Below are 72089 nucleotides of genomic sequence, written 5' to 3'. Positions count from 1 at the left end.
CACGACGTTGCAATCCTATAAAAAATAAAAATGACAATAATAAAAGCGGTTTAAACTTAATAAAAGCACATAAGTCACAACATGTATTTAAATCAGATATTTAGCCATTATAACAATTTAAGCGACCGTGCTAGAACCACGGGATTCGAGGGTGCCTAACACCTTCCCTCGGATCAACAGAATTCCTTACTTAGAATTTCTGGTTCGCAGACTTCATTTGGAAAAGTCGAAAAATTTCCTCGATTTTGGGATTCAAGATAAACCGGTGACTTGGGACACCAAAAAGCCAAACCTTTCCCAAGTGGCGACTCTGAATTAAATAAATAATCCCATTTCGAATATTGTCACTTAAATTGGAAAAACTCCCTCGCGCAGTTACCCTTCGGGGTGGGCGCGCAAAAAGGAGGTGTGACAATATACAACAGAAAGATAGACGGAAACAAACAATTAAAACTGGGGAGGGGAAACGTGCTTCGGGGAATAACAGATAAGGCAGAATCTCAATAAAATTATAAGGAAACCAAAATTTAACTTCTGACAAAGATAAGGAAAATAAAGGCAAATTTCACTTTCAGTTTACATCTTGTTACAGGAGTGCAACCCGATCCCATTTCTCATATCTTGTGGTAGGCGTATCACCTGCTCCCATTTTACTAAATCTCGTGGTAGGCGTACCACCCGCTTCCATTTCATCAAACCTCGTGGTAGCCATACCACCCGCTCCCATTTCATCTTATCTTGTGATAGACGTACCACCCGCTCCCATTTCATCATATCTTGTGGTAGGAGTACCACCCGCTCCCATTTCATCATATCTTGTGGTAGGCGTACCACCCGCTCCCATTTACAAGCCAACAATAATCACAAGGAATCCTGGCAAGGGAACAAGAGCAATATAAAAACTTCTCGGCAAGGGACAATGATATTTCAACAACATCCCGGCAAGGAAACAATAATAGCAAAAAAAACATCTCGGCAAAGGAACAATACTATCAAAACAAACATCCCGGTAAGGGAACAATACTATCAAAAAAAATTCCGGCAAGGGAACAATGGTGATAATAACATATGAAGCGCAATAAACCATAACAGAGTCATAACAATTATAATTCAAGACTCACAGGCATGCTTGACACCAACGTATAGATACTCGTCACCATGCCTATACATCGTACTCCACAATTAACATGTAGCAAATAAGACACAACTCCTAATCCCTCAAGCTAAGGTTAGACCAAACACTTACCTCGATACCTCGAATACAACTCAAGTTTCAATTATAGCTTTACCCTTGATTTCACCGCCAATTCGCTCGTATCTAGCCACAAGTTACTTATTTACATCAATAAATGCTAAATGAATCAATATGAATGCATGAAAATGAGTTTCCCAAAGTTTTACCCAAAAAGTCTGAATCGCCCTGGGCCCACGTGGTCAAAACCTGAGGTTCGAACCAAACCCGATTACCCATTCCCCCACGAACTCAAATATATAATTTGTTTTGAAATTGGACCTCAAATCGATGTCCAAATCCCAATTTTTGAAAAACCTAGGTTCTACCCAAAACACCCAACTTCCCCATGAAAATCATTGATTTGAAGTTGAAATTATGTTAAAAGATGTTAATGATTGAAGAAAACTAGTTAAAAATGACTTACAATTGATTTGGAGAAGAAAGGTTGTTTGAAAAATCGCCTCTTATGTTTTTGGGGTTTTGAATAATGAAAAATAACTGAAAATCTCGTCTATTTATACCCCTCTCAGACCCCCTATGCGGACCGCACAAAATGGACTGCGGCCGCACATGCCTTCCTAAGGGTACTGCGGTCCAGTGCCCTGTGCGGACCGCACGAAATGGACTGCGGCCGGACAGGCCTCTACCGCGCACCGCACAAAGCCGACCGCGGACCGCACTAGCCCCTTTTCGCGGTCGCACACATTTTTGTGCGGACCGCACTGGCGGGTTCAGAGACCTGCAACTTCTCTGAACCTGCCACAACTATGTTTTTAGGCCTAAGGCATCCTGGAACCTACTCGAAACTCACCCGAGCCCTCGGGGCTCCAAACCAAATATACACAAAATCCTCAAAAACATCCTACGGACTCGTGCAATCAAATCTTCAAAATAACATCATGAACATCAAATTAAATCTCGAGATCAATGAAATTTTCTCAAAACTTCTTTAAACATCAACTTTGTGATTTAAGACCGAATCACGTCATATGACATTCGTTTTTCACCAAATTCCACAGAAACGTCTTAAATCATATATAAGACCTGTACTGGGCACCGGAACCAAAATACGGGCCCGATACGATCATGTTCTAAGCAAATTTCATTTCAATTTTTCTTAAACTGTTTCAGAAAATAATTTCCTTTAAAAATTCATTTCTCGGGCTTGGGACCTCGGAATTCGATTCCGGGCATATGCTCAAGTCTCATATTTTCCTACGGACCCTCCGGGACCGTCAAATCACAGGTCCGGGTCCGTTTACCCAAAACGTTGACCGAAGTCAAATTTATTCATTTTACAGTCAAAGCTTATCATTTTTCACAGATTTTCACATTTAAGCTTTCCGACTACACGCCCGAACTACGTACGCAAATCGAGGTGACTCTAAAAGAGGTTTTTAAGGCCTCGGAAACACAGAATTTAATTTAAAGCAAGTGATGACCTTTTGGGTCATCACAGGAAGGGCTTCATATAGTTTTGGTGTGTAACGTTGTGGTTGATTCCTCTCCTTTCAATCAAGTAACTTCATAATATATGGTCCAAAAACTCAGATATACCCTTATTTAGAGCGTATAAGGGAAAAAGAGATATTGCATTATTAGTCACTTTTTAGTATTTTCTACCTGAGTTGTTGACCATCACTTGACCTCAAATGAGATATCATACGCGGAGTGATTCTCTCCCCCCCAAAAAAAAAAATTAAAACTCTACATGTTTATGTTTTGATTATTTCATCTAGCTATTTTTTGTGTGAACAAGAATTTGTATAATAAAACATTGGACTTTTGTTTTAATTAAGAAATATTAGACCCACCGTCTTATCTTTAAATCAACCATAATTAAGGTTTTGGTTGGTGTTGATGTGACAGTTCCTCCTCTTACATCATGATTAGGGACCTAGCTTTCTTCTCTACATATGAACACTTTATGAATCACTAAAATTTGCCATAGTCAATTTGCAACCAACCCCTTCTGGATAATCGGTAAGATTTAAAATTTTATATAGTGGTATGCAGGTTTAATTTGTTGAACTACAGAAAAAGACAAAATAAAAAACAAAAATAGATCTATAGAGTCAATGCAAACATAAGAAAAGTAAATTATTTCCTATTTAGGTTCTTGAGTAAATCAAACACTTACTGTTGTATTGTCTATATTTTATTCATTCAGTTAAACTTGAGGTTAATCATTCATAATTTGTTTTCATATCCATAGCCAATCTATAATTCTTGTTGTCTATGTTGATTATTACATATAATGGTTAGAATTGTGAATAATAGTAATCTTTTATCTAAAATCTTGAAGTACATCTACTCTATAATGTAGTTCAAGTTTTGATCTTTCAGGGCCTGTTTGGCGTTTTTTTTTCTTTTTTCGGAATTAGTGGTTGCCCATGAAATTTAAAATTTTACTTGAAGTTCGAATAAATATCAAAAATCTGTTTTTCAAAATTTTCATTTCGAATCACTCACAAAAATTTAAAAACAGCTCCAAATTGTATTTATACTCAGACACAACTCTAATTTTCAAATACTATTTTCACTTGACCTTTTTCTCCCGAAATTTTATAATTTTTATGTGCAAACGCCCACTTATTCGCTAAGGCAGGGGCGTACATAGGTCGGGTTGGTTCGGATTTTATAATTACCAAACCAAACCAATAGTGTCGGGTTATTAAATCTAAAGACCAAACCATACCAATAAAACTCGGGTTTTTCGCTCTCAATTTTTCTCGGGTTTTCTCGGATTTTTTCGCCTTTTTTTTTTCCGATAAAAACTACGTAGAACAAAATATATAGATTGTGCTCAAAATATTTCTTTAATCCTAGTAAGATAAAACTATATAAAGTATTTTTCAAGAAAATAATACAAAATATGAGATGTGTCATGGCATTATCCTAAAATATTCAACAATAAAGACAATAAAATTACGTAATGTAAATATTGCTAATTAAAAAGTCATAATAAAAATAAACATAATCTAAAAGTATTAAGTCATGCTAAAATAAGTAGACTAATAAGGGAGTATTAATTACATGATTAAGCGCTAAAGAAAAAATAAAATAGGTTATGCATTTTTATCTAAATTATTGCAACACAAAAAATAGATATTCAATACATTCACGTTCGTAGTATTGAATTGAATGTTTTTTGTTAGCATTGCTATTGATTTGATTTTAGTTTGGGCTTTTGTTAGAGTTATTTAATTTACTAATGTTAATCGCTATAAAACTTATTGGAATATTCAAAAATTCTAAGTCCAACCTTGAAATAATACCTTAAAAGATAAAATTATGAATGTTTTTAAGAAATATTTATAAATTACATCACAATAAGTATATTTATATATTAAATATATCTAAAAAATTTATATATGTAATGTCGGGTTGGTTTGGTTTCGGTTTGACTTTCTTTAGTTAAAACCAAACCAAACCAATTATGGTCGGGTTTTTTTTTTTTTTTTAAATCAAACCAAACCATAGTCGATTTTTTTTTTCTCGGTTTGACTCGGATTATCGGATTGGTGCGGTTTGTCGGTTTCCTTTGTACACCCCTACGCTAAGCTATGTCCTTTTTTGACAACAAACAGTCTCAAGGGACAAAATGGTAAGTTGGCCTTAAGACAATTGGGCCATCTCCTGATACCCTTTTGATCTTATAGTCTTGTCTATTAACAAACAATGGTTGGCCATATCTTGGTTATTGGTTTTTTGTATAGTACAAGGTTTGGCCTAAAAGGGGTAAAAGTCAGTTGGAGAATCTTTCATATATATGCTCCAACCAGAAATTATTTGTTTTTATTGCTCAAAGCTTGAAGGGACCATATCATATTCATTTCAATTCAAGAAATCACTAAAGGTGGTGTCCCTGTGAAAAAAGTCGGCAATCACCAAAAGAGTCAAAACTATAAATAAAGAAAACAAAAGAAAAAATGGCAGGATTTCAAAGAAAAATGCATACAACTAAAGCAGTATTACGCAATAAACACATTGTACACCAGCCTTCAGGTTTTCTGGACTTCATAGCCATATATACATACTTCTCTCTCTTTCCTTGTACGTTCAGAGAATCCGCCTCATTTATACTAGGGGTGGGCCTGATAACGACCGAACCGAAAACTTTCGGTTCATTCGGTTTCAATTTTTCAGCTTATTCAGTCGGTTTGCAGTTTATATTTTCTATAATGTTGGTGTTCGATTCGGTGCTCGGTTTTGCAATTTCGGTTTTCGGTTAAACTGAATAGTCGAAGTTTTTTAATATGGGTCCTAGCCTATGGGTTCCTCTTAAGCTGTCTAGCCCAATTTTTCCACATATTTACAATATAAAATTTGAAGCCCAAACCCAAAAAAAGTCCCACATTCGAAAAATTGACCTTGCCAATGCATCTTTCATCGCTTGCGCGTTGCCGATATTGCTGTCTACGAGATAGTTATATTGTAATAAGTAATATTTGTCAAATAAATTTATATTTCCTACATCAACTAAATGATTTGGCTAATCATATTATAAGTATCGCATTTTCGAGTTTTAATTGCACTAAACATGAGATTAGTCATATTTTTCAGTAGAAAAGGTCCGACTTAAAAGCTCAATATGACAAGATCAAACCGACCGAATTGAACCGAAAATCGACCGAACCGAATTAACAAAACCAAATAAACCGAACTAATTTTGGTTCAGTTATTGGTGCACCAAATAGAAAATCGAAAACCGAACAAATCAAAGCGAACTTCATGAAAACCGAACCGAACCGGCCGACGCCCATCCCTAATTTATACTATGTTGTCATTTTTTTTAAAATGACAGTTTAGTGCACGAATATTCTGCATTCAAGCTGTATGAGTCCAAACATGACTGACCACGGACCACAACGAGTACGACAAACGATCGGGTAACTCCGAACCGGCGTCCTGAGCGAGACGACCTTAAGGCGAAAGAAGAAACTGTACGATCCTTGTAGAAGTGTAAACCTGTTAGGGGACATTAAGAATATTCCTCCGAATATTCCTTGTATTTTATTTCTTACAATTCAAAAGGGTTTCTTTCTAGTATATAAGGGGGAAAAGGGACCTTGTACGGGGAAAAAGACTGGGAAACTTATCAATCTTGAACAAAAAGAAATTTTACAACTCTCTTCTCTTTACTTGTTATTATTCTAGAAATTATTATCTTCAACTATGATTTACCCCTTTATCTTTGATTGATTTGTTCAAAAAGGTTTTAACATATTTTGAGTCAAACAATTTGGCACCGTCTGTGGGGATTTCTATAGCTGAAACCATAGTTCTCATGTAGATTCCCGAAAGTGATAATTACTTTTCTTCAAACTTCGTATAAACCAACAATGATGGGAAAGGAAGCGAGGCTAAAGGCGGTAGCAGATGTCTCGAATAATCTCCTGAACTCCCTCGACGAAGCCGACAGAGAAGACAATGAGAATGCAACACCAAGCGCTACGCCGGAGGGAGAGATCTCACCTCTTCCACACGGGGATCTAACGATCTTACACGAAAGGGGAACCTCAACATCCACGGTGGGGGAAGCCCCACCAGCAGTCAAAAGGCTATTAGAAGAATGGTTAACGAGTGCTTTGAGCAACATGCTCGATAAAACCCACTTAAGGAGACATCGAAGACGTGCCACCTACAGAAATTGCAGTTGCCGTCGATGAGCCAAGAGCTACACGAACATGTAACACCCGCACTATTACTAATGCAGGTGACGATGCACTCATTGCCATTTTGAAGAAAATGGAAGAGATGGAAAATGAGAACAAAACACTCCGCGACAAAATGAAGGAACATCGGGAGAGGGTTGACAAAATACCGGGCGCTCTGAAGCTATTACCAAAACGCGATGTGGGTCGATTTGTCGAACAGCCATACAACGAAGGGGCTGCTCCTTATCCCATTCCAAAGACCTTCAAGATGGCGCCATACTTGAAAATATATGATGGGACCACGGACCCGGAAGATCACCTAATCCATTATGTTACTGCAGTAAAGGGCAATGGTCTGTCAAAAGAACATGTATTGTCTGTGCTATTAAAAAAGTTCGGCGAAACTTTGACAGGGGGAGCATTGACATGGTACTCCCAGCTACCGGCGCGATCGATATCGACGTTCGAAGAGATGGCGGATAAGTTCGCCACCGCCTATGCAGGAGCGAAGTAGGCCGAGGCTAGGGTCAATGACATCTTCGCCATCAGGCAAACGACGAGCGAGGGGGTTCAACAGAGTAAGGATGAGACTACCGAACGTGTCAGAAGGGATGACAATAGCAGCCTTTCAAAATGGGTTAAACAGGAACGGATCAAAGGCGACCAAAAAATTACTTAGTAGACTTATGAAGTACCCCCTACCACATGGGAAGAAATCCACAACGCCTATTGCGCCGAGGTAAGGGCAGATGAGGATGACCTGAACGAGTCGCTTTAGCGATTAACATCAGTCCAGACCGAGACAAGGAGAGATCAACGTAACGATGGGCGAAGAGATCAACCACCACGTTTCAATTGAGAAAGGCATCAACCCTATATCCGCACATCCAACCTGCCCCCTCGGCGATAAGCGAACGTCATGTCGCGACACACGACACCCTTTCGAAATGAAAGATGTATGCCTTCACTACTATCTGCTCATAATTTTTGTGTTTCCCCTTTAGAAATAGTGTACGCACTGAAGAAACTAGGCACAAAGGTGCAACAGTCGCAAAAGATGAAATCGGGTGGATCCAAGCACCAGGAGGTTGAACGTCCTCTGTGAATTCCACCAAGAAAGAGGACGCAAGACCGAAGATTGCATAGGTCTGCGGCAAGAAGTAGTTAGGATGTTGAACCAGGGGTACCTGAAAGAACTGTTAAGCGATAAAGGAAGGGCCAACTTCGCTCGAGGGAGCGACCCATCTCAAGGACCTCCAAAGCCAACATCACCAGCGCGTACCATACAAATGATCATTGGCGGCGACGATGATACCACCACGTGAAGTTTACCACCACGCACAAGCTCAAATGGACAGTCGCCCATGAACGGTATGATGACCTTGAAGATATTATCATCTTCGATAAGTTAGATACTGACGGTTTGTCTTTCCCTCACTATGATGCTTTGGTTATAACTTTACACATCGCTGACACCGATGTAAAAAGAATCATGGTGGATGACGGAAGCGGCGCGTGTATTGTTCACCCGCGAGTTCTCATGCAAATGAGGCTCGAGGATAAAATAATACCGCATTGCATAACACTAACGGGTTTTAATAATGCAGTAGAGTGAACATCCAGAGAAATAGTGCTACCTGTCCTAGCAGGAGGGGTCACCCTAGAAACAACATTCCACGTCATGAACTAGGAAACGACCTACAACGCCATCATAGGGTAACCATGGATACACGCCATATGAGTCGTCCCCTCAAGCTTCTATCAAGTGATCAAATTTCCCACCCCATGGGGGATATTCAGCATTCGAGGCGAGCCACGTACCGCCCAAGAATGCTACCGGATTGCCCAAGATTGCACACACACCAAGCAACTAAAAGGGGCAAGCGCGGAAGCATAACAGTCAGCCATGTCGGGCACCAAACCCGACATACAAGTAGAGGCCATAAAAGATCCTGACATTGTAAAAGCTTGCAAAGAAACCATAGAAGATCTTGATCCCGTCCAGTTAGATAATACCGACTGCACCAAAAAGGCTTATGTTGGACACAACCTCTCGAAGCCAGGTGAGTATTGTGCGTTTTTAGTTAACAACGCCGATTTGTTTGCTTTTTCCCACTCAGATATGCTAGGAATCTCAAGAGAGATCGCCATACACAAGCTGAATGTCGACCCACTTTATCCACCGGTACGACAAATGAAGAGGAAGTTCAATGCCGCAATCAATGAGGCAGTCAGCGAGGAAGTCGATAAATTACTCGCCAATGGTTCCATCAGAGAATCGAAATACCGCCAATGGGTCGCCAATGTGGTCATGGTCAAAAAGAAAAATGGGAAGTGGTGAATGTGTGTCGACTTCACCGATTTAAACAAAGCATGCCCGAAGGATTCTTTCCCGTTACCCCACATCGACCAACTTATCGATGCAACAATGGGACACAAACTTTTGAGCTTCTTGGACGCATACTCCGGTTATAACTAAATTCTAATGGCTAAAGAAGATCAAGAAAAGACCACTTTCATCACTCACCGAGGTACATACTGCTATAAGGTGATGCCATTCGGGCTGAAGAATGCATGGGCCACGTACCAAAGGTTAGTCACCAAAATGTTCAAAGAACAACTTGGTAAGACAATGGAGGTTTACATCGATGACATGCTAATGAAATCAACAAAGAAAGAAGATTACATTGGTCATCTGAATTAAGCCTTCAAAATACTAAGGCAGTGCGGAATGAAACTGAATCCCGAAAAGTGCGCCTTTGGTGTGACTTCTGGAAAGTTCCTCGGTTTCCTAGTGTCACAAAGGAGAATCGAAGTCAACCCGGACCAAATCAAGGCCATCGACGCAATATCGGAAATACTGACCAACAAAAAGCAGGTGCAGAATTTGACAGGACGAATAGCCGCCCTATCAAGGTTCATTTCACGATCCTCGAATAGATGCGATAAATTCTTCAATGTACTAAGGAAAGATCATGGGCTACAATGGAATGATGACTGTATCGACTCCCTAAGAAAGCTGAAAACGTATCTATCCTTGCCACCACTACTCGTCAAAGCGGACCCAGGTGAATGCCTACTTGTATATCTAGCAGTTTCCGAAGTTGCGATAAGTGCGATCTTAGTCCGTGAAAATAAAGGTACGCAATCTCTGATCTACTATATTAACAAAACTTTAATCGATGCCGAGACGAGGTACCCTCACCTTGAAAACCTAGCTCTAGCACTAGTCATAGCTTCACGGAAGCTTAGATCGTACTTCCAATGTCACCCCATAAGAGTGGTGACAACCTTCCCTCTAAGGGGTATCCTACACAAACACGAACTATCGGGTATACTATCCAAGTGGGCCATAGAACTAAGCGAGCACGACATAACGTACCAACCACGAACTGCCATCAAGTCGCAAGTGCTTGCAGACTTCGTCGCTGATTTCAGCACAGAAATATTGCCCGAGGTAGAGTAGGGAGCGCTCCGTGCTTCCACACATACCGACCTCTGGGTCCTCTACACCGATGGTGCCTCTAATGCCTCGGGATCGGGACCGGGACTCATCCTCAAGGTCCCTACAGGAAAAGTAATTCGCCAATCCATACGATGCCCCAAAATGACTAACAACGAGGCCGAGTATGAAACTGTGATTGCAGGTTTGAAGTTAGCTCTCAAATATGGCACTCGGCGACTCGTCCTCCACTGCGACTCTCAACTCATGGTGAATCAGGTCACTAGGACTTTCCAAATCAAATAGCAGAGGCTACAAAAATACCAGTCAGAAATCCACAAACTATTGCCAAAATTCAATGAATGCCACCTCGACCAAATACCGAGGGTGCAAAATATCGAAGCAGACAACCTCGCTAAACTAGCTGCGGCCACCAGGAATATCAACAAAGAAAACATGGTCACCCTCCTTCATTCTGCAATAGACCACGTCGAGGTACATTCTATAAACTTAACTTGGGACTGGCGTAACCGCTTCGTAGCCTATTTGCAGGATGGAACGCTCTCGCAAGACAAAAAAGAAGCCAAAAAACTTCTGGTGCAGGCAGCCCGGTATAGCCTAATAAACGGCGACCTCTACAAAAGAATGTTCGGTGCCCCCTTAGCCAAATGTCTTGGGCCACATCAAACAAGGCAAGTACTTGAAGAAGTACACGAAGGGCACTGCGGCGCCCATATGGGCAACCGCACCCTCGTCCGATGCCTCATTCGTGTCGGGTACTACTGGCCCACCATGAAAAAAGAAGTCGTCGACTATGTGAGGAGATATGAACAATGTCAAAAGTACTCCCCTATGATACATCAAGCAGGGGAACTCCTTCATTCCGTCACTTCACCATGGTTGTTCATAAAGTGGGGAATGGACATAGTCGGGCCCCTCCTAGCGGGACGAGGTAAGGTACGCTTCCTTTTGGTTTTAATTGACTACTTCTCTAAATGGGTGGAAGCAGGTGCATACACTCAGATATGTGAGCAAGAGGTCATCGCCTTCATATGGAAAAACATTATATGCTGTTTTGGCATCCCCAAAGAGATCAACTACGACAATGGACCTCAGTTCATCAGAAAAAGAACGACTGAGTTTTTCGAAAAGTGGCACATAAAATGAATACTCTCCACGCCATACCACCCTGCCGCCAATGGCCAACACGAATCCTCCAATAAAGTACTATTGAACATATTGAAAAAGAAGCTTGAGGAAGCTAAAGGGCTATGGCCTGAACTACTACCAGAAGTATTGTGGGCATACCGCACTACGCCAAAAACCAGCACCAGAGAAACGCCATACTCACTGGTCTACGGAACCGACGCAGTTATACCCGTCAAGGTCAGGGATCCCAACTTGATATACTTCAATGAGAGCGGAACAAGCAACGATGAAAGTAGGCTACAAGATCTGGATGAAGTTGAAGAACGAAGGGATATGGCCCACATAAAAATGGTAGCCAAAAGCAGCAAGCAGAAAGATACTACAACAAGAGAGCCAAGGTGCGACCACTCAAAGTTGGCAACAACATCCTCAAAGCCAAATAAAAAGCGTCAAAAGACTCTAATGAGAGAAAATTGGGAACTAACTAGGACATACCATACAAAATCATAGCAACAGCAAACAAAAGAGCGTTCCAGCTAGAAACAATGGAGGGAAAACTACTCCAAAATAACTGGAACGTCGCCCATCTCAAGTATTTCCACTTCTAAAAGAAGGCGTCACCTAAGTCGTACTCTTTTTCCCTCACCCGGGTTTTGTCCCAATCGGGTTTTTCCAAGGAGGTTTTTAACGAGGCGGCAAGGGGGACGCCTTAAGGAGCGACATGCTGTTCATTACCTCGACTCGTCGATATGACCTCCGGATCGAAGTAATGAAGGGACTACATATAGATAATCAAATTTCCATTGTGTGTACGGAATCGAATCTCCATTGTATGTACGGAATCGAATCTTCATTGTATGTATGGAATCAAATCTCCATTGTATTTACGGAATCAAATCTCCATTGTATGTACACAACCAGAGCTCCACTAGTCGACATGTGACGTCTTCCTACGGGAATATGATCAAATCGACGAAAGTATAAGTTCGACCTCGTTCAAACTATGACGTGATTCTACTTCGACGACAGTTAGAAGCAACATCACAATGGCCAAGGCTATCGATAAAAGTATAAATTCGATCTCATTCGGACTACGATGGGATTCTACTTCGACGATAGTTCGAAGAAACATCCCAATAGCCAAGGCCATCGACGAAAGTATAAGTTCGACCTCGTTCAAACTACGATAAGATTCTACTTCGATGACAGTTCGAAGCAACACCCCAATGGCCAAGGCCATCGATGAAAGTATAAGTTCGACCTCGTTCGAACTACGACGGGATTCTGCTTCGACGATAGTTTGAAGCAACATTCCAATGGCCAAGGCCATCGACAAAATTATAAGTTCGACCTCGTTCGAACTATGACGGGATTCTACTTTGATGACAGTTCGAAGCAACATCCCAATGGCCAAGGCCATCAACGAAAATGTAAGTTCGACCTCGTTCAAACTATGACGGGATTAAACTTCGATGACAGGTCAAAATAACATCCCAATAGCCAAGGGCGTCAATGATATCATGCGTGCGATAAATGCAAGAAATAAATAAGCCGAAAAAAGTAAATTTTTCGTTACAACAAAATATCATTTACACTTGCCCCTATAAACGGGCCCAAGTACGACCCGTGCAAAAATCCCTAAACAAAAGCAAATACAAACTAAGACTACACATCATCCCCAGCGGGGTAAGCTTCTTCATACCACGAATCTGAAGCAAAGTGAGTCGCATCATCAGAGTTGATACCACCCCCGTCAGGAGTAAGGGGGGCATACCCATATGATTCATGAGCGACATGAGCTTCGGCATGCACAACTTGAACCTCCGCCTCACAAGCCCTTCCTTCGGCGTGAAAAGCCTTATACATATCAAGCCGAGCCTCTACGTGGACCCATAACTCGTATAAACGACGGGGCACAACCGGATCGACTGAGGCACGAGACGTAGAAGGCTAAGAACGTCGACTCGCATCCTCCGCCCTCAGCAAGTCCATTTGTCCGTTTAGTCCGGTCAGCTCCGCCTCCAGCTCTTTGACACGCCCTTCGAGCCCTACAACCCGACAACCAGAGGCTTCCTTCTCCCCAACCAACTCTGACCTGGAAATGCGGAGGGCATCTTCCAAAGATATTGATTCAGAGATAGCTGCCGCCATCTTATCAGCGCTAACGTTCAGCTCGCCCTTAAGCCCCTCAATCTCCGCTGCCTTAGTACTCAACTCAACAGTCAAGGCGGCCACCTTCTCTTATAAATCGGCATTCTCAGTCGTCAACCCCGTGCTCAACTCGAGCTTGTCCTCCTTCGCCTTAAGGGAGACCTCCAACTCACTGTTACAGGCGACAACCTTCACGAGCTCCTCGTCCCTCTCCCTCAACTCCTCTATTTTGCGCTCCAACTGGTCCTCCTGCTGCTTGAGCCCCTCACGAAACACCTGAAACTTAGGGTCTTGATGATAAATGTCGGACATCGCCCGATGCTTAGCATGATACTACTGATACTTGGATGACATCTTCTCATAAAGGCCCATCCTTTTTCTCTCTCGACGCTTGCTCTCAATCTCCATGATGTGGGTCTGACAAAAAGGGAAGGGCAGAAGTTAGAAACAAAATACAGAACGACGATTACCGCATCAATCCAACGACAAAAAGAGAAGGAAAGGAACCTACCTGCAGGGCTATACCAACGACCTTCTAAGATAACTCCATATGCCTAATCGCCCCAAGCATCTCGCTTTCAGGAGCGACACATAGATGAGCTAGGGCCGACGCCACCTGCTCGCTGTTCAACAACAAGTTGTATTTCCTCGGAATGACCACATAACGGTGGGATCCATCCATCCTAACCTCCACATGGGTATGGCGACCCACAAATTCATTAACATCCTCTGGGTCGATATCCGAACCCGAGCCGCCACCCTCCACACGATGCCCTCCAACGTTAGACGATGCACCACCCTCAACAGAGCGTACTGAGGAAACCTTAGGGCCATAACGTTGAACGAAGGTGGGCCAAGTTCGAGTTTCTACTGCATGAGGCAACAGGTGGGCTACCCAATCCTTTATACCCGCAATAGGGCGAGGTGGACGGCCTATAGCTGCAAAACGGCAAGCGAATAAACTTTACAGTGAATATAGAAGAGAGGGGAACATAACGAATGACAACACTTACGAGTCCCGTTCCACCGCTCAGGGAATCTGGCGGAGTCAGAAACGACTGCTTGGTCTTGACAAAGAAGTACTTGTGCCAAAACTTATGGCTCGCCCGGTCATCCGTTCCAACCACCAGCCCTTTCGTACCACGAAGCCTCAAATGCACCATGGTACCCCTGAGGAAGCCAGGCGTGAACAGGTGCAAAAGGTGATGGACAGAAATGCTACACTTCGTCAACTCCGCATACTTAGTCAATAGCAGAAGCACCTTGAGCGTGTATGGTGAAAGTTGTGCTAGGCAAACTTGGTAAAATCTATAGAACTCTTCCGCTAAGGGGAAGAGAGCAAGGGTGTAGCCGATCATAAAAAGGTACTCATAGAACCTGTTTGTGGACGTCTACGTGATCTCTCCCCGCTGGAACCATTTCTATATGAGCAGGAATGTCATACTTCATATGAAGGGCATCAATATGGACCTGCTCCGTCTTAGAAAATACGGGGTTCGGGATAGGAGGTGGATCTTTGAGGAAGTCACTCCGGGATAAGGGGTGCCTCGGTAGTAGCTCCTCCACCATAGGAGGGTTGTCACTCTCCTCTGCCACCATATCTCCGCTGTCGGAAGGAGGCACCATTGATGATGGGGCAGCTTTAGGAACCTCTTCGCGAGAACGACGAGACCTCGGTTTAATATCGTTTGAAAGAGTATCAACACAAAAGGAGGAAAGAAGAAGAAGTTTCAGGTGGTGAACAAAAGAAGAACAGAAGGATAAGAGAGCGAGAAAGAATGAAAGGGGTCTTCAAGGGAGGAATGGCTAAAGGTTTTCAAAAAATCAAATCCTTCACTTATTTATAGGATTGAGAGGTGCCAGAATCGAGGCGATAGGCTTCAAAGCAGCGCAAGAATCAAAGCACCAAGCCATCAGTCCCTACCTCGAAAACCTGCATAATGATAACGCACGTAAAGTTGACATCACTTCCTGGAGAAGTGTACCACGCGATGTTTTACCGAGCATGATGACCATCTCCCATTAGCCACGTCATAGCGCTCCCATAGGTCAAATTTCTCCAAAAGAATGCATGGAGTCCGCTCATCGAAGACGTATCCGGTCGCGACCCCGACAAGCGGAGGGACTAACTGTATGGGTCCAAATTTGACCGACCACGACCCACAACGAGTACGACAAACGACCGGGTAACTTCGAACCGGTGTCCTGAGGGAGACGACCTTAAGGCGAAAGAAGAAACTGTACGACCCTTGTAGAAGTGTAAACTCGTTAGGGGACATTAAGAATATTCAGCCGAATATTCCTTGTATTTTATTTCTTACAATTCAGAAGGGCTTCTCTCTAGTATATAAGGGGGAAAAAGGACCTTGTATGGGAAAAAAGACTGGGAAACTTATCAATCTTGAACAAAAAGAAACTTTGCAACTCTCTTCTCTTTACTTGTTATTATTCTAGAAATTACTATCTTCAGCTACGATTTACCCCTTCATCTTTGATTGATTTGTTCAAAAAGGTTTTAACATCTTTTGAGTCAAATACACGCAAGATCAGAAAGGGACTCCACCCTAGAGGGTGTGATGCAAGCAGCCTATCCTATTGAAGAAAAAATGACGGTTATTTTCATGGACGATAACTCTTTTAAACTTGGAGGCAAGTCTATGAAATTATCTATAATTATAAATTATTTGAAGTAGAAAAAATGAGTATTGTGTCTTCTAGATGAAACTGTGAAGAGAGTTAAAAACAGAATATGGTGGACCGCAGACAATATGAAGACTTCCTTCCCGAAATGTCAATTATAAAAAGAACTGATAGGTCATAAGAAGAGCAAAATCTGTACTTTTTGCTCTCCCAAAAATAATAGCCGACACATTTTTTTTCCTGCATATATGTGTTTTATATACAAACAGATATATTTTATATATTTTTTGACTAGTGAATGCAATTAATTTCAGCTGATCGACCTATTTTGTATTTTGGCCCATAATTGATGGCTGATTCAGTTATTCGACCACAAGCAAAAAAAATACTCTTTTGCGTTCCTTTGATTTATGGTTGCAATTTAATATGTTAAATTAGATAATCTACCCTAGTTGCCTGGTTATTAATTGACACCTATTACAAACTGTTGTTTGTAAATATCTTTTAAATGATCTAATAGTGTACAAATTCATGCTATCAGTTTAAGTTCTTATGAAATATGAAATTTAAGAGCAAATGTCCATGTCTGCTGCAAGCTTTCCCAGCCTAGTTAATTTTATGGGATTGTTACATAAATAGCCGGTCAAATTCATTGTTTATTTTTAGCCGGTATATATAAATTATGAATTGATTATATACAACTATATATATTATACATGAATTATACATATAATATACATCTATCTGGTATTTTTAATTTAAGAAATTAGGTGGAAAAATGCCACTGTATAGCCACCGGAAAAATAATAGCTGAAAAAATATATACTTTTTGTATATATATACATTTTGTATATTATATACAAAAATTATAAAAAATTTATACACTTTTCGGCTACCAAATATAAATAGTTTCTGGCGCGGGCTAAAAGTGATAATACCCCAAATTAGGTGATGGCTATTTAGGTTAATTCTTTTCAATTTATCGAGGAAAGCCCATATTGTTCCCCGCAGTCAACTTTGATCCAGCTTATATGCAGAAGAATACCAGGTTCATTCTTTAGTGATTAACCCTTTAAGTCTTAGTACAAAAATTGCAAAACTTTTGAAATTTAAAAATTTCTTTTTATTGGATGTTCCCCAAAGGAAAAATAACAGGTAACTAATAGTAAAATTTACATTTAACTAAAATGTCTAACTGCTATTCTTCGTGTTAGAATTTCAGGAGTTCTGATTTCAATTTCCCATTTTCAGCTATACTCCTTCTAATTCGGCCTATTTCATTTGTTAAAATAGTACGGGCTAGCCAGTTTTTAGACTGGTCATTCAAAAATAGTCAATGTTTGCCTAAGTTATTGAAAAATAGCCACTAATTTATTGCAACATAGACCGGTCCAGCATAATATACTGGAGTTCGACGCACCTGTGTATGAACTTCCAGCATATTATGCTGGATCAATATAGTAAAAATTGTGTGGGTTAGTCATTTTTTAAAGTGGTATTTACTTTTTATCCAGTATTTTCAATGCTTAGCAATAATAGCCACTAGTCTATTAAAATTAATATGAAAAGGCTGTATTACTCTTTCTTCTATCTATTTCATGTTAGGGAGAAGAACTGTGCCCAGGGAATTCATGGGGCTACATCAATGACTGAAATTGCTCTATTTTTCGACTTCAATTTTGTGTTCATTGACGAACCTTATAATAGTAGTAGTCTGAGTGTGGTTGGTCAAGTTTCTGAATCGCAAGAATACAGATAATTGCAAATTATTGGTGGATCTGGAATTTTTAGGCTTGTTCAAGGTGTTGCTACTGCTAAGACTTATTTCTCAAGCAATACAACTGTTATTGTTGAATATAATGTCATTGTACGTCGTTACTGATTATTTTTGTTACTTATTTTTTTGTCTTAACATTTGGGGGAACAATAAGCTTAGTTCCGAAAAATTGAACGGAGTAATGTTTGATAAATATGTTTCTTTGAGTTTTAGATCTCACGGTTCTTACAAATAATGTTGGGAAAGCGATTGTGATGTTATTGTTTATATGTATGTGTGTGTATATATATATATATATGGCTACTTGTTTAATGAACTTAGAATTATAAGTTCAAAAGTTATGGACATTTGGTCCTGAACTTAGACTAACAAACTCAAAAGTTAAGGACAATAGGTCCTGAACTTACAGTTGCAAGCTCAAAAGTTAAGGACAATAGGTCCTGAACTTAGGCTAAGAAGCCCAAATATTAAGGACAATAGGTCCTGAACTTAGACTAACAAGCTCAAAAGTTAAGGACACTTGGTCCTGAACTTACAGTTACAAGTTCAAAAGTTAAGGACATGTAGTCCTGAAGTCCTGAAGTTAAGTTCAAAAGTTAAGGACATGTAGTCCTGAAGTTAATGACATGAGCAGAAGGGTATTTTCGTCCGGGCAGTTAAAGTTTATTAAAGCAATGGCTAAAGACTAAAAATATTTTAAACAGTGGCTTAAAAGTAAATACATATGTTATTAGTGGCTAACCGTGCCTTTCCCCGCAAATTAAGTCATTAGGTCTGAGCTCTAAGAATTTGAATACAAATCCCATACAAATGTCAAACAATGAAGCCCATTGAACACTGCCCATATCAAAATATGAAGCCCCTTTGTCTTAAGTTGGAAATAGGAAACAAAAGCCACTAAACAGAAAATAAGATTGAGACAAAAACAACCTCAAACTAAGACTATTTTTGAATGACCACTCGTAAACCTGACTATTTTTGAATTTCTTCCATTTCATTTGGAGCATCAAATATTCCTAGAAGTGGGGCTTAAGAGTGAAGACAGTTAAGGTTCTTAACCTGAGGTAAATAATAGTTTAAACAAATATTTCTTATGGTTAAGACGGTTAAATATCTTTCTCAAGGAGTTTGCAAAAACCTTAAAAGACGTATAATACGAACCAGGGGGGTATTCTTTCGTATATTACTAGGAAGCAAGAATTAGTGTGCCTAAGTCCTACCTGCACTTAATAAGAAGCACAACTTGGTAGCTTGCACTTTCCAATCAACATATATGTTGTAACTTTTGAGTAAATGTAGAATACACATAACCGAATAGCAAACTTATTCTTTTTTGGGAACATACATCACCAGCAGATAGCAATTGGTATTGGAGAAAATTAAACTCGTTGAAAGGCCAAAGGGTGATTACTCTGTGACCAAAAGATATGTAGCTATGCTTGGGGAACAAAATAGAGTGAAGGAAGCTGACTTAATCTGGAACTTAGTTATGATGGAAACTGTTGTCTTTGTGAGGAAGGTGTTCCTGAAACACAGTATCATCTATTTGCAGAATGTAATTGGATAACTCAAGTGAACAATGCACTGGTTAGTTGGGCTGGGATTTCCATCCAGAAGAAAGGGATCATGCAGAGTTTACAATGGTTCAAAAGAAGACATTGGCGGCAGTATAAGAAGGAAGTGATGACTGCTATATGGGGGGCTATGATCTATCACACATGGCAAGCCAAGAACTGGAAATTGCTTAGGAATGCCACTGAGTATACTATAAAGCAGATTCAGAATGAGCTTAGGGAAAGAATAGGCGAACTGCATAGATACAAGACTACTCTTAGGAACAACTGTTTCATTAATAGATTATGTAACTAGTTTGGGACTCCAATAGTGGACTTTGCCTTGTATTCATAGTTTTCGAGGTCTAGTTGTTAAGAACAACCTTCCTAGAAAGGGGTTATAACACTGGATGCTCTTTTAAGTGTACAAAGTTTTGTTGTTAATGGTAATTTCACAGGTTATTACCAAAAAACTTGTTCTTTTTTCCTCCTTAATATTAAGGAACTAGATATGTTGAATTAAGTGAACTTTTGCACCTTTGTGGCCTTTGATGCTCATCTCAAAGTCTTTTAATTTATATCTGCATTACAAATAGCTAGAACTCTGATAATTTTCCAAAAAAATTAAAAGAATAATGATTAAATATTAAAACTACAGCTCTTATGGCAAGGCACATACTATACTCAATTTCCCATCAATTGCTTTAGGTACAAATGAATTATGACTATCATTTACCAACCTCTTGATCTTGGAAAATTAACCAGTAAGCTATTTTGAATACTTCTGGCAATACAAGCAAGCTAGGTATCGCATGTCTCCTCGATTTCTTCAGCTCAATCAGCAAGCTGCTATACAAAAATTTCACCCACTTCATAACTGTTCAAACCATCAAAATCAATTCATAATGCATGTATAACTGCTCCACAGTGCCTACTTCTTCGAGAGCTGCAGAACTAGGATAACAAAAGAAACCAAAGGAGAAAAAACTAATAATGAGGAATACAGATGAAGCAGCTTAATGCATGGCCTCAAACTCTTTTACTAAAGCTGAAATTGTTGCATTTTGTAGGAACAACATGCCTGAAGCACAAGCTAACTGTCTCTCATAGCTTTAGCAATGTGGTACTTGATGTGTAATTTCTAACCTCAACTCCGCGGAGGAAAAGCACCAGTTCTCTGAATCATTAATGTCAGAAAGCCTGCTTATTTCAATATTCCTTTGGCAGAATGAAGCTAAGGATTGAGAAGGCTCTAGCACTTCCAAATAACTCCAACGTCATTTTTGAAGATAATGCAATTCTAAGTGGTCTACCTCAGTGTGATCTTTGTGCTGGTGCTATCCTATTGCGACTTTCAGGAGGGCGAGAATCTCTACATCATCCAGGGCTGATTCTTCGACAAGGTGGAAAGGAGTCTTACCTTCCTTATCAACAGCTTGTGGGTCAGCCCCTCTGTTCGAAAGAATATTATATTGGTCAAAGAACATTGCAGAAATTTATATAACTGATTGCAACTGTAAGTTATCGATTTCAGCAGCATTACAGAAAAGACTAAAACTGTCAGTTATCAATTTCAGCGGTATTAGCTAATTGTCAACATTACTTTAATGATTTATATATCAGAATTAACTCCATTATCATTTCAAAATCATCAGTTCTCCTTCAAATCTGAGGCCACTATCACCAATAGAGGATTTGAAAGTGTAATGGGGTACTAACTAAGCAGTAGAACGTTTATGTCATTTATCTATACAAAGAACATAATCCTCCAGCAAAGTCAAGGAATAGAACTAGACATTAAGCTGGCTCTACTACCCGATGAAGTAAAACAGTAATCAACTACCATTCTTCCATTTTCTAAACCTTAATCAGATGGAAGCAGTTTTGAAATTTGAGAGCAGAATTTGTTATGTTCTAGCTCAGAATGAAATTAGTGCATGGTAAAAACCATTATATACGCACCCTATAAATCCTGGAGAATTGGTTTAAGCTCCTCTACTTGTATACTGAACCCGAACCTCAGAAGTTGTCCTTTGTAAAACGAGATATTACAAAACATCAACATCAATAAATAATTCTTCTGTTTTACGCTATAAAAGGCAAGTTCTACAAAACAGTTATGTGACCATCAATGTTGTGCAGATGTTAATGTGGATGTGTGGCCATACGAGTTTATACAAGATTAGAAATGGTCAATTAACAGAAGGTACAAGTAGCTATAGATGAAAAAATGAAAAAAGCTAGCCTAAAATTGTCTGGTCATATTCTACGTGGACCTCCAAATGCAGCAGCATGCAGGATGATGCCAAAATGATTGAAGGTGTTAAAAGAGGACGAGGGGGAGTGTCTCTCCAACAACTTAAGATGAGATGGTTAGAGACTTCAGCATTTGTACCCACGTGGGGCTGGAATCATTGTGGTTCAGTGATTGACCGAAGGGAAACATTCAATAACTAATTCCTTTGTGATTTATGAATGTTAGCATCAAACTGCTTGATAGAAAGTCATAACCTCCCTCTGACTCTGAAAAGCATGAACTCAATTGCTTTCCCCTGAAATCCAGCTGGAGTTTAACGATCATGCATTAATACAGCGATTTGATATCTTCTAACTAGTTCCCCGTTCTACAAGCAATACAAAGTGCAGAAGCTACCCCAATCTAACTCCTTTATCGGACTCCTTTTAACATGCTTGTATTCCTTAAATGACAATTACAACTTGGCTTCAATTTCTATAGTTTTTTAATTATGATTTAGCAGCAATTTGCTAATGTGGCTTCTGTGTATGTGTTTCTCTCACAACTGTATGTCGGGAGTCTAATCCATGAACATATCCGTACTTGGAAAAGGGGAGGATGTCTTTCACTTAGTGATAGGAGACATCGTGCACGTGTTACTCAAGATCTGATTGCCTAAATGTGTGTCATAAAAGATTTTATATATTATTTTATTTTCATCATTTTTTGGGGTTGTTGGGGGGAAGGGGTTGTTATTTAGACCTATTTTAGTATCTAAAAGGTGATCTCACATGTAGAGACTCAAGCCAGGAGGAGGTGAGTTTGATATTTCCCAAGCTGTGGAAGTGCACAAAGATTCTGGTATTTGGTATGTGAAGGTCAAACCAACCTCTAAGAGGTTTAGCCTACTACTTTATCCATATTTATCCCCAAACTGAGCACAATGTACCCGAATGGTAAAAGAGGCGCATGTTCAGCATGAGAAAACTTTACATGATTGCATCAGCTGCAAGTTAAAATTGTGACTTTGTAACTAGTTCCCACTAAATAAACTTTTAGAGGGTTCCATAGTTCCTGAACCAAACTTGGGGTAATAATTACGACGACCAATAAGATAGCTGGATTTAACCAGTAAAAACACACCATCCTAGTGCTTGGAATCACATTCTCTGAGTACAAACATATAGCTGTGGACCTCCCCAATGTTTTTACCTATATGGATGTATAGGATGCAGTAACCTATAATGTGAACCTCTTAGTAACTTCTATGCAAATGCAGATGTCGGGACATCAGCCTCACAGCAAGAGTTTTATTATCAAACTGAATATAATTAAGAGAAAGAAAGGATTAGCACTGGTCTTAGAACCAAAGAAATACCTTGAAAGTAATATTTTGGCAATTTCAGTTCTTCCTCTTAAGAAACTATGATGTAATGGGATCTGACCACGTGAATCGCAGGCATTTATGTTAGCACCATGCTGCAGAAGCAGCTCTACCATGCCAATATCAGCAGTTTGGCAGGCTAGGTGAAGCAGGGAACAGCCATCAAGAAATTCATCAGAGGAATGGTCTTCACTTCCACTTTGTGGGTTCAAAGAGCTTGAACAATCACTGCCTAGGAAATTGAAGTTATAATCAGGGTTTGTATGTCAATGCAATATCAATATATCACAAGAGAAAGATGTACCAACTGATGCTTGCGTGTAGACTGAATTAACATCTGCTTGATAGACAACAATTAGTCGGTATACAGTTTTCTTGTCATTTTTACGGACACCTTCCCACAACTGTTGTGCCACAGAAAGCAAGTGCCCACTGTCTGCCACTTTGTGAACAAAACGTTTTTCTGCATACTGCAACCATAAGAAGACTTAGCAAGTGAAGATTAACGACCTTGCCAAATATGCCATACAGAAGCGTATGTTTTAAAAGAGGTTTTCCCAAAAACACATACATACAGAACCAGCATACCATTACCATATATTTGTTCATTCATGGCACTAGAAAGTATGCAAATTGCATTGCGTGAGACCATAAGATTATGCAAGGCCATTAATCGCCAAAAAAGGTTGTAGCACTTTACTAGAGGGACTAAGTTAGTAGGCCAGACATGCTCAACAGCATCATGAGCCAAGGGGAAATTCTTCAGTTAACGCACCTGGAGCAGCCAAACCAGACCTTGGACCAATGATGCTGCGAATTGCAGCAGCCGTACTGTAGGAGGCCTACATCTGCTATGCTCTGAACTTTAGGTAGGAGACTACTAAGTCCCAGATAAGACCTTAGCTAATACTAGGTCACTCCACATGCATAATGTGCAATGCCAGTCCGCTAATCAGGTGGGGCAGCCGTACAGCAGAAGGCTCATGAGTTATGGTCTGACGTATAAGTGGGAGATATTATCTATGATAATAAGCCTACATAATTAGTGAGTCAACAAGACGGGCATAGTGTGCAATATCCACCAATGGTGACATTAAGGGCTAACCAAATGATTGAACTAGAGGGATAAGGTAAAAATATAGACTTTAGAGGAAAACAAATATTATGTGAAGCTATCACTCGAGGACAGAGAAACGGCTAGGAGAACATGTTGACAATGTAGTGGTACCTTTGCATGGATGAATTTCTCCTTCACCGAAATATGATCATGGTCACTGGGTTTGCAAAAGAACTGTTTGTGTTTCTGGGACTCCAAAAACCTAGAGCAACCAGTTGACACTTTTCAATAAAGAAGAACAATAACAATAATTTAAATCATGCTGAATTTTCAAAGTTACCGCATTGGTATTTCATCTGCCTGAAAAGTTCTTCTTGGATGCAACAAACCCTCCCAAACAGAATTCACGAACACATTACCAAGTGCCTGGAATAGGGTTATGACTGAAGGCTCCCACACTTTAACATCAAGTGTCAAGGATCTTACCTAATTTCAAAGTTGCAGTTAAGCTGTTAGGAATACTTCAAATTTTGCATAATCATCTGAAAAGCTCTATAAAATGCAATGCTCTAAGCAAGTCCAGTGCATAATAAAGGAGTTCAACTATTTTCCATCCAAACTATAAAAGGGAAATGGACAAAGGACTTGAATTTAACTGAGAAAACATTTTTTTCATCCAACTCATTTTAGGGTATTATCCTTTGGATACTCCAAAATTAACAGAATATATAACTAAGCTTTCTTTTCTTCTACTTTCACTTGTCTCAATTTTTTCAATGACCATCATTTATATCACATTACAGGCCATGTAAATCTGAACTTGTGTTTATGCTAAAAACAAACTGGTCTAAACATGATTCCTTGGAGAAGTATAAGATTTTGGAGTATAGAGAGAAACAATATATAGAAAAGATCACGTATTTTAAACTAGGAAATAGTAGAACAATGACCTACCTGGGAATGATCAAGTGGACAACCCCTTCCATAAGTTTAAACATAATGAGATTGAATATAAACTGAAGTATCTTAACCATCATGACCCACTCTCACCTATCCTTTAACCTATCTAGGTACTTCAAAAATTTCAGGAACAATAAGAGTTCCTATGTGGCATCAAGAAGTTGAGCAATTGTAGATGAGCTATATCCTTTTACCTTGATCTCTCATATCTGCAGAAATTCTGTTTCACTTATCCTTATTTTTTATCTAATCTCCTTTAACTTAGCAGCTGAACCAGTACAGAGAGAATCATCGAAACTATGACTACCAATCACATAATTATTCAAGAAGCTCGTTTTTCGAAACTGTATTCATGTATGTTTTAGCACTACATCAGATAACCTCTAGTTTCAGAGAACCTTATATAACTACTTAAATAAATTATTTACCACTATTAGAATGAGATGGGCTCAGAATGGTGCAAAATAGATATAGAGGATTCATATAACCCCAACTTGTCTTGCATTGAGGCGTAGCGGATAGATTGATGTTGTGTCATGTTTTAGACAGACATGCAAGTGGTTCTAGTTAATCACCAGGTTTATGAATTACACTACATATTCCACAAAAGAATCCATTCTCTTCTCATGAATTGAGTTGTCTTGATAAATCTAGAATAAACATTGGATTTTCCAGCTTGGCTATATTCCCCACATATAATATAGAGAAACACCACATAGACACATAATCTGATATAATGACTATCAGAGCATGTGTGGTGTAACATGATGACAGGTCCTTTTACTGGGGAGAGATTTAGGAAGGTGTCTTGCCCCTAACTAAAGACAAAGTGGATAAAAACAAAAAGCCTGATTATTACAAAAGTAAAGAAGCTTGGGTGGAAAAGGCAGCAAATTTGACTTGCCTTTGATATATGTACACCAAGGTTACGGTGAATGCCAGAACATTCAATGCATATAAGAATACCAAGATTTAAAGAAGCCCACTCTGGTTCTGGAGAACCACAATCAGCACATTTATCGTTCCCAGGTATCCTTTTCAGTACTTCAACTGGTTTCACTGTTTTCATGCTGGGGAGGTGTGATGCACTTTTGGATTGGCGTATGGAACTCCTAGCAATGAAATCCCTCCCGGATGTGCACTCCTCCATCTTCCTTTGACCATGACTGGTGGGACTTCCTATAGACCTACTTTTCATAGTGGGACTCACGGAGAAATGCTACAACATGAACCAGTATCATTAGGAAGTGACAAAAACTGGAACTGGAGTAACAACATTAACGTTAACACTTAATATTTTACCCTTTCAGGTGTCTGGGAACTCAACAAAGAGGTAATAACTCCTGTTATTTTTTCTATCCAGTCCATTTGTTCTGCTGCGCTCTCTGCCTGGATGTCCAAAAGACAACTTTACTAAAAACTGTTAATGACATAATGTGTTGAAAACAAGTTCTCTCAATGCAGCTCTTGCTTAGTTCACCTGCAAAGTATAACTCTTTGTAGGTGAAATTATTCTGAAGCAAAATCTCAGATCCGATTGCTCTGCATCCGCTTTTATTGTTGATGTCAGTAGGTTCACTGTACGACGTGCAACAGGTTTTTCATCATGTACACCTCCATGATAATGAGAAGAAAGCCAACTACTCCGGTGCGCTGCTCCTGGTTCTGTGGAAAAACTTCTATGTGGAGAGAGTGGATTGGCAGATCCCTGAAACTGCACCATCCGCTTTTGAGTGAGCATAAATAGTAGCCAGAAGAACGTTCTAAAAGACCAGTTTATCTGATAACTTACAGAGGACCTGCTCTTTTGTGTTCGATAATAGTACAGAATTCCTCGGCTATCTAGAACAAAGAATCTTCTCTTCCAGTCACCTCTTAAATTAGAGGAACGCTTTGAGAGATACCCTTGTTTTATAGTTTGTACCTAAACTATTGAAATCTTAGCTATAGAAATGGTAATTGGAAGAGCTTTTGGAAGAAATAATTAGAATCTCAAAAACATCAGAGAAAATTATTTGCCTATGATTGCAGCCTCAAAGCGTGTACCTTTCCTTCTGAAGTAGACTGCATTACTGCCTCTATCAATTTTTGAGAACTTCTGGAAGAATGTTGTATGACATCAGCATTTGAAGAACTGTGAGGACCATTGAATGACCGCCTGCTTTCTTGATCGACTTCTCTCCTATACTCTTGCATTTTTCCATTGAGAACTGCCTGCTCATGTGTGGAGCTTTCTCTAGACCTTTGTGCATAGGCCAAGACCTAGAATAACCACAGACCTTGTAACCCATTAAGAAAGGAGAGAAGTAACTGAAAGGTGCCATAAACATGACGTCAGTTTGTCATTGAGGTAAACTTCCTCAATGTTGTATACTACCAAATCCACTGTGAATAACAAACGCACAAAAAGAATAAGGAAAAAGAAGGATTCACCAGCAGAACATTCAGTTTAGGTCAGTCAAGAAAGAACTTTACCATAGAAACAGAAAGAGAAGCTGAAAATTTTAACAATCGTGTTAGCTCTTGATAATTAAGAAGTCAAAACTGCTCCAGTGCCTATCTAGCAATGTTGGGGTTGACAATGGAGTAGGTAGCCATCCCCATGACTCTGATAACTGAAAAAGTACCCCAACTTACCATTTTTCGGTTTACCCCCTTCAACATCCTAAATCTATTGAATTGGCTAATACTCAATGGTCCAAACACAACCCAAAAATCAATGACTAGTGCACAGGCACTAATATTAGACTGCAAAGCTCGAAAAACCCTGGATTAATGAGCATTGGCACAACAAAAATGGTCCGCCCAAAACCACTGAAAATGCAGATTGCAAACTAGAGTGAGGCTAAACACACCAGTATGTCGAAACATAGATCTTAGCCATAACAAAATGAGGACAAAATTCGGGCCTGAAGTAATTTTGGGTCTCATTCTTTAAGTTGGCCCAATCTTTTTTTTTAAAATACATGTAGTTAGCCTATCCTTTGCAAATTAATGGACATCAAATATTTTCAATCGCTAGCTTTAGGCGTACTCTTAAATCTACTATCGTGATTGTGTATTCGTCCACGTGACATGGTTATGATTTCTAAAAATAAATCAAGGTATGCATTCACGCAACTTGGGGCAAGCTTTTTCCTAAATAATAAAGCATTAGGAATTGTGGACACGTACGCGTGACATGATTTTGACGCACCAAACAAATGGGTACACGTGCGCGTGACCTGTTTTAAGATAATTTCTTAATTAAAAGAGGTAAAGCACATAGGTTCTTAAATAAGTAATTAGACAATTTGATTAAGCCAAGTATGATCAAAGCGACCGTGCTAGAACCACGAAACTCGGGAATGCCTAACACCTTCTCCCGGCTTAACATAATTTCTTACCCGGATTTCTGTGTTCGCGGACCGTAAATAGAGTCAAATTTCCTCGACTCGGGATTTTAAACCGGTGACTTGGGACACCATAAATTATCCCAAGTGGCGACTCTGATTTTAAATAATTAATCCCGTTTCGATTGTCACTTAAATTGGAAAAAACTCCCTTATACCCTTCCGGGGTAGTGAAAAAGGAGGTGTGACAGCTTAAACGACCCATTTTTAGGCCTAATTTTCGGATCTAGCCCATAATTCCTAGGCCCATACCCCTTAACCTAAAAAACCCTACAAAAACCTATATCCCTACACTCTACAATCAGCTGAAAAGGACAGAAAAAAACAAAGCCTAATCCCTAGATTGGATCCGCCGCTGACACCCCAAAAGAACCCCCCCTATGTCGTTCTTCTTGAAGAGAAGAACTTCCCATCAGCCATTTTTCAAGACCTAGGCAGCGCCGCAATACACAATACACGCCTTCCTCCCTAACCTGATCTTCTTCTTCACAAAGACAACATCAACCCTAAGGATCTTCTTCATCTTCAGACCCAAGAGAACAAAGCATGCCATAGTTGCAGATCTCCAACCATCGACCCTAAGCTTCTTCTTCTTCTTCATGGAGTCAAAACCGGCGAAGAACAAAGCTCCCATCCATTCCTGTTTCTTCATCTCGTAACCAGTGGATTTTCTCTTCTTCATCGCCCTCAACTCAACTCGCCGGAACATGCACACACGCAGTCACGTACCAAAACAAATGCGGGACAGAAATCAAAAGAGGTCCATGGTTCTTAGAATCTTTGGAAAATCGGAAAACTAAAACAAAACAAAAAAAAAAAGATATATGTTCTTCATTTTTTCATCTCGATGTTGATTTTCCAAAAACCCATGGATTCCGTCTGAGCCGAGTTTGAGTCGAGTTCGCGTTCGAGATTCTGTCCGCGTTGATTTCTGGATGTAGTGACTCATTCTGTTCAGCTACTATAATTTGCTGGAGTTATATTAATTAAAATTCATTTTTTCCAGGTCCATCTCTTTCCCTTTTACTGTTTATGTTGGAGTTAACTCTTATGTGTGACATGCCTGCTTTTAAAAAGCTTTACTGCCTATCTTGCCATTCTTGGCTCTTTATTGAATCTTGGCTGAAAATGAAGCAGTGATTTGAAATGTGAAGTTGGTTTATTTTAGTAGTATCACCTTCTGTCTTGATCATGTAGTAGTAGGATCAGTTTATCAAAATTTCTTTGCCAATTTTCTCGTTGTCTTTAGATGTATTTGTTGTTAACTTCTCCGAATTAGGCCACATTTCTTGTTTGGCCAGTGCAACTCTTAACTTTAGAATGAGCTCATATTATATTTTAATCAATTTTTTTTAATCATTGTTCTCATTTTAGTTCCCTGATTAAGTGTTCTTTTTAGGACCTTATTTGTTTGGTTGTGCTGTGATGTAGTTTGGGTAATCGGGAATTCATGTTTGGAAACGGTCTTGCAATTGCTTTAAATTTGAACAGTCATGTATTAATATTTGGGGAAGTTGCATTTGATAATGTTGACAAGCAATCAATGTATCACTGGGCAATATAGGTTAAACGCTAATTGAGCCTTAGAATACAATCATCACTCTTAAGTAACAAATGTGTGGTTATTCCAACAAATGATTTCCATAATTTTGGACCTTCACATGTAATCTTAAACTGCAGATAAGTAATTTAACTCATGGATATTCGTAGCTGCCTTAAGGCGCATTTTTAATCTAACATCGTGATTGTGTACACGTTCGCGTGACATAATTACGATTCTTAAAAACAAAATCGGAGTATGCGTTCGCGCAACTTTGACCAAAATTTCTTAATAATAATAAAGTGTTATTAATTGTGGACATGTTCGCGTGACATGATTTTTGACGCGCCAAACAAATGGGTAAACGTGCGCGTGACCTGTTTTAAGATAATTTCTTAATTAAAGGAGGGAATGCACATAGGTTCTAAAATCAGTAATCAAACAATTTTAATAAGCCAAGTATGATCAAAGTGACCGTGCTAGAACCACGGAACTCGTGAGTGCCTAATACTTTCTCCCGGGTTAACAGAATTCCTTACCCGGATTTCTGTGTTCGCAGACCATAATTGAGAGTCAACTTCCTTGATTCGGGATTTTAAACCGATGACTTGGGACACCATAAATTAACCCAGGTGGCGACTCTGATCTTAAATAAATAATCCCGTTTCTATTGTCACTTAAATTGGAAAAAACTCCCTTATATACCCTTCGGGGGTAGAAAAAGGAGGTGTGATAGCTCTGGCGAATCATTCGAGGTGGTTTTCCTTTATTGAATTAATATCTAGAAATAAATTTTTTTTATTTTATATTTTCTTTAGTATATTAGGACTAAAAATTTAAAAAAAAAGATAATTATCTTTTAGTACCTCTTTAAAGAGTTTTCTTTAAGGTATTAATTTCAAAAAATCCAAAAAGATTTTCTTTTGAGGTTCTTCTTTCGGAAACTAATGAAAAAAAAAATCTTTTTATTTTTACTAGAACTTTAGGATATTGTACATAGAAGAAAGAAAACATACTTTATATTTTTCTCTTCTGGGTTTTTTCCTTAATAATTTCCCATAGAATATTTGTTTCAAAAAGAAAGAAAAAAAAAATATATGCTCGATAAGCTTGAGTTTAGAATAGGTTATAGAACATTAAGTCTAGACCATTAGAAAAAAAAAAGATTTGCTTCTTTTATTTCTCTTTTCTCATCAGAATAGTCATTAAGGGAAAAAAAGAGAACGTTAGTTTGTTTACTTTATTCCCGATCTTCCCGAACTACGCAAAGATCTGATTCATGTGGCGTCATGATACATAGGCAACCTACATAGGGTTCGATCGAATCATTTTTTTATTATTATTTTATTAAAAGAAAAAGGAAAAAGAAGGAAACAAAAAAAAAGAAAAAAGAAAAAAAAAGAAAAGAAAAAAGAGGATGAAGTTGTGGGGCGTGAGAAATGAGAGGAAAGAAAAGAGTGATAATGAGAAAGAAAAAAAGGGAAGAAAAATGAGCAAGCCAAGAAGTGCTAGAAAAGAAAAGAAAAGAGGAGATTGAAATGAACAAAATTGGGATGATGCCAAGTGACCTTGTGACCCTCGAAGTCATTCTAGAACCGTTAATTGTTGCTAGGTGCATTACGCATAATGTGATATTTTTAGCTGTTAAATGCGCTAACACTAACGTGATGACTTCATTTTGTTCCTTTTGTTATCTTCATTATAGCAGAAGGGTGGTTGGTTTGTGGTTCTTAAATTGGTAACTCTTCTCTATAACATAAAGTCGAAAGGCAATGGCAGACGACAATAGAATTGAGTTGGATGGTACTAGTACCCAAAAGCAATTGGTTGAACAGTGCAATGGGTTGGTTGAAGAGGTAAGGATGTTAAGACAACACATGGCGGACATGTATCAGGCTTGGATGACTGGGAAGGCACCACCCCCGCCACCACCTAACTTCTTAGATACTACCCTTACCCAAACTCCGGCCATAGTGCCACATGATCCCCCATACTCTCCAGATCCACCCGCTTATCACAGCTTTCCCAACCACCCTAGTAGCTCCATCACTCATACTCCAATTACCTCTCCCCAAAATTGTCCTCATGTCATATCTACTATCCCCATGATCACAACTTCTCAACAATCTTCCCTTCATAGATCCGACAATGAACATTCACTCAAAGCCCATGATGCCCAATATTACCCCTCAGAGGTTGCCCACAAGGTTCCTGACTCATACAATCAGAGCCTTCGGAATGAGCCTCATGTTGAAAATGAAAAGTTCACAGGAAAAAAAGGGCGAGATGAGCTATCCAGAAAGCTGAAAGGGTCTAAAACGCCAAAACTTAATTTATATGATGGACGTGGAGATCCAGTAGCCCATCTGAGAGGTTACTGCAGTAAAATGAGAAGTGTTGGCGGGAAAGATAATTTGTTGATGGCGTATTTCAGTGAGAGCTTGACTGGGGTAGCCTTGCAACGGTATACTTGTCAAGATGTCAGTAAGTGGCATGTATGGGACGACATTGCTCAGGATTTTGTTCGACACTTTCAGTACAATCTAGACATTATCCTAGACCGCTTCTCCCTATCTAAGATGGAAAAGAAGCCGGGGGAAAGCTTTAGGGAGTTTGGGCTCAGATGGAGGGAACAAGCTGCTCGGGTCAGCCCCCCGATTGGTGAAGAAGAAATGGTTGAGCTTTTCCTACAAGCCCAGGGGCCCACCTACTTCAGTCATTTGATCCCGGCCTTGGGTAAACCTTTCAATGATGTGGTAAAAATGGGGGAGATGGTAGAAGAGGAATCAAGTCAGGCAAAATCATGAGTTATTCTGCATTGAAAGACACTACAAAAGACATTCAGAACATCTCAGTAAGTTTGGATGGAAGAAAGAGAAATAGAAAAGATGTTGTTGAGCCGCGTCAACGACAGGATCCAGTGGGCATTCCTGCTCAACGCTTCTAGCCTCGATATCAACCCCATGGATATCCCTGTGCTCCAAATAATCCTCCCCAATGCTACTTCTCTCCACAAAACTCCCAAAGGCGTACATCGCCTTCCCAGTACCCCGTCCACAATGCACCACCATATGCTCCACACCCACGAGACCCGCGATGGCCTGCACCACTTACATAAATGTCTTACCCGCCCCCTCAAGCATATTAACCACCTACCCACAAAAGGTTCCAACCGAGGCCAGAGTACAAGATGAAAAGGCAAAAGAAAAAGGAAAAGACTTTCACTCCCATTGGAGAATCATATGCCAGTTTGTTCCAAAGATTAAGGCAATTGACATGTTGAAGCCGATTCAGATAAAAATGTCGAACCCTCTTCCAAAGAATTTTGATTATTCTCAAAAGTGCGCATATTGCTCTGATGCCCCGGGTCACAGCATAGAAAAGTGTTGGCATCTGAAAAGAGCAATTCAGAAGCTTATTGATGCAGGTGACATTGTCGTGCAAAATCCAGATGCAATAGACACTAGCCAAAGTCCATCGCCTGTTCATAATGAGACGCATATGGTGGGTATGATTTGTTTTGAAAAGGAATATGATAATTCTTCTGAGATCCTCGAAGGCCCACGTGCTGCAAAGCTTTCAGCGCTATCAGAGGTTGATCTTAAGAATGAGCCGGTAAAAGGGACACAAACGCAATTTGCTAAAGTCAATGTGATGGAGACTTGTGAAGGTCCTAGTAATGTTGATGCGGAACTCAATGGCTAAAATGTTGTGCTTGGTAATTGGAAATACGCTCCATCTCTTGGCTAGCCGGGGAGGAGTCTTGGTGGTTTATTTTGTTGTCATTTTTGTTATCCGGGTTATTTTCAGGGTTGTAATCTGGATATTGTCTTGTGACTCAAACTCTTTTATCCTTTTATTTTGCTTAGTTTGTTTAGTCGTAGTAGCTCGTTTAGTGTTGTCTAGTTTTGTTCCAGGGTTGTAATCCCAGCTTATTTTACTTGGTTTGTTGTCCAAACCCTTTCAACATTTGTCTAATGCAATTTCCTATTTTCTGTTATTCCTGGTCAGTGTTAGTTTAGTTCTCTTTTCCTTTTATAGTTTTTTTCCTGCTAACTCTAGTGACATGACATGCACGCATAATTCTAGGCCTGGTCTTAAAAGTTAGCCTAATCATAGAGCAATGAAACAATTTTGAAGATGATAGGGACATTTGAGGGAAGTAAGTAAAGAGATTTTGAGATTGCTTAAAGCCCGAATTGAGTGAAACTGGGATAGATAATTTGGTAAGTTAATGGGGTGACAAGAATTCGTTAAAAGACAGTCCATCCCGGATAATTTGAAGCAAACAACTTTGAGTTCAAGTGCATCTCAAGTTACAAGATAAAGTCAAGAAAGTTTTCTCCAAATTGACGGAGGATATCCATTGTGAAGAGGGAATCACCCAACGAGGGTTCTGTACTTGACAAGGTGCTAAAGAAAAGTGGAAGTCATACCAATGATATCAATGCCGAAGTCACAAAAGAAATATTATGCATGATCTTCAATTTTTATCCTCAGGTTGCATGTGTTGTACTTTGCATTTTCAAGGATTGAGAGGCCCTCTTTCAGCTACCCAAACACTTATACCCTTCGATCCCCTTTTGAGCCTGTACTGATTTCTTTGACCTCCCCTCTTTTGGAATCAAGTTAGAGTCATACAAAAAAAAAGAAAAAAAAAAGAAAGAAAAGGAAAAAAAATTGTCCCCATAAGTTTATTTTAGAAAGTTCATTCCAAAAGGAATATTTTAAGAAAAAAGAAGAAGAGAAAATAGAGATAAAGAAAAAAAAGAAGAAAAAAGGAGAAGAAAAAGAAAAAAGAAAAAAAAAAGGGGAAAATAAAAAAAGAAAAGGAAAAAAGAAAAATAAAATAGCAACAACAAAACGTATCTTTGTGAACTACGTTTGACCTGATTCTTGTCACCACAAGATACGTAGGCAGCCTTACGGTTCGGTCATACCAAATAAAATATTTCATAATCCCACGAAGTCGAGAGTGGGGCAGTCTTTCCTAGAAATTCCATATGAAAAAAAAAGAAAAAAAATTCAAATTCCCTTGTTTTGGAAATTGGGGCAAAGTTTTATAATGGATTCCAAAAGTTGTAAATAAATTAACCATGTTATCTTAGTTATTTTGGGCCTTTATGATATCCTTTCTTTCTAACTCTGTCCAAAAGCCACATTACAGTCCAAAAAAGACCTCCCAGATAATCTTTAAGAGTGCCGAGCTAGACGTGCCAGGAGCATATGATGTTTTTACTCTGGTCAATGCCTTGTCATCTACAGAATCAGAGGAAATAAAAAGAAAAAGAATAAAATGAGAGAGTCTTATCAGTGAAAACCTTCACAGGCACCATAAGGTAATGGTGAGTTGAGAGAAAGAACAAAATGAGAGAGGCTTGATGGTGAAAACCCTTCGGGCACTACAAGTCGAATAAGGATCGTGAATCAGAGTGGATAATCAGAGCGTTGAAGCCCAATTTCACGGTTTAGGGGTATAACAAGAGTTGAACATCAGACTTGCTTGACAGATTAGGCCACAGGTGCATGTCATGGTCATTAGAGTTTGGTATCCACATCTGATAAATTTCTACTTTGTAGTTTTCTTGATAGGAATATCTCTTTCCATTGTCCTTTACTCTGTTCCTTTTGTCTTGTTTACTTCCTCTTCCGAGTCTGTTTGGTCAGAACAAATGAGAAATGACTTCAAAATTTGCTACCAGCTTTCCAATTGCACAAAATGGGATCTGGCTAGCACATCAAAGTAGCATAAGTGAGGAAAGAACAACGTGCGCACTGAGTTGGTAACAATCAACGTGCTTTGAAATACAAAGGTTTGGTATATGTCAATTCATGAACAATGCAACAGATAGAGGATGTTGGGTGAACGGATCAAAGGTATTTTCTGTGATAAGGTTCAGAGAAAGTGGTTAACCAATAACAAGCAAGGTCTTCCAAGCGGAAATCAAAGTAATCATGGCAAGTGAAGGAGCAATAGACCTCAAGGCCAAGGCCAGTGGTTTAAGTCAGGAAAGAACAGCATGCACACTGAGTGGGTGGCAATTGACGTGCTTTGGGATTCATGTGAAACACAAAGGTTCAGTATATGTCAATGCATGAGCACAATGCAACAGATGAATGGTATTGGGTTTGAATGGATCAGAGGTATTTTCCGTGATAAGGGTGACAAAGAAAGTGGTTAGTCAATAAACAAGCAAGGTCTTTCGAGTTGAAATCAAAGCTATCGTGGGAAGTGAAGGAGCAATCGCCCTCAAAGTCAAGGCCACAAACCAACCACCATATCTATAAACTAACACGTTTTCTTTGTTTGAAACAGGGACGAAAATTGTGTCCAAATCAAAGCTTGGAAGTTTGAATTATTTTTCAAGTGTCGTGCCCAAATTTTGTCAGCACAAAGGAGGATTGAGAAGGGGAAAGAAAACTTTGTTCGATCTGCAGGAACCCTCCATGAGGAAAGGCATGGTTCAGGGGCAAGGAATTTTGTTCATTCTGCGGAGATCCTCCAGGAAGAAAGCATGGCTCAAGTAAGTTCATTCTCGGCTTTTCAGGACCCTCCTGGATAATGAGATTTAGTTTTAAGTGTTCAGGACCCTCCTGGATAATGGGATGTAGTTTTAAGTTGTCAGGACTTTCCTGGATAATGAGATTTAATTTTAAGTTTTAGGACTCTCATAGATAATGAGATTTAGCGTAAGTTTTACTGTTAGGAAATAGAATTTAGCTTTCAAGTTTTCACTCTTAAGATAAAATTTAATTGTCAGGACCCTCCTGGATAATGAGATTTAGCTTTTAAATTCTTAGAGATTTTAGGTAACATGATTTGATTAACACTCACAAATGCGCTCAGATACCAAACTGGGGTAGAAAAATTTCTTTTGTTTTGTCTGTTTTGTTGTAATCAGGCGCCCACTTGGAGAAACAAGGGAAGACAGTTCAAAGAAAAGCAGTTTCAAGAAGAGGACAATTCAGGTTCAGCAATCAGGCACCCACCTGGAGAAACAAGGGAAGACAGTTCTAAGGAAAAGCAGTCTCAAGAGAAAGCAATTCAAGTTCAGCAATCAGGTGCCCACCTAGAGAACAAGGGAAGATGACATAAGTTCAAAGGAAAACGGGTCAAACTCAGCAATCAGGCGCCCACATGGAGAACAAGGGAGAACAGCTCAAGTTTCAAAGGAAAACAGTGCAAGTTCAGCAATCAGGCGCTCACCTGGAAAGCAAGGGAAAATGGTGCAAATTTCTAGGAAAAACAGTTCCAAGTAGCAAGAGAAGATGGTTCGAGTGTCTGCAATCAGGCGCCCGCTTAGAAAACAAGAGAAAACAATTCAAGTTTCAGAGGAAAGGAATACAATTCAAGTGTTGGAAATCAGGCATCCACCTGGAGAACAAAGGGAACGCAGCAATGTTCAAAGGAAGACGGTTCGAGTTCAGCAATCAGGAACCCACTTGGAGAACAAGGGAAATAAGTCAAGTTTCGAGGGAAAAGTATGGTAAGTGTTGGAAATCAGGCACCCACCAAGAGAACAAGGAGGAGCAGTTCAAGTCTCAAGTAAAAACAGTGCAAGTGTTGGCAATCAGGCGCCCACCTGGAAAACAAGGAGAAACAGTTCAAGTATCAAGGAAAAACATGTGCAAGTGTTGGGAATCAGGCACCCATCTGGAGAACAAGGGCAAACAATTCAAGTTTCAAGGGAAAACAGTTCAAGTTTCGAGGAAAAGCAGTGCAAGTTTCGAGGAATACAGTTAAAGTTTTGGCAATCAGGCGCCCACCTGGAGAGCAAGGGAATACATTTAAAGTTTGGCAATCAGGCGCCCACCTGGAGAGCAAGGGAATACAGTTAAAGTCTTAGCAATCAGGCGCCCACCTGGAGAGCAAGGGAATACAGTTAAAGTTTTGGCAATCAGGCGGCCACCTGGAAAGCAAGGGAATACAGTTAAAGTTTTGGCAATCAGGCGCCCACCTGGAGAGCAAGGGAATGCACTTAAGGTTTTGGTAATCAGGCGCCCACTTGGAGAGCAAGGGAATGCAATTAAAGTTTGGCAATCAGGCGCCCACCTGAAGAACAAAGGGAAAGCAGCAATGTTCAAAGGAAGATGGTTCAAGGTCAGCAATCAGGAGCCCACCTGGAGAACAAGGGAAAACAAGTCAAGTTTCGAGAAAAAAGCAGTGCAAGTGTTGGAAATCAGGCACCCACCTGGAGAACAAAGGGAAAGCAGCAATGTTCAAAGGAAGATGGTTCAAGCTCAACAATCAGGAGCCCGCCTGGAGAACAAGGGAAAACAAGTCAAGTTTCGAGAGAAAAGCAGTGCAAGTGTTGGATATCAGGCACCCCACCTGGAGAACAAAGGGAAAGCAGCAATGTTCAAAGGAAGATGATTCAAGTTCAGCAATCAGGAGTCCATCTAGAGAACAAGGGAAAACGAGTCAAGTTTCGAGTGCAAGTGTTGGAAATCAAGCACCCATCTGGAGAACAAAGGGAAAACAACAATGTTCAAAGGAAGACGGTTCAAGTTCAGCAATCAGGAGCCCACCTGGAGAACAAGGGGAAAACAGATCAAGTTTCGAGGAAAAATAGTTCAAGTGTTGAAAATCAGGCGCCCACCTCGAAAACAAAGGGAAAAACAATGCAAATTTTAGAGGAAAGGAATACAATTCAAATGTTGATAATCAGGAGCCCACCTGGAGAACAAAGGGAAAGCAGCAACGTTCAAAGGAATACGGTTAAAGTTCTGGCAATCAGGCACCCACCTGGAGAGCAAGAGAATACAATTCAAGTTTCGGCAATCAGACACCCACTTGAAGAACAAGGAAAGCAGTTCAAGTTTCAAAGGAAGGCAACACATGTTTCAAGGGAAAACAGTTTAAGGTAACAAAGGGAATACAATTCAAGTTTCGGTAAACAGGAGCCCACTTGGAGAACAAGGGAATGCAGTTCAAATATTGGCAATCAGGCGCCACCTGGAGAATAAGGGAATTCACTTCAGAATGCAATTCAAGTCAGCAAGAAAAGAAGCTCGCGGCAAGAATGCGAGTCAACAGTCCGAGATGATCAACAGAAGTTAGTCACAATCCAGAATAAAAAAAAAGAGGGCAAGAAGTGAATCCAAATGCAGAAGTTGATGAAAGATGTGAACTGCTCAAGACGTGATTGAAGTCACAAGCACTACATGCCCGGTCTTGATCCGAAAAGCTAAAGAAGAACGAGCTAGCACCTGCAGTTAACAAGTTCCAAAATTCAAATCTAAATTCTGCATGAAGAACCATTCAAGACTCAAGATCAAGCTTCAGAAGACTTATAGATAGAAATTTTGTAACTCGTAGTTGACAGGCTTAGCTAGTCTTTTTCATTTTTTGATGTAATAACAGGACTGCGGACTGGAACCTCGACGGAACGACACCTCGACCGGCTCTCCACCTCGGTATACTCCATCATCTCACTCACTTCTGAACTACACGTGGCCTGATTCCTTTATAGCCAAGGATATGTAGGCAGCTCAGATACTAGAGCTCGGTCACATTCTCCTTCCTCTTAGTTTTTAGTCTCCTTAAATAAGGGTCGGGTCAAAAAAACCTGTCTAGTCGTTCTTTGTCTGACAACTCTTCGCGTTTCCAGTCAAAGAGGGGCAGCTGTAGACATGTGATTTTTGACCCTCCCCAAGATTTTTTATATTTTAGCATGTAAATATTTAATTTAGGCCTAATATCGCTATTTTAACTAATTTTGACTCTTTTACTTTATTTTATTACAAGAAAATAAAAATTACAAAAAACAAAGTTAGATTAATGTTTTGTAGTCATTTTTATCTTGAAAAATACCAAAAAATAATTTTATTTTAACGGTCAGTCTTATTTTAATAGTTATTTTACTTAAGTAGGATTAATTAATAAATGAGATCGTATTTTTAGTCTCGTTCGCGGGGAAATGATAAAACTTGGGCTCAAACGATCCATTTTTAGGCCTAATTTTCGGATCTAGCCCATAATTCCTAGGCACATACCCCTTAACCAAAAAAACCCAACAAAAACCTATATCCCTACATTCTACAATCAGCTGAAAAGGACGGAAAAAAAAAACCAATCCCTAGATTGGATCCGCCGCTGACACCCCAAAAGAACCCCCCCTACGTCGTTCTTCTTGAAGAGAAGAACTTCCCATCAACCATTTTTCAAGACCTAGGCAGCGCCGCAATACACAATACACAACCTTCCCCCCTAACCTGATCTTCTTCTTCACAAATACAACATCAACCCTAAGGATTTTCTTCTTCTTCAGACCCAAGAGAACAAAGCATGTCATAGTTGCAGATCTCCAGCCATCGATACTAAGCTTCTTCTTCTTCATGAAGTCAAAACCAGCGAAGAACAAAGCTCCCATCCGTTCCTATTTCTTCATCTCGTAACCAGCGGATTTTCTCTTCTTCATCGCCCTCAACTCAGCTCGTTGGAACATGCACACACGCAGTCACGTACCAAAACAAACACAGGACAGAAATCAAAAGAGGTCCATGGTTCTTAGAATCTTTGGAAAATCGAAAAACTAAAACAAAACAAAAAAAACTGTTCTTCATTTTTTTTCATCTAGATGTTGATTTTCCAAAAACCCATGGATTCCGTCTGAGCCAAGTTTGAGCCGAGTTCGCGTTCGAGATTATGTCCGTTGATTTCTGGATGTAGTGACTTGTTCTGTTCAGCTACTATAATTTGTTGGAGTTATGTTAATTAAAAGTCATTTTTTCAGGTCCATCTCTTTCCCTTTTACTGTTTATGTTGGAGTTAACTCTTATGTGTGACATGCCTGCTTTTAAAAAGCTTTACTGCATGCCTTGCCATTCTTGAGTTATTTATTGAATCTTGGCTGAAAATGAAGCAGTGATTTGAAATGTGAAGTTGGTTCATTTTAGTAGTATCACCTTCTGTCTTGATCATGTAGTAGTAGGATCAGTTTATCAAAATTCCTTTGCAATTTTTCTCATTGTCTTTAGATGTATTCGCTGTTAGCTTCTCCGAATTAGGCCACATTTCTTGTTTGGTCAGTCCAACTCTTAACTTTAGAATGGGTTCATATTATATTTTAATCAGTTTTTTAATTATTGTTCTCATTTTAGTTCCCTGATTGTTTAAGTATTCTTTTTAGGACCTTATTTGTTTGGTTGTGCTGTGATGTAGTTTGGGTAATCGGGAATTCATGTTTGGAAACGGTCTTGCAATTGCTTTAAATTTGAACAGTCATGTATTAATATTTGGGGAAGTTGCATTTGATAATGTTGACAAGCAATCAATGTATCACTGGGCAATATAGGTTAAACGCTAATTGAGCCTTAGAATACAATCATCACTCTTAAGTAACAAATGTGTGGTTATTCCAACAAATGATTTCCATAATTTTGGACCTTCACATGTAATCTTAAACTATAGATAAGTAATTTAACTTATTGATATTCGTAGCTGGCTTAAGGCGCATTTTTAATCTATCATCGTGATTAAAAAATCTCAAAGGAATAGTATTGTTAATGGGTATCAATTCTCTCTAAAATGGCAATTCTCTCTCGCTGCATGTTAACTAACTTGCGCCTACCATGGGTAAAAGAGCACGGATCCCATCTCAGAGAGTACTAATGGTGAAGGAAGCAGCGGAATTATGTAGCAAAAATCAACGAGGAACCAGAGGAAGTGTAACAATAACTGAAAATTCTAGAGATAAACAATTGAGCCCTAATGTCAATGGAACAGTAACAAAAATGCTTGGAAAAGAGAAGCAGAAAGAAATCGAAGCAATTCAAGTATGGGAAGAAGTTCAGGAAGCATCAACAAGCAGTAATCCAATGGTGCATGCGCGAGATGGAAGGAAATCATGGGCTGATGAGGTAGAAGAGATGAACGAAGTACAAGGGAAGAAGACTTCAGTGTGGGACAACTTTGATATTACAAAAATATCAAATGCTGGGTACAAATTGGAGTATGTCCAACCGAAATCGACAGGTGAGCTTAATTTTGTTGAAATTGAGTTGGATAATATAAGTACAGAAGTTGAATACTGGAGAAATGTTGTGATATGCTATGTGCTTGGGGCTCATCCACCATTTGCAGTAATTCAAGGTTACATACAGAGGTTGTGGGGAAAACATGGGGTTGATAGAATTGCAGTGCTTAAAAATGGTGTAATTGTTGTTAGATTTGATGCTGCAATAGGGAAGCAAGAGGTAATTGAGGGGGGCATATATCACTTTAATAATAAGCCACTTATTGTCAAAGGTTGGACACCTGAGCTGGAATTCACTAGGTAGGAACTACTGACAGTACCAATTTGGATTAAATTACCAGATTTGAACTTCAGAAATTAGAGTCAAAAAGGGCTAAGTAAGATAGGAAGCTTGATTGGGAAACCTCTAATGGTAGACCAGAACACAGAGAAGAGGATTGGATTGAAGTTTGCAAGGCTGTTGGTGGAGGTTCAAATGAATACTAAACTACCTGATGTGGTGAAGTTTAGGAATGAAAAAGGAAAAATAATAGAGCAAGAGGTTAGTTATGATTGGAAACCATCTCTATGCAAACATTGTTTTAAGTATGGGCATGAGGAAGATGTGTGTAGAATTAAGAAGAAAATTCAAAAAACTGAAAATATGAATAAAGACAAGGTGTCAGATACACAGGTGGAAAAGCAAGGTCAAGGGCATAATGAGAACAATGCAAACCTGGAAGTTCAGAAAGCAAATGGACCAGAGAAGAGATATGATGCAGGGAAAGGAACAGTAGGGAGAACTCAGCAATATGTTGTTAAGAATCATGGGGCACAAAAGGAAAGAAATAGAGATCAAGACCGGCAAACACCTAATAAGTTTGGTAAAACTGTGGTGAGGCAGATGGAACAAGTGGAGAAGTCCAACTCATTTCAGATACTCAACAAGCAAGAGGAACTGAATTTAAGTAAAGAAGGGGGAGAATGAAGTAATGTGGGTGGTCTAAGCATCCCTCACAATGGGGATGATTAGTCTACTAAGCTGGAATACAAGGGGGCTTAATGCTCCTAATAAGCAAAAGGAGACTAAACTCCTTTGCAATGAGGAAAGAGTAGGGTTGATAGGTTTATTAGAAACAAAAATCAAAAAAGAGAGAATGGAAAAGATAGCAGAAATGATGTTTGCAGGATGACAATATGTAACAAATCTTGAATGTCACTATAATGGTAGAATCTGGATCACCTGGAGGCCAAGTTACTACCAGGTAAAGCCTAAGGAAAAAACTGCTCAACTAATAACATGTGAAGTTTTGTATATACCACTAAAGCTAGCTTTTGAGGTAACATATGTTTATGCTTTTAATACAAAGGAAGAGAGAAGAGGACTGTGGGAAGGATTAGTCAATCAAGCCATGGATGGTAATAGGTGACTTCAATGCAGTGTTGAATGCAGATGGCAGAATAGGTGAAAGGAAGTGACATGGGCTGAAGTGGTGGATTTTCACAACTGTGTAATGGAGTGTGGATTAATGGAATTGCCAGCACAAGGGAATAGGTATACCTGGAGTGATAAACATGAGGAGCATAGGATATTCTCAAAAATTGATTGGATTTTTATTAATGATTAATAGCTTACTACTATGCCAGAGTGTGCTGCCAGGTTTCTGACTGAAGGAATCAGTGATCATTATCCAGCTAAGGTGACCTTTGTAGAAGAGAAGCAAAGAATCAGAAGGGCTTTTCAATTTTGCAATATTTGGACAAAGCATCCACAATTCATGAGGATAGTCAAAGAAGGTTGGGAAATCAATCTGGAAGGGTGCAAACTGTTTAAGGTTGTTAAAAGGCTGAAGCTGCTAAATAAGGGACTAAGAGCATTAAATGCTCAGGCTTTTAATAACATATTGACAGAAGCAAATGAAAACAGGGCTAATCTAAAGAAGGCTCAAAAGCAGTTGCAGAGAAGTCCCTTAAATGTGGAGTATCAACAAGCTGAAGCTAAAACATATCAGAAGTTTAGGAATTCATCCTACTTAGCTGAAGTATATTTACAACAAAGGAGCAAAGCAACATGGATAAGATTGGGAGATGATAATACTAAGTATTTTCGCTCAGTAATCAAACACACGAAACTGAAGCAGGCAGTTACTCAGATAAAAGACAGCTCTGGTAATTGGCTAACAGATCCAGATAGAATTGCAGATACTTTTGTTGAGTATTATGAGAACTTACTAGGGAGGACAGCAAGTGATAGAGTGGTGACTTTCACGAGTATAATTAGAAATGGAAGCAGATTATCAGAAACACAACAAGATGAACTAATACAACCTTTCTTGAGAAGGGAAGTGAAGCAAGCTATGTTCCAGATAGACAACAATAAGAGTCCTGGTCCAAATGGATTTGGGAGTAGTTTTTATAAAGCTGCATGGCCAATAGTGGGAGGAGATATCACTGAAGCAATATTGGAGTTCTTTCAGAATGGAAGATTGCTTAGACAGATAAACACTACTAACATTGCTTTGATACCTAAAGTGGAGGCTCCTGAGAATGCAAGCCAATATAGACCTATTTCATGTTGCAATGTGTTATATAAATGTATATCAAAGATGATATGTTCTAGATTAAAGCCAACAATCAGCTATATAGTAGCAGAAAACCAATCAACATTTGTACAAGGAAGATCTATGATGCATAATGTGCTAATATGCCATGATCTACTTAGACATTATAATAGGAGGACTACTCCTAGATGCATAATGAAGATTGATCTAAGAAAGGCATATGACATGGTGAGCTGGGAGTTTCTAGAGGAAGCATTAAGAGGATATGGCTTTCCTGACAAATTTATACAGTGGATTATGATATGTGTTTCTACTGCAAAGTTCACAGTCAAAGTTAATGGAGAAGGGCATGGATATTTTGATGGTAAGAGAGGACTGAGGCAAGGTGACCCTATGTCACCATTGCTATTTGTCTTGGTCATGGAGTATTTGCCCAGAACATTGAGTATAATCAGCAGGTTACCAGATTTCTGATTTCATCCTATGTGCAAAGAGATCAAGCTGACTCATCTTATTTTTGCTGATGATCTGATGATATTCTGCAAAGGTAATACTAGTTCTGTGAATAGAGTGATGGAAGCCCTAGATCACTTCAGTAAAGCTTCAGGATTGATTGCCAACATGGAGAAGTCAAATATCTTTGTAGCTGGGGTTGAAGATGAAATTAAAGCACAGTTGCTGAGTAGAATAAATTTCACTGAATGAGTGCTTCCTATCAAATATTTGGGACTGCCTCTATCACCTAAGAGATGGAATAAGATGGACTGGTAGATGCTGATTGGAAAGATCACACATAGAATTAGTGTCACATATTCTAAACAGTTGTCATATGTAGGAAGGCTTCAAGTAGTAAATGCTATCCTATTCTTTATCCATAGCTTCTGGGGGAATGTTTTTATCCTCCCTCAAAGTGTGGTGAAAGGAGTAGACAGGTTACGCAGAGAGTATTTGTGGGGCAAAAAGGAGGAGATGAGGAAAGTTGCCTTAGTTGCATGAGATAAAGTTTGTTGTCCTAAAAGCATGAGAGGTCTAAACATCAAGGGATGTAAGGAATGGAATATAGCTTCAATTGGAAAACTTGTATGGCAGTTAATATTGAACAAGGAGTCTCTTTGGGTAAGGTGGGTTCATGGGGTTTTATATGAAGTCAAATCAAGATATATGGACACATTCACCACCTTTAGATAGCAGCTGGTACTGGAGAAAGCTAAACTCAGTAAAAGAAGGGATGAGGGAGTGGTACTCACAGGGCAGATACATTCTAAATCCTGCAGGGGAGTACTCTATTAATCACAACTATCTTGCAATAATTGGTAGACAACAGAAGCTGGAAGTTGCAGATTTAGTATGGACAGCAGTAGCTCAACCTAAACACAGATTCATAGGTTGGCTAGCAACACTAGAGAAATTGCTGACAAAGGATAGGATGATTGGGATGCAAATACAGGTTGAAAATGTTCACTGTATTTTGTGTAATGAGGATGCATTGGAATCTCAGGATCATTTGTTTGCTAAATGTGGATGGATAACAGCAGTAAGGCAAGAGTTGAACACATGGACAGGGCATGATGTACAATATACAAGAGTGAAGCAAATGTTGGAGCAGATAAAAGGAAGCACTGAAAACAGTTCAAAAAAGAAGTGATTGCTGCAGTGTACTTAGCGATGGTATACTATACATGGAGAGCAAGAAACACAAAAAATTTTCAAGGAAGGAATGTAAATATTGAAGAGGTAGTTATACAAATCAAGAGAGAAGTGATAGAAAGGATAGATTTACTTCAACAGTCAAAGAAAGCACAGAAATGTAGGAATTTTATTAGACAGATTACTTGTAATTAGATTTTTCTGTTTGTAGGAGGCCTAATTTTTGAGTTCAGGAAATTAGGTGCTCTATAAGTGTAATTGTTGTTGATGTTAATGGTAATTTCACATTGTTACCCAAAAAAAAATGAGGACAAATAGATGCTTCTTTCCCAATTTTGGTCTCAACCACGCTGCTGTCAGCTATCTACAATCTCTCCAACACTTAAAACTTAGTGGTTGCAAAATCAATTTAACAAAGATCACCACATGCAACTAACGGTGTACAGTGTTGACCCTGTTGAATTATTTTTATGTCTTTTTAATTTCGTTAAGAGAAATAATGACACCCCTAGGCTCAAATTATATGGAAATGCATTAGCCCTCGAAACCTATTCAAGACCCCATGAGATTTCCATGCACTAACAGATAGAGGAAAAAGGCTATGGATTAACGAAATGGTTTGATCATTTTGGCTTTTCCAGTTCAATAGTTTCTGCCAATCCCCAGCCTTGTTGTGGATGACGAATGCTTTTTTGGCATGTACTGCTATTTAAGTGCTACTAGAGTATAGATCTAAAAACAAAGATTTCCTCTTCTTATGCTGCCTACAGAGGAAGAGAGAAAAAAGGAACAGGATACTCGCTTCATCATGATATAATGAAAAAACAGCTGGAGTACAGTTCCAGTTTTATTTTTTATTTTTATTTATTTATTTTTTGTGGTCTAATAAGAAAATCAATATGCATGTTCAATATGTATTCCTAGGTTGCTATACCTGGTTATTTATGGAATTCCAAGCTCACAATGAGCATCTTTTAATAGATTATTGGAGAACCAATAGTAAAATAATTTGAGGGAGATCTATAAGAGATGACACTCATGATCTCATGAAACTGAACACGACAAATTAGTTTCGTAAATGGACCGTTATCATCCCTTCCAATTTAGAAGGGTAGAATGCCCTCATGGAAAGAGGAGAGTACAGAAATATTATTTCACAACTAGCTTTCGAACAAGAATAATGACCTGGTTGATATAAGGCTCCATCTGATGCAATAGTTCATACCCCTGTACATGACGTAGTATCTTAGATTCAGTCATGACGTACTCCATAATGTGAATAACTCTTACATTTCATCATTTCAAGACCTGTTTGCCACTCAAAAGAAAACAGAAAATGACCTGTTTGAAATACTGAAGATGAGCATCCATAGTCAAGCTAACAGCTTCCAAAAATTCGTACTTCTTTTTGGCCTCAACAGAAGAAAGAGCTCCAACCTGATCTTGTTTTGACGAATTGCAAATATTAGATGGTTGCTATTTGTCAACTGAATCATTATTTAGTTACTGACTCCCAAAGAATGTACATACATAAATATGTCTATAGGTGTGTTTGGGAGGAGGGCTGGAATTGAAAAATCGCAAATTAACTTAGTTTACTAGATTAAAGCGGGCATGCTCAAAAGCCGACCTTGCATAGTAAAGTTCCTGGAGCAGATCTCCACCAAATTAGAATTTAAAAGAGAATAGTTACCCATAAACTACCTGATCAATCAATTACACAAACAGGGAAACTGATCTTCAATTTTAAGAACCAATATGTGGTACCTCCTCAATGGCTGCAGCTATATCCATCCTAGTACTTTTCCTCAATGATAGGAACTTCTCGCGGACCTGAACAAAAGCAGTATAGGGTATTTTCAGTAGGCTATAACCCAAACAAATGTCAAGATATTTCCATATGTTTAGACAAGGGAGCAAGAAGTAGAATTAGAAAGGCCATCTTCTGTGCTGGATCCTGTAACCAAGGATATTAGGATCTTGAACATCTATCATAGCAGAAAGGAAATATCCAAAAATCCATTATCTGAAAATCTCCATATTGAAACGATAAAATTTTACTAGATCCAAATGAGTAAATGTTTGACAATGGGGACAAATGTCAACGTGAAATAGGAAATCTTTTCCGACAAACAGCAAAACGAACTCAATCACTCTGCGTCGCCTATCCTTTCAGTAATGGTATTCAAGAGTGCTAGTTAAGTCAGCCATTTCAAAGGGGAAGGACATTTATCGAACTAGGCAACAATTACATTCAGTTTCAATTAGAAATCGCTCCATTATAAAAATAATTGTACTTGTCAAATTGAATGAGTTATTCTCATAAAAACATGCAAGTCAATCACAAAAAAGATATGCAGTGTGACTAAAGGGATGTTGTATCCACCTGATCATAAGCTACATCAGCTTTGTCAAAACGCTTCCGAGATTCCTGAAAGTTATATTGGAAAGTCATACAATTATGTATATATATATATATATGTATATATATATATATATATATATATATGTGTGTGTGTGTGTGCAAGGCAAGAGTGGGAGAAATGAAAAAAGAGATGTAGATGGTTGACATGGGAAAATTGGGTTGTTTAAGATCAGACTGGGCTGGTCAAATAAAGGTTGAGTATGAAACATAGCAAAAACTAACCCACTGAATGTTATTGGTGGGTCAAAATTGATTCCATTCAACCCACTGATAATTAGTTTCCACTGCAGACAGGGGCGGATTCAGGGGGCGGAAGGGGTTCACGCGAACCCCGCCGAAAAATTACACAGTGTATATAAGGCAAAATCTGTTTCTTACCTCTATATATTAAGTTTTGAATCCCCTTAGCACAACCCAAAAGTGCAGTTTAGTGGTCATGGGAGTTCAAAACCTTCATAAGGTCATAGGTTCAATTCCAACTAGCTACAAAATATTTTTGAACCCCCTTTGTGGAGATCCTGCCTCCGCCACTTCAAGAAATTTTCCAGTTGAAATACAATGTCATGAAAGTAAAAACTAACTATTTATCAAAAAGTCAAAAATATACCTATTTAGAAACTACATGCGAAATGTTACAAATTAATATGTCTTTAATTTATTATAACAAATTAGGCAAAATTTGATATAATAAATACATTTGCTTAATTTATAACTCAATCTGAAACAGAGAACATAAAACTCATTTCAGAAGCTTTAAGAGAAAAAGTTTCCTATTTAGTTAGGAAGCCTTATGGCCTAAGTAGGACCCATGGCACGGGAATAATGGGAAATTTTACCACGTCTTTGGTTTTTCGAATTTAGTTAGAGCCATAAAGCCTGGCGGAAGATTCAGCCAATTTTACCTTGACTTGATGATCAATGCTAGCCATATGTAGTAATCGATCATTTAATATTTGCTTTACCTAAGAAAAAAATTGAAGGTGTCAGTAAAAGATACTAACCAGACAATGATATTTCAAAAGTCACACACCATAGTAACTTAGACCTTGCTGTCAAAAGAAAATTCTAGAATAGGTATATGCACTTCTAAAGTCAGATTGGCATAGGAAAGTTAAAACACTTTTTAAGTAATGTAGCAAATTAACAAAAAATCAATGCATAGAAATTTGGGAATCAAATATGATAATGCAGAACAAAAGACTCTAAATCACCACTAACACTTCGATAAATGGCATAATGGCTGAACAACAGATAATATAGGGAGGCAATTGCTACCTGTGATCGAAGAACTTCTTTGTATGTTCCAATCTCTCTCAGGGCGATAGCAAATTTAACCATATCAGAGCCTAAGAATGCAAATCACATGTATCAATATAAATTGGCTGAGGAATTTGACTCTAGATTCTTTGTTAAGTAGAGCTTACTGCAGAAAATCAATACAATGTTTGCAAACAAGGTTAATTGAGCTTGACAAGGATAGCAAAAGATGCAAATTTGTTCCATACTTCCATTCACCTTTTAACTTTTAGCTAATAATAGAAACACCAGAAGTTGATTAAGAAAAATCAGTGATAACATCAATTCATAACTTAGAATTTAGAAATTGCTACATACTATTTGTGGATAAGTAGTCCTATATCCTAACAAAATACTTCCTATGAGAAATGAGGTTTTTGTTGGTCGTAAGTGTCCTCTAGATGATGTCTTCGCAAGTGTAACCTCTATATAGTTAACTTTCTCATGATGTTCATGTTTTTGTTGTCTGTGTTCAACAATGTCTTCCCATGAATGTCTTCACAAGAGTAGATCATTTATATGGCAAGTTGTACGCAAAGATAAAGACAAAATGGAACCTCCAAATGAAACACCAACAGGATCAGTGTGCCCTCCTCCAAAGGTTTCAAGAGAACTCGCAAAAGCTATGTCTCTATCATATGCTTCCCCAAGACCTTCTCTATAAATTCGAAAAAAGAATGAATGAATCTTATAAACAACACAAAACTTGTGCAAGAGTTAGGATTATTTATGGAATAAAATCTTACAAAAACAATTTCAAATTCTAACTTTGATGTTTGATGACATCCTTGAAAAGAAGATCATATATCTATTTGCATTAAGTGTACATAGTGGTGCGACATTTTATACTCATTAAGTGGAACACACTGCAGTAGTCCATCCATAAGCCCAAATAGTTCGAAGACGCAAATGTTGAAAGATACAATCAGGTAAGCAAGTACAAAATTACTTGCCAAAGGAACTTCAATTAAGCGAAGGAGGGATATAGAAGATAGAGGAAAAGCACTGTCAAATGAATACAGATAGGAATAAGACCATAATATGCTTTGCAGATAAAATTGGATGTAATATAACAATAATCTGATAATGAAACTGAATGGGACTTAAAACTGTTAAAAGAAGAGGATTAACATACAGATTGATGAACATCTAACATACTGGGCATCAAGTGAGATGATGAAGTGAGGCTTGGAGATTAAACCTTCTATGTTGCACTTCCACGACTATCTATTTTCTTTATTCTTCTCATCAATACCCTAATCACAATGTCAAAATCTACTCAGGTCATGTTAGGACATGGAAAATCCTTCATTTCTTTTTTAATCCCTCATGGTGTATGTGCTCTTAAAACCTAAAGATTAAGGATGTGCTGTTAGCAGAAAGTCATAAATACACTAATATAAGATTCTGTTTAAACGATTCTACGTGTTGATTGAGCACAATATGACTTATTACACATTCTTGCAATGTGCTACGGCAAGGGCAATATTTCATGAAATTTTTTTCTTCCTATGTCCCAAAAAGAATGGCCAGGTTCGAGGTATGAGGATCAACACATCTAATTTTCAGCGTAAATGCGAATAAAAATCCTGAAACTACATAAAAAGTACAGTAGATAACAATTGTTGGAGTCAAAAATATTTCAAAATGTTTTAAAAATCATAGCAAAAGACAGCACCGTTCGACTCTCCAAATAGTAATAGCACCATATAAAATGGAACAGAGGGAGTATAACAAGATATTATAAAAGTTTGGGGCTATGATAAGATAAGAATGGTAAGATTTTACGAAGTTGTATTCAATTTTTTAGAAGATGATGTATGAAATTGCTACCCTTATGTGCAAAAAAGTTAAAATACTTTTTGCTGCTAGAGCTTTGTTATTGAGTTTCTTGTTGTTATCCATACAGACCTTCCTCTCTTCCAACCGTTATTCTCTCTTCTCTGCTAATCCCTTTATACATAAGAACCACTTAATAATGAAGCGTGCCGTGCAACACAACTAATGAAGACAAGTTGATAGAGCAACATAAAGAGACTTACGTGTACTTTCGACATCCTTTATAAAACTTTAGACATTTATCCCTCAACAATTCGGAATCTTCCTCCAAAGCTTGGATCTGTTCCACCAAGTACAATATTTAAGGACCCACACTCGTGGTCAGAGAAAATTAGAAATGATTAGCATATTCTTCAGCCTACAGATATCCATATTAAACTAAAACACGCCATGGGAAAGGCTTAAGCTTTTATGTGAGCCAAAGTCATATCAAACTGCATCTAGAAAATTCACACAGGACTAGATACACCACCTAGCATCTAACTAATGACTATACCACATATAAGTAATAATTGCATTTAAATCTTAGACAACATGTTTTCATGCTGATAACATGGAAAACAAGTCTCCAAGTCTCTACTAATGGAATGATATCCTTTGCAACCTCTGTTCCATACACTATAATTCCTTGGTTCCCCCTTCAAAAACACCTTAATCATGATAACCTCACAGTTCATACCAGGCAAACCACGGTCGGGAAATGCACTCAACAATAATAAGGTTTTCAGTTATACACACACACACACTTACTTTGTCAACATACATAAGTACATACTTTATCGACATACACTTCACTTCTTAAGACTACACGATCTAGTTTTAATATAAAACTAAAAAAGAAAGAAAATGGGTAAAAGAGAAATAAAGAAGTATGTCCATAATTGAAGAACTAAAGTATTACTATAGTAGTATTGATATTCACAAGCACAAACCTCAAAAAGTCAAAGTTTAAACTAACAATAAAATAAAAGGTTTGATTGCTCATCTTTCATCTACATCTTACTTTAAACCTCAGAAAGTCAAAGTATCTATCAATCAAATTTTAAATAGAAAAAAAATTAGTCAAATGTTGATTACTCTGCAGTTATCCAAGCAGAAAACGTTCAACCAAAATTCATGAATTACTATTCATTTGGCAGAAACTTATTGTAATTTCTTAACAACTAATCATCATGAGGCTACATGCACACTGTTATGAATGAAAATAACGTGTTGAGGACGTATTGGGAAATTTAGCAAGTTATGTGCGGGACCCAGGTTAGAGAATGTTTAAATAGCAGTAGGTTAGTAAAATAAAGTAGACAATTGTATTGTGAAGTTCCTTTCCCCTCCTGTGAGTGTGTCTTCTCACCCCCTTTCTATTTCTGTATGTCTGGCTTCTCTTTCCCTTCTGGTTATGCTCCCTTGTTCCTCTAATTCTATTAGTATTTCTTGCTTCCACTGTAATTCAATTCAGTAATAATAATATACAAGTATGTGTTTGTGTTGAGAACTTGGGTTCATTACATTGGTGCTTTCATCGTTCATACTCCAGTCCCAATGGTGATTTTAGATAGATTCAGTGGAGGCGACCCAGAGGATTGGATTTTTCGGGCTGAACGATACTTCATCTTTCGTGGTTTCTCTGAGAAGGACTGGTTATTTCTCGCTTACCTCTACCTTGATGGCGATGCATGGGCTTGGTTCGATTGGCTATATCGGAACAATCAATTTTGGGATTGGAAGCATTTCACTGAGAAGTTAATCATGTTGCGGAAGCCAAATGTATATAGTGTGAATAAGTCACAACTACTATACCAAAAATTATGACAACCACCAAATAATAAATAAGACAATAAAGCAACAATAAAAGGAACACCAGAATTTACGAGGTTCGGCTAATTTTGCCTACTCCTCGGACACAACCAATATTTTATTTCACTCCAAAAATACAAGTGAAATAATACTAAAGAGAGAAGATACAAATGTCTTAAACAGATGAGAAGACAAATGAGAGGTGTATATAAATCCTAAACATTAAGTCTTCTTTTATAGGGGAAAAATCCCCCCAACCCTTCTTTTCCCACCGATGTGGGACAAAAGATTTGCCAAATTCAACAAATCTCCACCTTGGCAAAATTCCACATCTTCAATCTTCTCTCAATAACAAATTTTGGTTGTGTCTTCATCTTCAATCTTCAGTGTTCAACAATGTTGATCAAATCCAAACAATGTTGAAACTTGACCGCATTCACCACCTTTGTCAGCATATCAGCAGGATTCTCTGTAGTATGAATTTTCTTCATCGTGACTCCACCTTCTTCTATGATTTCTCGTACGAAATAATACCGAACATCAATGTGCTTCGTCCTTGCATGATAAACTTGGTTCTTCGCTAATTGAATAGCACTTTGACTATCACAAAAAATTGTGATACCTTTTTGTTCAACACCAAGCTCCTTTAGCAATCCTTGAAGCCAAATTGTCTCCTTCACAGCCTCTGTAATAGCCATGTACTCTGCCTCTGTTGTAGACAAAGCAACTGTTGACTACAAAGTAGACTTCCAACTAACTGGTGCCTTTGCAAAAGTAAACACATAACCAGTAGTTGATCGTCGTTTGTCCAGATCACCCGCAAAATCTGAGTCACAATATCCAACTACAGACTGATTGTCTTCCTGCTCAAAAACTAACCCGACATCTACAGTATTATGAATATACCGTAGAATCCACTTCACAGCTTGCCAATGCTCCTTCCCTGGATTATGCATATATCTGCTAATAACTCCAATAGCTTGTGAAATGTCAGGTCTCGTACAGACCATTACATACATCAAGCTACCAACAGCATTTGCGTATGGTACCTTTGACATATACTCTCGTTCAACTTCATCCTTTGGCGACATAGTAGTACTCAGCTTAAAATGGGGAGCAAGTGGAGTACTAACTGGCTTAGTCTTGTCATCTATGCCAAAACGTTGAAGTACTCTCTTCAAATATTCCTTTTGAGATAAACAGAGTTTCTTTGAACGTCTATCTCTTATTATCTCCATGCCAAGAATTTTCTTTGCCTCACCTAGATCCTTCATCTCGAACTCCTTCTTCAGTTGAATCTTCAACTTATCAATTTCTTCCGAATTCTTGGAAGCTATCAACATATCATCAACATATAGGAGAAGATATACAAAGGATCCATCTTTAAGCTTGCGCAAATACACACAATGATCGTATTTGCTTCTCTTGTACCCTTGCCGCAACATAAACTCGTCAAATCGCTTGTACCATTGTCTAGAAGATTGTATCAATCCGTACAACGATTTTTCAAGTTTGCACACCATATTTTCTTTTCCAGCAACTTTGAATCCTTCTGACTGAGTCATGTAGATTTCCTCCTCCAAGTTTCCATGTAAAAACGCAGTTTTTACATCCATCTGAACTAGTTCCAAATCCAATTGTGCTACCAAAGCCAACATAATTCTAATGGAGGAATGTTTTACAACTGGAGAAAACACTTCATTGTAATCAATTCCCTCCTTTTGAGCATATCCTTTGGCCACCAATCTTGCTTTGTAGCGAACATCTACTTGGTTAGGAAATCCTTCCTTCTTTGCAAATACCCATTTGCACCCAATTGCTTTCTTTCTCTTCGGGAGATTGGCCAATCTCCATGTATGATTCTGATGAAGGGACTGTATTTCATCATTCATGGCAATCCTCCACTTATCTTCTTCTAAACTTTGGACATCGTCTTTATAAGTAGTAGGAACATCATCAGCTACAATTGAGGTTGCACAAGCAACCGTCTCTATGAGACGAACAGGTTTCGTTATTGTTCTTTTTGGCCTGCTGGTTGCTATTGATTCAAGTTGTTATTGAGGTTCCTGAGTTGGAATCTCCTCTACTGGCTCTCCTTCCAGAGGATAATCTTCATTTGTTTCCTCCTCTGCTTCTTGTGTAGGAAAAATAAATTTTCCCTCAAACTCCACCTGCTTAGAAGCACCTTTATTTTGTTTGGTATCTTCTGTTACCTTATTTACCATAGCAGATTCATCAAAGATAACATCCCTGCTGAATATTACTTTCTTTGTCATAGGACACCATAAACGATATCCTTTGACTCCAGAAGTAATTCCCATAAAAATAGCCTTCTTTGCCCTTGGATCCAATTTTGACTCTGTCACATGATAATATGCAGTTGAGCCAAACACGTGCAAAGAGTCATAATCTACAGCAGGCTTTCCATACCATTTTTCAAATGGTGTCTTGCCATCAATAGCAGCAGATGGTAAGCGATTAATGAGGTGGCATGCATATGTAACTGCCTCAGCCCAAAATTCTTTGCCCAAGCCAGCATTGGACAACATACACCGTACCTTCTCCAGCAAGGTCCGGTTCATACGTTCGGCCACTCCATTCTGTTGTGGTGTATGTCTAACAGTAAAGTGTCGGACGATGCCATCATTTTCACAGACCTTATTGAAATGATCATTTTTGTATTCACCTCCATTGTCTGTGCGAATACACTTGATCCTCCTGCCTGTTTGATTCTCCACCATCGTCTTCCATTTGAGAAAAATTCTCAGCACTTCATCTTTGCTTTTCATTGTATACACCCATACTCTTCGGAAAAAATCATCAACAAAGGTTACAAAATAGTGCTTCCCATCCAATGAAGGTGTTTTGGAAGGACCCCAAACATCAGAGTGTACATAATCCAAAATGCCTTTAGTATTATGGATCGCTGTACCAAATTTAACCCTTGTCTGTTTCCCTTTGACACAATGCTCACAAAACTCCAAGTTGCAAGCCTTGACTCCTTTTAACAATCCTTGATCTGATAGAGTTTTCAAGGATTTTCCTCCAGCATGTCCCAAGCGCATGTGCCATAGCTTGGTTGCTTCTGCCTCTTTGTCGTCACTGGATGTCACTGTCGCTGTCCCAATAACTGTACTGCCACGATAGCGGTACATATTATTATTCTTCCGATTAGCCTTCATTACCACTAGTGCACCGGAGCATACTCTCATCACTCCATTTTCTGCAATGATTTTGAACCCTTTTGATTCAAGGGCTCCCACAGAGATGAGATTCTTCTTCAAACCTGGTACATATCGAACATCTGTTAATGTTCTGATCATTCTATCGTGGGTCCTTAATCGTATTGAACCAATCCCATATGAGGTAAGAGGGCTGTTATCCGCTGTGTGAATAATTCCATATTCTCCTTCTTGAAAATCCACGAACCAGTCCCTGTTGAGACACATATGATAGCTACAAGCCGAGTCCATCAACCATATGTCTGATGATGTTGATGACTCTGTTGTAACTAATGAGAAGTCTGAATCATCACAATCAGCTACATTTGAATCCATAATGGCCTTTCCATTGTTATGTTTGGCCTTATTCTTCAACTTCGGACAGTCTTTCTTCCAGTGCCCTTTTTCTCGACAAAAGGCACATTCATCTTTGCTGGATCTGGATCTTGACTTGGATCTTCCCTTCTTTGTCCTCGTTTGATTTTGAGGACGACCCCTCACAAATAGTGCTTCTCCTTCTCCGCCCTTCTGTTTTTCTCGCTTTCTTTGTTCATAGCTGTACAAAACTGAACAAACTTCTCTGAGAGAAACTTCGTCATTTCCATGGAGTAGAGTAGTTTCAAGGTGCTCGTACTCATCAGGAAGTGACGCCAACAACATCAAGGCCAAGTCACCATCATCATAAATTGTATCCATATTTTGCAAATCTGTGACCAACTTATTGAAACTGGTGATATGTTCATTCATCGTGGTACCAGGAACATAGGTGAAGTGAAACAGTCTCTTCTTCATGTACAATTTATTTTGACTGTTTTTCTTCAAAAATTTATCCTCCAATGCTTTCCATAATTTACTTGCAGAAGTTTCCTTTGTGTATGGATATTTCTGCTCTCTAGCAAGGTAGGATCGAATGGTACCGCAAGCAACACGGTTGATAATTCTCCAATCTTCTTCTCCAATAACATCTAGTTTCTTTTCTTCAATGGCCAGATCTAGCCCTTGTTGAAAAAGGACATCTAGAACCTCGCCTTGCCACATCCCAAAATGTCCGGACCCGTCAAAAATTTCTACCGCAAATTTCGCATTTGACACAATTCTTGTCATAAGCGAAGATGCCAATGATGACGTATTGTTGACACTTGATGTAGATTCTTCTTGTTTATTGTCTCCCATATTTGACACAAATATTATTTAATAGCTGACGACACAAATCAAGATTATTTCCTTTATGATGTAGAAGATCAGACTAAGCTGCAACTACAGAGCATACTCAGACAGAACCTTGACTCAGTTACCAAGATAAATCTTTTATGATGTGGAAGATCAGACTATGCTGCAACCACAGAGCATACTTAGACAATACCATGGCTCTGATACCAATTGTTGCGGAAGCCAAATGTATATAGTGTGAATAAGTCACAACTACTATACCAAAAATTATGACAACCACCAAATAATAAATAAGACAATAAAACAACAATAAAAGGAACACCAGAATTTACGAGGTTCGGCTAATTTTGCCTACTCCTCGGACACAACCAATATTTTATTTCACTCCAAAAATACAAGTGAAATAATACTAAAGAGAGAAGATACAAATGCCTTAAACAGATGAGAAGGCAAATGAGAGGTGTATATAAATCCTAAACATTAAGCCTTCTTTTATAGGGGGAAAATCCCCCAACCCTTTTTTGCCAAATTCAACGAATCATGCATTTTCGGAAGCAAGACATTGTAGATCCGATATGGCGTACAGCCGTTACTGCACCGGCTCGTGGGGACTATGTTGGTTATCCTATCTCGATTCTGACAGAAGCGCGTGTATCTTCCTTTGCTGCTCCGAGCCATAATTCCAACTTGCATAATTTTGCATCTGGAAAATCAGACACACAACAAGTGTTCAACGAAACACTTGCAACAACAAGTCCCGGCATTCATTTTCTTTCCACAGTAAGTTCAATTCCTTATCTACAAGTCCTTGAACTTCATGCTTTTGATGCTCGAGTATCTCATGGAGACAAGTCCACCATTGACGAAGACAAGGTGTTTGATGAAAGTCCCCAGCCGACCACGACTGCTGTAGCATATGATGATATTTCATAAATCTATATTTCCCCTATGGTTGATGAAGAACCAGATTTTGAATCCTTGAATAAGCATACAGACTTTGTAGACGCAACAGAGGCTCTTGATTGTGAAGCTAAATCAATGCAGGAAGGTGCAAATGCCTTTTCTGCTATTCCCTCGGCAGTGGCTCATGGACAAGGTGCTTCTATTTTTTCCGAGCTACAACACTTAATAGAGACGGACAGCAACACAATTCCCGTAGCCAATGGTGTTGCTCATCCAAAAATGCTAGGTCCAACACTCAGCAATGGCCAGGTGTTCGACAAAATTTCTCGATGGAGTGAAACATGCTCACTGATTAGCCTTCAGCTTGCAGGCACCAGGACAACATTTAAGGATGTATTGGATCCCGGTGGTGAACTGCTTTCAATTTTCAATCAATTGTTACTAGTTAACGATTACGTCACTCGATTCCCATTCGACCCCGGGGTGGATTTACTCATTGTGAACCTTGATGGACCTGCTACTATTCTTGGCGTAAATTTAAGCCCTTGAGTCTAACCGGTCATACCGAGTACATGCAGGCAGTACTATTGTTGGGATTTGTTGTCAAGTTGTGCTCATTTGCATTTTCTAACTCTACGACTAAAGTGTGGGATCCCGGACAGAAATGGTATTTATATTCCTACATTTTGCAATTTAATTACTGGCAGTTACATCTCCAGCTTTCCATCACTATTATAATGCTGGAAAAGATCCTTCATCCGACTTGAAAGAGTTGGAACCAGGAGCGACGGTATTACCCTGGAGACAGAACCTTCTTGTTTTGTTATTTGCAGTGCATGCTGAAATTATGTTGCGATACTATGACAAAGATACTTCAGCGAAGTGCGTGCTTAATGCTATAACAGAAAAAGGCGTCGAAGTTTCAGTAGACGAGGTGCTGAAGTTGTTCGATCAAAAATTTCAAAAGGCCGACACAAGGTTTGCAAGAACCAGTACATGTAATATGAGCTATGGACTTATACTGACAATTAACAAACAGATAATAGTTGAGCTCAATGACTTCCTGGTAGTTAAACCATACTGTCCTCACAAGGTTGCTAACCTTTTCTTGGGTGAACACAAGACAAAAGCAGGGGATCTATTTGATGTTGTTGTTATTACTGCCTTCATCGTTCTCTTGCAACTTACATTGGGCACGAATATGCCACAACTTACTAGAGTTCTTAGAGCAACTAAGAGAAGTGATTGTGCCGATAACATTATTCTGTTGCTTTACCGTGATTTTGGAATACATGTCTACAATTGGGTTGACAGAGGGCATATACTCGAGGTTGGTAATTTTTGTTCAGAATTGTTTATAAACAACAGTCGGGCTGGTATATGTGCTAAATATAAATGGTGGTACAAGGCATCAAACGATCAATTTTACTTGAATTACAACAGAAGGAATGGGGATGCACTTGGTGGAATTCTCTATTTTGTTGGTAACGATGATGAAATAATCAACACCGTGAAAACCTGCGAGTGTGAAGATAAAGCAGGTTTAGAGCAAAAGATTGGAGAAATGGATTCAAGGCTCGACAAACTTAAGAAGGAGTTGAGAAAAGTAGTTGCCCTTGAAATTGTTCTTTACTCAATGGTATCTAAGCATGGAAGTTCTGTCTACCAGTTGCACGCGCCTGCCAGGAACTTTTCTAGACTCTACCTTTATGCTTGTAAATATTGGTGTCTAGACAAAAGAGCTACAGTTGCTAAAAATACTGTTTCTGGCCTTGTTTTAGTTTCCATTATCCTAGGAGGCCAAGCTTTTCAGGAGGCTTTGAAGAGATTATGTCCTGTTGTCAATGAATGGATGATGGAACAGTGTGTTGTCAGACTAGATGGGGCTAAGCTCAATATGGTTTTTCATGAGTTAGCCCGTGCGATCCCAGCTGCTGCTCTATGTCTAATAGTTGACTCAAGGGTGTTACATATAATGCTGCTCGGTGGGCCGGGCCTGAACCGGACCGGACCGGGCCCGCGGTCCTAACGGGCCTGGTGGGCCTGGTGGGCCGGTCCTGGGTGGGCCGGTCTTGGTGGGCCTCCTGAGCCCGTCACGGGCTGGTCTCCATGGTTGAGCCCACGAGCCCGGGACCGTTTAGCCCGGGACTGGCAGGCGGGCCTGGGCCGGTCCTGGCGGGCCCAACGGCTATTTTTCAAAAAAAAAAAAAAAAAAAAAACTCCAACGGCCATATTTAAAATCTAGCCGTTTGGGCTGAAAATATGACCGTTTTTTAAGTTAAAAAAATGGCCATTTGGCCCCCAAACTTTATTTTAACCCCAAACTTTATATAATTACACTTTTCCCCATTTCTCAACTATAAATACCCCCTCATTCTTTCATTTTTATTCACCAATTCATCAATATCTCTCAATATCTCTCAATCTCTCTACTACAATTACTTAATTTATTGTTGAAATTTCATGAAAAATTGTGAAGTTGTTGAATTGAAGTTTTCTATACTTAGAATTATTTATAAGCTACAATATATACATAATATACAATATATATACTACAAGAAAATATATAAGAGAATATATATACATAAGATACAATATAATATACTACAAGAAAATATATTATGCGAAAATATATACATAATATACAATATATATACTACAAGACAATATATTATGCGAATATATATACATAATATACAATATATATACTACAAGAAAATATATTTATAAGCTACAATATATACATAAGATACAATATATATACTACAAGAAAATATATAAGAGAATATATATACATAAGATACAATATAATATACTACAAGAAAATATATTATGCTACAATATATACATAATATACAATATATATACTACAAGAAAATATATTATGCGAATATATATACATAAAATACAATATATATACTATAAGAAAATATATAAGAGAATATATATACATAAGATACAATATAATATACTACAAGAAAATATATTATGCTACAATATATACATAATATACAATATATATACTACAAGAAAATATATTATGCGAATATATATACATAAGATACAATATATATACTATAAGAAAATATATAAGAGAATATATATACATAAGATACAATATAATATACTAAAAGAAAATATATTATGCTACAATATATACATAATATACAATATATATACTACAAGAAAATATATTATGCGAACATATATACATAAGATACAATATATATACTACAAGAAAATATATTATTATGCGAATATATATACATAAGATACAATACATATACTAAAAGAAAATATATAAGAGAATATATATACATAAGATACAATATAATATACTTCAAGAAGTGATATTTATGCATGACAATTTAGTGTTTTACTATTGTTTTGTTATTTTCTTTTTCGTCAAGCACTTTAATAATTAGATATACATATATACTACATATATATTTTTAATATAGCCATGATACTACAAGAAATTGTCTTTAAAAAAAAACCGCTAGGCCCGCGAAGCCCACGAGCCCGGCCCGTTAAGCACAGGACCATGTGGGCTTAGGCCCGTCACGGGCCGGTTCCACCCATTAGGCCCACGAAGACCGGGACCGCCAGGCCCGGGACCGCCAGAGCCCGGGACCACGAAGCCCGGGACCGCGAGGCCCGGCCCGTTAGGCCCACTAAGGCCCGGGCCCGGGACAAAATACAGCATTAGTTACATATTCCAACATTGTGCTTTGCAACATTACTCTCATGTGATCCGTTTGATAGCCGTTTTTCAGACCCATTTCTTAATGTAACACCCGATCCACGTTCAAGTCTTGGCATACTCACCGCTATGACATCAATGTTGTTCTACTCGAACCTTGAGGATAAGGTTCTTATTGAGGATGAGGGTATTGTTATGAATGAAAATAACGTGTTGAGAACGTATTGGGAAATTTAGCAAGTTATGTGTGGGACCCAGATTAGAGAATGTTTAAATAGTAGTAGGTTAGTAAAATAAAGTAGACAATTGTATTGTGATCTTCCTTTCCCCTCCTGTGAGTCTGTCTTCTCACCCCCTCTCTATTTCTGTATGTCTGGCTTCTCTTCCCCTTCTGGTTATGCTCCCTTGTTCCTCTAATTCTATTAGTATTTCTTGCTTCCAATGTAATTCAATTCAGTAATAATAATATACAAGTATGTGTTTGTGTTGAGAACTTGGGTTCATTACACACACCAAATCATCACTACCAACGGCAGTAACGGAGCTAAAGGTACGGAAGGTGGCTCAATCAAATTCCCTAATTGGGCCGGAAATTACACTGCAAATAGGGTAAAACATTTTTTTTTTTGTATATAAATAAACTGTTGAATCCGCTTAATATAAGGGAAGCTACTAGGTACAGCATTTAAGCATTTAATGATTCCTAATTCCGTCAGTGACCAACGGTAGCAACCGGCTCTACAAGCAGTATTTTGCACATGGAGATTTGCGTTAATGAACACACACACACAAAAATCACAAGATCAGAATGCTAAAGTTTAAAGAATGAATATTTTTGTTACCTGCTGACGAAACATGGGCGAATCGTCAAGCCTGGCAAACATCATTCCCCCCTGCATCTGACTAAAACCAATATCACTCACTCGACCAACTAATAAACTAGACCGAATAATACAACGTTAGTTTCTGGGCCCAAATTCGAACTGCAGATCAGCCAAATACATTAAGTTAAAAAAAAAAAAAAGGAAGATCAACCAATTACATGATCCCCAGAAAAAAAAAGGCCGACTTAGAAAAACAGACCCCTTATACGTAATTTTTTGTTAAACACTAGGGAGAGCGAGAAAAAAATATGGAAAATATGAAGTGAGATTAGTGTTTTAAGGGAGGTTAACGAAAATGAAGGGAAACAAATTTTGCTGAGCAAATGGGGACCAATGTGCGATATTTCATGGCTGTCACTCAAATACTATAACCCACATCTCCATCTATCTCTTTCGTTTCTCATTGGGGGTTGGTTTTCGTTTTTAATGCAGAAGAGGAAAGCGGTCTGATCTGATGATTTCAACTGTCCAGCGCGCCATGGCATGGCTCGCGCTTCTTCAGTCTATTAGGCTGCGTACAATGTTTTTTTTTTTGTTTTTTCATTTTCCTTATAATATCCCATAAAATCATAAATAATGTTTTCGGTGTAACAACGTCATTTTCTAGAATTTCTTTTTGAAAACATTATATAAATTACTTCAATTAATAATTAATTATTATTATTATTATTATTATTATTATTAATTTTTAATGCACAAAATACACTTGTCTATTTGCTAAATTTGTTAATAACCTTAATAAATATTTTTTATGAAATATTTTTCACTCACTGATTAAATATTCAATTTTTTTCCATGGGATATGACTTCTATCATATCAATACACTTAAATAGATAAGTTTAAGAAAATTTAATGAGGTGGTTGGTTTCCGCCATGCTATTTAAGCTATATTCAATTTTTTTTTTAAAAAATATACTTGTGACTAGTGGTGATAAATTCATGTTATTTACTCCTCCCGCTTCTTATTTTTCTACCTAATCCAATTCAAACGTTGCAAATGGATCTATTGGATAATGCAAAACAAGAAAAATTGTAAGTGGATCTAACAATAGATATTTAATCCAATCCAACCAAATGCTAAATAAACGTAAAAGAGGGTACTACTGAGTTGTACAATAACCATACCAGTTACCACCTGTATATCTGAAGTTTTGTAACTTCAGACTAGCGAGATTTAACTGATTAAATTTACAAAAAATTACGAACTTCGGCTATGCTTTAAATAGGGGTCCTCAAAGTGGCTATCTGTGCACTTCCCGCCAAACCCAAGCCCAATAAAAGGTACATAAGGGAAGCCCATAAGTTTTTCCAGTCCATAACATAAAGGGAACCCGTTTCGACCCGCCCTCCTATTTCCCGCGCATCCTTCGCAATCGGCACCTAGTTTGCGAGTGCAACTATACTCTAACAATTCTCCTACTACAATGGAGGATATCGACGGAGGAGAAATGGCAAGCGAATTAGACAGAGAAGAGGAAGAATCAGCCACCGACTTACTCCGTGATCGATTCCGATTATGCACTATTTCCATTGCTGAAGCCGAGGGTAGTTTTTTTTTTTAGTTTTCAAAACACATACAGTAATTTCGAATTTTTCAATTTTCAATTTTCAATTCGGTCTTTAATTTGTTTGTTTTGGTGTATAACTGTTTAAGTGCAGCGAAACAATGTGGTATGGAGGTTTCTCAACCGATTATGGCTTGCATTTCTGATTTAGCCTTCAAGTTTGCAGGTACTTTTTATCGTTTCTACATATATACATGCATTTAGTTTGGAGAATTCAAATTTTGAAGGCACTGGTGCAACACTTAAAGTGCAAACATTTTTTTACACATTTTATTTAAATTTTCCATATACATATATATTGTCTAAGCAAGACAGTGAATACATGTGCACCTGGCTTTTAACACATTTGGTTGTTCGGTCAAAAATAATAAAAGTCGCGAGCCAAATATACAAAAACTATACTTTGATTATGTATAAAATATGTATACATTAATTTACAAAAACATATAAATTTGCTGGCTATTATTTTGGAACACGGCTATACTGTGTAGATTTCCCCTGCTTATATGCTAGATTCCCATTGTGGGCACCCGCTTCACGACCCATGTCCTGTGTTATTTCTTTGTCCTTTTCTTTTGCTTCTGGTGTTGATATTCTAGAGAAATTTTGATTTCCATTAGATTGTTGATGATGGTCATAATTTGCTCAAATGTTTTTCCAATTAGACACTGTTAGCAAAATATGGTTGAGTTTTCATTCTGGAAATCTCAAGCTTCTGTATGTCTCTTGCTAAATGTGGAATAAGGATGCTTAACAGTTGATTATAGATGATGTATTTATGTATCAGAATTGCAAGGACCTCACCCTGATAATACTTAATCTAGAATATGACAAAATGGGGATTTCTTTTATAAGATAAGTTCAAGTTTGTTAGTTGGTTAGGATTAGTTTATTTAATCTTATCAATAGCCCTTTGTTTCGATAGCAATGAGGTTCCATCCCATCTTGGTTTATTCCTATTCTCACAAGAGGCTGGAGGGCTAAGGAAAATACATATAGACTTTAAGCAAATTTGATGTGACATGAGATATGGAGAACTTATAAGGAAAAGAAAAATGCCCTCAGATAAAGAGATATCGGTGGTTGTTTCATAGGATATTCAACATTCACTTTCTTTTGATTGTGGATGGCACCTCCAATCTAATGGGGTGATATGCTGACCCTGCATGTTGACACTCTCTGCAATTTCCATCACGAAGATTTCATTTGCCACTTAACACGAAGACTGTTTTATTTTCAATGTGTACAGTTATGCACTAAGGATACAGACACAGAAGGCATAAAAAAAGGTGCCACTATATGTAGTAGGCAAATTCTAGTCTGTTCTATGTGTGTATAGATGTGTGTATCAATCTTATTGATCTCGTTTTTACTGGCTGGTCTGTTTTGTACAAAATCCCATACCCTACAAACTCCATGCAATCTTCAAAACTGTCACCCAGTGTAGCTGCTAGTTTGAAAACTGTAATTCCTGCAAATTCCGCAAGAGCATTGCAATAGCTTCTGTTGGAATGGATGAATTGATTCTCACCAAACAAAGCACATTGAAATTAGACTAGAATTCCATAACATCAAAGCAATAAGAAAATAAGTGTTTGAACAAAAAAAACAATAACTTGGGGCTCTTGAGGTGGCTGCATCAAGGAGCAGCGGTGGATGGCGGTAAAGGTAGTTTACTAGTTGCGATGATGTGCTTTGGAGGATGGTGGTAGTGAATAGAGTAGTGGTAAAAAGTCACATTTACAGGAATATTTAAATAAACATCTTCTTTATGATTTTAAGACTTTTTATAAGATTTGAATGAACCAGATCTAGCAAGAGCAAACAAGTGGTCGTTAGAAAAAAAAAATCACTTAATGGGTTGAGATGTTAATTATTCAGATTCAGACCTTATTAAGTTGAAACAAATTAGGCCTTAGTTGTCTCATTGCTGTTTGATTGAATTTCATATTCAGGCATGTCTATAATTGTATATCTTGATTGCTGAAGCACTTAACTTACAGAGTACTTTTTCTTGAGAGCAGAACAGCTAGCAAAAGACCTTGAATTATTTGCCCAGCATGCTGGTCGTAAGTCCGTAAACATGGAAGATGTTATTCTTTCCGGTGAGTTCATCTGTAAATGTAATAGGTACAGCAGATCGTGGACATCAGTCCTTATAAGCACAAGTTAGCGTTATCTACTTGGCCTTGTCAATACTAGCAATCTAGCTTTATCTGCTTTTATTAATTTTACAGTCAGCTTTCCAGTTACTAAGAGTATTTTACAAGCTTTACTTAGCAATTTGCTTCACAAGCAATGCTGCTTCATGTATATAGAACCGTGGTGTTTCTCACCAGTTTGCAAATATATATTGTGTGTGTCCTTAATTTTCTTTCCCACCTTGTCGTAAGAAAGATTGATAATCATTTGCTACTACTGTCAATTGTTGCAAAATTGATAAGTTTGCCGTTAGCACAACTCATTTTAGGTTCATTCAAGACTATTCAATTTGCCATAAAATGTTTCTTGTCCGCGCAGTTCATTTTCAAAATTGATTTAACATTGCTCCTATTTTATGAACCCATGAACTACTAATTTTTCTTAATATGTACTTCATAGCACATCGGAATGATCACCTGGCTGCCTCATTGAGGTCCTTCGGCAATGACCTAAAAGCAAAAGAGCCCAATTTGGAGAGGAAGAAGAAGAAGAGTTCCAGAAGGGAAGATAAAGTTGTTCGAGATGTACTTCGTACTCCAGACTATTAGATTAGAGGCATGGCCAGTTTCACTATGTAGTCCAATAGCCTAATAGCTTGGTGAGAGCAGCATCTGTGCAGCACTCACAGCTTTTTAAGGTAAAAACAGGTTGGCAACATCATTGAAAAGCTACCTCAAAATAGCGCCTCAAGTGCAACATGGTGCGATAAATCTGGAGAATAGCAAAGCAACTAAAAGAATGTGGTCTGATAGTATTTATGATGTTGTAAAACCTTTCATATTTGTACTATAAAAAAAGTTTTGGATTTGAGCTTCCACCTCACATTAGTCTGGGCGGAGCTCACACCTTGGAACTTGGAATAGTATGAAAAATATCCGTGCCATGCTAGGCACATAATTTAGCTGCTGATTAGCATTCTTTGTACATGAATTAAAGCACTTTTGCATGAATCGAGTATTTTCTGTGAAAGTAATCAGTTGATAAAAGATTATCGAGCTTTTTTTAGCGGTGATTAGAATTCTAACCAAGCTATCTGAGCAATCCATCCTAGAGCCAGATAAGTTCCATCAACAATAGCCAATGAGGGATAATCGTTGTTAAAATCATTCATCAGTTGATTACGTTTTGGAAAAAGTACCTCTCATTATCTATATCAACAGCCACGCAAGAACCAATGGAAAGGATTTTGACATCCTTATTAAGGTATGAAGCAGAAATGGTCACCACCTACTGCCCTTTCCTATGCAGATTGATTTGGTCTGGCATAATCAGGAAGAGATTTACATAAACTGTTATTGTTCGGTAATCTCTTTTTATATTAGCAAATAGGGGTTGGCTTTCCTTTTTCTATTTTCAGAAAACGCAATTTAGAGTATTTAGTTAACATTTTTTTTTGTGTGCGACTCCCCTCCCCTTTGATTCCCCTCTAATCTCTTTATTGGAGTTATTGCTCCTTTGGTGACTCGTATGTTAGGGGTGCTTACCATCTGAACTAACCCTTTTATGGAGTATTAGCTAATATGGGTTGGCTTTCAGTCTCAAAAAACGAAAAGATGTATGTGATACAAAGAATATGAGGTCACCTATAACTGATTTTTCTTTCGGAATAAGATGGTCGAAATTTCTTCATCTTCCTTTTAGTGGGCTGGCTTGGTGCAAAATCGAATTAAAGGAATTATGAGCCGAAAAATTTAAAAAGAAAACGGAAAAGGGCTACAAAAGGTGAAATCATATTTTTGTTCGGGAGAAATTCAAAAATAGCCAGATTTACAACTGGTCGTTCAAAAATAGCCCAGTTTTAAAAGTAATCGAAATTTAGCAACTTTTCATGTAAAGATAAATCTGAGCGAAAACACTGTTCAAAACCCAAAAAATACGCCAGTATATTATACTGGAGTTCCAGCATAAGTATGCTTGAACTCCAGCATATTATACTGGAGTTCCAGGATAAGTATGTTGGAACTCCAGCATAAGTACGCTAGAACTCTAGCATAATATACTGGAGTTCCAGCAAGTATAATTGTCCAGTATAATATACTGGAGTTTGGAGCACCAACACTCCAGTCTCCAGTATATTATACTGGAGTCAGCAAAGTATACCGGTCCAGCATAATATGTTGGAGTTCATACACAGATGCACCGAACTCCAGTATATTATGCTGGACCGGTCTCTGTTGCAGCAAAATAGTTGCTATTTTTCATTGACTTCGTAAATGCTGGCTATTTTTGAATGACCAGTCCGAAAACTGGCTATACCGTGCTATTTTTACCTTTTGTTCTGGTCTTACTTACTATGTGAATTTTTTATCCTTCTATTAAGCCCAGGGTCTTTCGGAAACAGCCTTTCTACCCTTTAAGGATAGGGGTAAGATCTGCGTACACACTACCCTTCCCAGACCCCACTAGTAGGATTTTACTGGGTTGTTGTTGGTGTTGTTGTTATAGAAGGCTTAAATGTTAGTTTTATTGTAATCCTAATTGCACTTTAAGGAATCAGAGAAAATTTATCTTAATCAGGATTCACGTATTAACGTCACATAAGGAAGGCTGAAAATCACTATTTTCCTCGTTTATACAAAATTAAATTCTATAAAGGATTCAAAATATAAAGACAATATTTTCATTTCAAGACTTCCTCTATCATTTCTGTGGACATCCTTTAATTTATGTATATTTTAACCGCATATTCCTGAGATTGTCAATATATATATATATATATATATATGACGAGGGGTGTATAAATCGAACCGAAAAACCGCACCAAACCGAAAAGTCAAAGGAAACCGATTAAAAAACCCGATTTGGTTTAGTATTGAGTAAAAAAATTCGAACTAACCCGACATATAAATATATAATTTATATATATATTTTTAAGATTTTATATAGAATTTTCTTTAAAAAAATGTCTAGAAATATTTGGGATTCTCATGCGGGATATAAATTTTAATAGAATATGAAGTGCTCCATATTTACTAACTTTAAATAATGGGTTGTATGATCACTTTCTTATCAAGTGTTACTGAAATGCATCTATCTATTTGTTCTTCCATATTCATATCATATGTTAAGATTTATTAAATTCTTATATCTTTTTCGAATGTGAAGTGATTATTAATATTTAGGTAACATATTGGTTTTTATGTTTAATTATTAAATTCGGTTAATCTGAAAGTGTATATCAACGAAAAATTATTGTCAGACGACCAAAAAAATAATTATTATGTGTTACTAATAGAATTCTCCCATAAGAATATTTTAATCGAGAATATGTTTGTCAATCTTTTATATTTTTACTAAATAGATATTTACTTATCAAATATTTAACAAAGTAAGAATATTGAAATAATATGTAAGTAACAAAAAAATCTGAAAATCCGAAAAACCCAATAAAACCGAACAAATCCAAACCAATATAGTTGGTTTGATTTAGTTTTGATAAAAATCGAACCAACCCGGTCCATGTACACCCCTATATGTGACCGTCTAATTATTATTGCATGTAGCAAAAAAAATATATATAAGAAATATTATAACATATAAATTATAGTTTTTAAGATTTTGAGTATATTTTCATGGTTTGGGGGTTGCCGGGTTAGGGAGGCAGGGGAGGGAAGGGTTGGCAAAGAGGGTTTTTTCCCTTGCTACCACGAAGAATTTATTAGGAGAAAAGGGTGGCATGTGGGCCGGTCCTCACGGTCCTGGTCCCGGTCCGGTCCCAATTTAAACGGGTCTCGCGGTCCTGGTCCTGATGGTCTTTTTGTAGGAATCAGCCAGGTACCGGGCAAAGTGGGTTGGTCCCGGGCCCAAGTGAGCCCAACAGATATTGAAATTTTATACAAGTTAGAGGAAAAAAGATGGTAATAAAAATATTTAAGGCAATTCCTTGTAAATTATATTATAGAATTATGACCTAAATTTTTTAATTCACATTTAAAGACAAAAATATTGTAAAGAGATATTCAACGCAATGCGATATAATTTTATTATAGCATTAAAAAAACATGGCAATATCTTTCTTAGTCTTACTCCCCCTATGGAATGGGCATAACAAGGTGCTAATATCACCATTGAGAAGAAAAAAAAACTAATCAAGATGTGCCAAAATACAAGTTACATAATACATACTAATTTTTGTTCATACAAGTTACATGGTATCTCTTACAAACTTCATAAATACATTAAGGTCCGGAGGAATTTCCGTTGGTGGTGGTAGAAAAGAAGCTTGGTCATCACCGCTTCCGGGCGAAGCAGAATCCTCCACAAGTTCAGCTAGCATTTCTTCGTAAGCTCCGTCTACCTCTGGTTGTGATTCGGCAAGTTCAAAATTTCTTCTTTCCGAACGGATTCAATCTCTGAAAAGTATTAATTTTTTCAAGCTCTCCCTCATAGATGTTGTATGATCACCGAGTTAAAGTCTTGCTTGACTGAAAGCGCTCTCCGATGCCACTGTTGAAGCTTGAATAGTTAAAATTCTTGGGCCATGCTTGAAAGAACCAGAAAGTATTTTTCTTTGTCCTTCCACCATTCCAAAATATTTAAGGAGCCGTCGGGATTCACTTCCTCAATTCCCTGTGACAAATAAACTTCAAGCTCATTTAGTTGTGAAAAATCAGTTGTAGTAGAACCTTGAGAACCCCGGAACCCCGCCCAAGCACTAGGGTCAGCCTGACTAGGAGTAGGTACACTTGTACCCTCGGGGCTGGATTATCATCAATTGGGTTAACATCAGAAGCAGGACTAGTGGGT

General features: G+C 38.3%; 2 protein-coding genes across 7 annotated transcripts; one reads left to right on the top strand and one right to left on the bottom strand.

Annotated features, from left to right (window-relative positions):
* Positions 1-20217: 20217 nt before the first annotated feature.
* Positions 20218-63834, bottom strand: LOC107784386 (ADP-ribosylation factor GTPase-activating protein AGD1). 6 transcript variants are annotated; one of them, XR_012703608.1, is made up of 20 exons: positions 63534-63834; positions 52104-52180; positions 50619-50719; positions 50041-50111; positions 49668-49727; positions 48727-48771; positions 48108-48173; positions 47682-47777; positions 47526-47567; positions 27290-27505; positions 27036-27167; positions 26724-26957; positions 26546-26632; positions 26148-26462; positions 24624-24769; positions 24455-24545; positions 23535-23696; positions 23221-23458; positions 21569-21637; positions 20218-21058 (listed from the first exon to the last, which is right to left on the bottom strand). XR_012703608.1 is itself a non-coding variant. In XM_016605523.2 (20 exons), the coding sequence occupies exons 1-19, from the start codon at positions 63588-63590 to the stop codon at positions 21592-21594; spliced, it is 2286 nt and encodes a 761-aa protein (XP_016461009.1). In that variant the 5' UTR covers positions 63591-63834; the 3' UTR covers positions 20218-21058; positions 21569-21591. The 6 variants fall into 6 exon arrangements, 3 of the variants coding, with proteins under 3 accessions (XP_016461009.1, XP_075096623.1, XP_016461004.1); XM_016605523.2 differs by having other exon boundaries at positions 23531-23696; XM_075240522.1 differs by lacking the exon at positions 21569-21637 and having other exon boundaries at positions 20218-20783; positions 20920-21058; positions 23531-23696.
* A 1081-nt stretch (positions 63835-64915) lies between these two features.
* On the top strand, positions 64916-68307 carry LOC107784370 (protein MHF1 homolog). The gene is made up of 4 exons (XM_016605502.2): positions 64916-65121; positions 65236-65307; positions 67166-67246; positions 67743-68307. The coding sequence occupies exons 1-4, from the start codon at positions 65001-65003 to the stop codon at positions 67889-67891; spliced, it is 423 nt and encodes a 140-aa protein (XP_016460988.1). The 5' UTR covers positions 64916-65000; the 3' UTR covers positions 67892-68307.
* Positions 68308-72089: the final 3782 nt, after the last annotated feature.

The sequence above is a fragment of the Nicotiana tabacum genome, chromosome 20 (assembly GCF_000715075.1).
Source record: "Nicotiana tabacum cultivar K326 chromosome 20, ASM71507v2, whole genome shotgun sequence".
NCBI classification, from domain to species: Eukaryota; Viridiplantae; Streptophyta; class Magnoliopsida; order Solanales; family Solanaceae; genus Nicotiana; species Nicotiana tabacum.
The sequence above is the reverse complement of the archived record's forward strand: the minus strand, read 5'-3'. Positions and strand labels throughout refer to the sequence as shown.

Coding starts and splice junctions, on each gene's coding strand:
- LOC107784386 (XM_016605518.2), bottom strand. CDS start 63,590: ATGCAGGGGGGAATGATGTTTGCCAGGCTTGACGATTCGCCCATGTTT. Junction 47,778..48,107: donor TAGCTGCAGCCATTGAGGAG/GTACCACATATT, acceptor AAACAAGATCAG/GTTGGAGCTCTTTCTTCTGT. Junction 21,059..23,220: donor GCCAAAATATTACTTTCAAG/GTATTTCTTTGG, acceptor TCTTTCGAACAG/AGGGGCTGACCCACAAGCTG.
- LOC107784370 (XM_016605502.2), top strand. CDS start 65,001: ATGGAGGATATCGACGGAGGAGAAATGGCAAGCGAATTAGACAGAGAA. Junction 65,308..67,165: donor TTTAGCCTTCAAGTTTGCAG/GTACTTTTTATC, acceptor TCTTGAGAGCAG/AACAGCTAGCAAAAGACCTT. Junction 67,247..67,742: donor GGAAGATGTTATTCTTTCCG/GTGAGTTCATCT, acceptor TGTACTTCATAG/CACATCGGAATGATCACCTG.